At 29.6% G+C, this 72089-nt stretch overlaps 5 protein-coding genes and 1 pseudogene across 10 annotated transcripts in view; 4 read left to right on the top strand and 2 right to left on the bottom strand.

Annotated features, from left to right (window-relative positions):
* LOC129317775 (putative disease resistance RPP13-like protein 1) overlaps window positions 1-317 on the top strand; it is a 6740-nt gene extending 6423 nt beyond the window's left edge. For all 3 annotated transcript variants that reach the window (XM_054962149.1, XM_054962148.1, XM_054962151.1), the window contains one exon: window positions 1-317. This exon is cut by the window's left edge and continues 103 nt beyond it. The gene's annotated coding sequence lies outside the window, so the exon portion shown is untranslated.
* Window positions 318-14750: 14433 nt separating this feature from the next.
* LOC129317296 (putative disease resistance RPP13-like protein 1) lies at window positions 14751-21360 on the top strand (annotated as a pseudogene).
* Window positions 21361-37999: 16639 nt separating this feature from the next.
* LOC129318445 (F-box protein At2g26850-like) lies at window positions 38000-43635 on the top strand. The gene is made up of 5 exons (XM_054963207.1): window positions 38000-39691; window positions 40060-40139; window positions 40322-40500; window positions 41235-41309; window positions 43105-43635. The coding sequence occupies exons 1-5, from the start codon at window positions 39002-39004 to the stop codon at window positions 43290-43292; spliced, it is 1212 nt and encodes a 403-aa protein (XP_054819182.1). The 5' UTR covers window positions 38000-39001; the 3' UTR covers window positions 43293-43635.
* Window positions 43636-44601: 966 nt separating this feature from the next.
* Window positions 44602-45741, bottom strand: LOC129317294 (uncharacterized). Its single transcript, XM_054961649.1, has one exon. The coding sequence runs from the start codon at window positions 45589-45591 to the stop codon at window positions 44602-44604; it is 990 nt and encodes a 329-aa protein (XP_054817624.1). The 5' UTR covers window positions 45592-45741.
* Window positions 45742-55426: 9685 nt separating this feature from the next.
* LOC129317607 (phosphopantothenate--cysteine ligase 2-like) lies at window positions 55427-59551 on the top strand. 3 transcript variants are annotated; one of them, XR_008594992.1, is made up of 11 exons: window positions 55427-55579; window positions 55991-56145; window positions 56222-56342; window positions 56433-56477; window positions 56594-56679; window positions 57090-57142; window positions 57284-57343; window positions 57656-57757; window positions 58189-58308; window positions 58562-58741; window positions 58867-59003. XR_008594992.1 is itself a non-coding variant. In XM_054961940.1 (11 exons), exons 2-11 carry the CDS (start codon window positions 55998-56000, stop codon window positions 59185-59187), a joined length of 912 nt encoding a protein of 303 aa, XP_054817915.1. In that variant the 5' UTR covers window positions 55427-55579; window positions 55991-55997; the 3' UTR covers window positions 59188-59551. The 3 variants fall into 3 exon arrangements, 2 of the variants coding, with proteins under 2 accessions (XP_054817915.1, XP_054817914.1); XM_054961940.1 differs by lacking the exon at window positions 58562-58741 and adding an exon at window positions 59174-59551 and having other exon boundaries at window positions 58867-59029; XM_054961939.1 differs by lacking the exon at window positions 58562-58741 and having other exon boundaries at window positions 58867-59551.
* Window positions 59552-69281: 9730 nt separating this feature from the next.
* LOC129318099 (hydroxymethylglutaryl-CoA lyase, mitochondrial) overlaps window positions 69282-72089 on the bottom strand; it is a 7707-nt gene continuing 4899 nt past the window's right edge. For both annotated transcript variants that reach the window (XM_054962649.1, XM_054962650.1), the window contains exons 8-9: window positions 71121-71236; window positions 69282-69684 (exon numbers count right to left, since the gene is read on the bottom strand). In XM_054962649.1, coding sequence (XP_054818624.1) covers window positions 69436-69684; window positions 71121-71236 — 365 coding nt within the window. In that variant the 3' untranslated portion in view covers window positions 69282-69435. The remainder of the gene's footprint in view (window positions 69685-71120; window positions 71237-72089) is intronic.

Raw genomic sequence — 72089 nt, 5'->3', positions numbered from 1 at the left:
TGATGTTGACGAGTGATTTATAAAGAGATGAAAGATTGAATTTGAAGGTGCAAGCAGATTATTATTTATCCGAGCTTAGTTGTGTACTTCCTAAATATCATTGTTGGAATTTGAGTATTTGGGTGCTTAGAATGTTTTTGCTACCTAGCTTTTTCAATAGAAATTTCTAGTAAACTACTTTTTTACATTCGTTATATTAGTTTTGGATAAGTTGGGTAAAACCATGTATCCTAATTTTAGTTGAGTTTTGTAAAAAAAATTTAGAATTATGAGTGAGCTCAATATGTAACTTATAGGGATTGTAATTGAATTTTATAGTGGGAAATCTCTTGAGTGTTTCTCAAGAGGACTGGACGTAGGTTAGGGGACCGAACCAGGATAAATCTTGTGGTGCATGATTCTCTCTCTTTCAACTTCTCTCATTGATAAGCTAACTTATTTATCTACACATTTTTTCTCACACATAAACACTATCAAGATGTTTTAAACTTAATACAATTAAATCATTATTGTAATTGTTGTTGCCGTCTATGTTAAATTAAATTTGGATTGTTCAGAGATTAAATTTAATAAGAAAATTATAATTTTTTATATAATATTTATACAATTAAAATTAATATATTTAATCTGAATCATTCAAATTAAATTTAAAAGGTTTAATTTATTATGCATGGGAACAGAGTGGGAGGAGGGACGCTAGGCCCCAAAAGTTTTTCACATCAATTTTCAAAATAAGGTGAATAAAATAAATTACAATAATGGTAATAAAATATAAATGAAATTTGTCACCTTTAATTATGATTTTTCAATCTGCAAGGCATAAAAATTTAATTTGTTTCTCAGAATCTAAAACTTAATTGATTAATATAATTCTTGAATGTAGCATCCCAAGACTTTCAACTTGTTTCTTGGCTCATTGAACATAGCTAATGTTCTTATTTTCCAACATAATATTATTTTCCAACATAATAATATGTCTATTCATTGTAAGTGAATTTTAAATTTAGTATTGTGTAATAACTTATTTATAATTACTTTTAGCATTATGGTATCAAGCTCAATCCCAAACTCATTATTTGTACCTAATAAAAAATACAGCAATATTAGATTTGCATGATTACCTAAATTTGTTCAAACACATTATTTGTTCACATTCAAGAAGATGGGCTTGGGCCCAAAATTTGAACAGAGAAAGAAGGCCAGCTTATAAGGGGCTCAAGCTTAACTAAAGTGACCAACCACATTTTTCAATATTGTTCAAATTTTTGTATTTTTGGTAAATTTCTAAAACTAGAGATAACAATATGGGTCAATTCTGACCATATGAGTTAGTCCATATGGATTGGATTGGGTTGTATCCATTTTAATATGAGTTAAAAAAATTTTAACCCAACCTAACCCTTAAGGGCTAGTGGGTTAAAAGGGCTAACACACTAGTCCATTTTATTTTATTTTTAATTTATTTTTTATATGTCTTAGGAAAATGCACCTAAATTAACATGATGATAAGTTTCAATATAATATCACAATGTTATTTTTTTTTTAATTTTCATTATATGAATTGAGCTAGCCATCATACCCATCAATTTATCAAAAGTCATAAATCTAAAATATTTCTCATTTTTTACTTTAGTTTTATTTTCTTGAAAAATAATACCAACCTTAACCTATCAAGGTTAGTCTGATAGGTCATGGGTTATTTGGGCCAAGCCCAAAAACCCATTTTTGTTTGGCTTAATTTTTTTTTCAACCCAATCTAATTTTAATGATGGGTTATTCAAGCTACCACATATAAATCAACTTATACTTTGAGCTCTACCTAAAATCATGGATTTACAAACTCAAAAAAAAAACAAAGAAAGCAAACAATATTTGCGTTAAATTATGACACGTATCGCATTAATGTCACCTTAAACAAGAAACACAAGCCCAGTCAAGAAAATCCCAACAGCTGTTTCATAAAATTTTTATGTAACTACAATATTTTATTTTATTCCTTTTTTAATTTCCAAGTAAATCATTCTTTTTCAGCATACCTGTAAATATTATTAGTGTTTGAATAGATGTGTAAAGGATAGAATAGGATGAAATGAAATGACTAAAAAACATTGGGTGATTGACAATTTTGTTTAGAATTCAACATGATAAAAAAAAAAGTAGATTTCGTATTTGATTGAAAAATATTAGATGAAAATAGATAGATTTCATTTAAAAATAGATTTCATATAATGCATGAAAATAGCATTTATCTATATTAAAAATATAAACAGGAAAAGACTATTCCTTCACAACAGAACGAATTAAAATTTAAATTTTTATTAGGAGAGGAGCTTACATTTAGTACTTAATCATGTCTCATATAAGATTGCCTTCAATAAAAATCTACTTGTGAATAATAAAAAATAATAAAAAATATATAAACACATCCTCATGCGCTAAGTATATATGTCGTTGTAGATATGTTTATTTTACAAGAGTAATTGAAAAATTTGAGTCTGACTAGTCCCATACTGCAATAACCCAAAAAGATTAAAAATAAAAATACAGGGAAGAAACAATGATGGATTAATTTTAGCCCAATCATGAAACTTGAAATTGTGCAAGAATTTTTTTTAATTATTTTAAGAGTGCAAAATCATACATTATAATTTTGTATGAAAGAATAATTGTCTCATACGGTTACATACACTACAAAAAATAATCATCTTAATTAGTATCGTATATCATAATCCACATGGAAGACTAATCATCCCCGCCGTACATAGTATCCTAATCTCTCTTTTCAATCAAATATCACAAAAATTTTAAAAAATTTAGTATCCTTCCTTTTGGGATCTTTTTTTCTTTTTGAAAATAAAATGTCTGTGAAAATAAGGTGGGAAGGTTTCATTTTTGTAAAATTATTGTGAATTTTTTATCAATAAATCTTTGAGTGCTACATAGGTAAATATATTTAACACCTAACCATACTTCAAATAAGATTGCCTCTTCAATAGAAAAATACTTACGTGCAATTAAAAAGGAAAAAAAAAAAAGAAACTCATTAAACCTTTTAATTCAACTCGTTATTTCATTAATTTTATTTACTTATTAACAATCAATCAAAATCAATTGCATATTTGGAGATTTTTTTTTTTGTGGCCTACGAAATTTGGAGATGTAAAAGTTTAAGGATTTGATAAGTTTCTTTTATAATCTGGGAATAAAGTGTAAATAAGATAATATATTCACATAGATCCATTATAAATATTCTAACCCCCCCAATTTATAAACATGAATTTGATTTATTAAAATTCTAGCTAAACTTGTCAAATTGTAAAATTAACAATAACAATTAATTATGAATACTAATATGTTTACATAAATAATAAAGTTAGAGAAATAATACCCTCACATAGATGTGAAAAATAGATCCATTATTCGACAATTTCAAAATACGAATATGAATATATCAATATATGACTATACGAGTGTTGAATGTTTCAACAAACATTTTCTAAACTTGATGTTTATGAATTGTTTTTCCAACTTTGTAAATGTTAAAAATTGTAAAAATATAAATTTTGGTTAATGAAAACCATAAGCCATTGGATGACTTGTTGTATCCTCACGGAATGTCAGCCGTCGGAACCAAACAAAAAATGGAGAGCAAACAAAAAATATCACATAGGATTTTCCCATGGAACCAAACAAAAAATGGAGAGCAAGATACCTTTGGAACGGCGTTGTCGAGCTCCCTGGTGTGAGCAGTGTAGTTTCTACCAACAACGACAAACTAGAAATTTGAATAAGAACAAAGCCGATATATGAGTAACCAAGCACATTATTTCCACAACAGAAATGAAATTGAATACCTTCAACTTCGTCGCCCACTTCAGGCGTCCGTGTCCCAGCCTTCACCTTTCTTGAGGAGCTTTGTCTTCAAGCCTTACTTGCTGATCTCCTTCTCTCCAACATTTAAGGCTGGTGCCATCGCTGGGGAGATCAAAGTCATCGTTCATCTTCTTCAACAAGGGCATATCGAAACCCTCATCCACCTATGGCACGAGAATCTAGGAACACAGGGATGAAGAGTTAACACAAGGATTTACATTTCAAATCAAATTTTTTTGTTCAAATAATTTAAACATTTTAAATAAAAACAGTTTATATTTTTAAATCGACAAGAGATGAGAAAAGATACAAAAGTCATATAAGTATCAATAATGAAAACACAAAGAAAAAAAAACACAAGACATTTAAATTGATTACAATTTCAAATAACAAGTTGTATATGAAACTTAAAATTACAAAAGAATTATAATTTAAAATAGATTTAGATTTGAATCAAATTCAAATTCATCAATTTTTGTATATTCAAATGAGAGATTTGGTTCAAATCAAAGTCCTCGTTAATTAAAACACACCAAGAAAATTTTAATTCTAGCCAAGAATCATATTAATAAGTTAAGATTCTAAAAGTCCATTTTATATTTTAACAAGTCAACAAGATTGAATAGGTAGTAAGTATTGCTAACAAGTTGCACTAATAAATTAACAGACATGTGTTAGGGAAAAGGACAAGTTAAATTTGAATTTTAGCAAGGGTTAAGGTGCATAGATATTCATAAAATACTTTGTAAAGAGCCATTGGTATCCTTAATTAACTCAAGTATGGTGCAATTTTACTTATCAACTCTAAAAACTGGTGAAAAAAATCTCAAATAGACGTTTGTTAAAATAATAGGTCTTACATGTTATGCCACGTGTAAATGAGTTAGAGGCAAAAATATATATTAAGTAGTAAATTATGGTACAATTTTGCCCATCACCCTAAAAGTGATGCAAAAATTCCCAATTTGTAACAAACATATTCATTAGCAAGCATTGATCATGAATGTACTCCTGACTAGATCTCCTCTCTCTTCCATCCAAGTTAGTTCAAACTCCCTTTCCTCTCCTCTTAACTATAGAATGTGACAAAATAAAATATTGTGTTTAAGGTTTGTGTTATTAGTTAAGACAAATATGAACACGTGTATTACTTATCTACACATTAGGCCAAATAAAATTTCAATTTCTTTTTTACATTCATGGTCAATGTTTGCTAACAGATATCTTTATTTTGGATTGGTATTTTTTCATAATTTTTTAAGGCTTTGGGAAATTTTGCACCATAATGTAGCACATGATGATATTTTTGCCCCTAACTCATCTATACTTGGCAAATATATATGAGACCCACAACCCTTAACTGACTTTTGAGAACTTAGTCTATGATATATATAAGATTTTGCATTATATAATTAAGAGGTATCATTAAATGATTATAAAACTTTCTGGTGAATCAATAGGTCATAGGTCCAAATATCCCTGACTGTTTAGGAGAATTTTTTCCTCCAATGGTCAGCGCTAGAGCTCAAACAAGGGCTATAGTGGTGGTTCAACCACCAACACAACAATGGTCTGGCAACTGGTAGTGGGGCCAAGCAAGGTGGAAGTTTTTTAAAAGTAAATGAAAGATATTTTAGTTATTTTTCCATCAATTATATTTTCAATTCAATCATTTGGTCTTGAAATATATTTTTAAGTTCTATTAGTCCTGATATGAAATTAAACCCCTACAAAGATCTTTTACTAAAATTCTCCCAATTTTTTAACCTCCTCATCGATCCTCCAACTCTTACTTTCAAATGCAAATGCTAGTATATTTTGTGTTGGTTGAATGGATTAGATTATTTAAATTCCTTCAAGTGAACTAATAGAATATTATCCCACACTTTATTACAAGGTGCCTATTGCTCTTTTAAAAAAGTCAAGAATAAATCAAGTCTTTAATCCATATTTTTATAGTGAGGAGGGTATTGAATCGTGAGGCCCTTAGCCGAGGCCCAAAAATGCAAACAGGATGGTATACTTATTCTTTTTTTGTTTTTTAAATCCAAAGAGATGGTATACTTCGTTTACTCTTTTTAGTCTTGGTATGTTCAAATAAAAAGCCTTGTTGTCTGCTCATTTTACTGGTATTTTTTTCTCTCTCCATCTCTCTTTCTCTCTTTCAATTTGTTTTTTTGTTTTTTGGCTACTCGGTTGATGAGAAGCCTTGTAAGTTGTATTCTAACATCATAAATTATGATCACCAGCCTGTAATCCACCCGTGAAGCTGTTTGTTAATACTTAATATCAAATGATATGCTTTGTGCCTTCAACGGATCTTGCCATCACTCTAACGACAATGTAGGGTAAAGCAAATCAGTTTATAATATTATCAGCTTCACTTCATGACTTTTGTATCTTTCCTTTATAATTTTCTTTGTTCCCCAAAGAATCTGTCGTTTATGTCACGCGTCGGCACACCAAACCAGGAGGAAATAGATTATATAATAGTTACCGTGCATCCTTTGCCAAGAGAATTCATATAAAATAATTAGATACAGATGAAATATGATAAACATAGAGTTAAAAAAAAATAGACCTATGACACACAATTTTTCCTTCGAATATATAAATATGAAAACTTTAATTTACATGATAGCATAATAGCATATCACTGTTTATCTGGCGCTTGATTAACTGGCGGTCAAATTTTATAGACAACCCACGAAGCTGTTTGGATCTCGATAATTATAATAATATTGATATTGATATTGATACTGATGCATTTCAGGTTCCAATGTTTTTCTGGAAAACAAGTTGATTAACTTTTAAATTACATATATATTGCAAGATCATAAAAAGGAAGCATAATTAGTACAGCACTGGAACACGTAGGTAGGCGAAACAAATAATGCAGGAAATGGATGTATAAAAGTGGAATATAATAATGAAGGAGAGGATTAAGAAGACACAGTTAGGGTTTGATTTCAAAGCCATGGAACAAAATAAGCATGACGTTGTTATAAGAAATATACTCCTCCCGTTCCTTATATAAGGTATTTCGGTTATTTTTTATGCAGATTAAGAAAAATTGTTAGTTTGTTTAATTTATCAAAGTTATAAGAAGGTTGTAGGGTTAAAAATGAAATACCATTTAATATTCTAATAAGACACTTTATAATTTGGACTAACTTTAATTCTTGAAAGCCACTTCATTTCATATAAAATATCAAAGGCAAACAATGCAGAGATAGGAGACACTAAATTCGCAGGCTTTATGTTAAAAAGAAATAATGGCCAAATGATAACAACTGTCTATTTAGGGGTTTAATAAACCAAAAATATATATATGATGAGCATAATTTATAATTGTTTATGTCAAATTAATAAATAATATTAGTAACATAATAAGTACTGTTTATGAATTAACAACACACCGTATTGTAACATGAAAGTGGTTAAAAATTTAATTTACTACTTATATATATATTACCATATATAATTAAAGGGTTTGGTAGTCTCAGTAGCTAAAGGGTCATGAGATCAAACCATCCCTTGACCACATAAATCAATTATTCTTGAATAAGTTTCACCAAAGTAGGATCTTTGGTGACCAGTTACTAGCGACCCCCTCACTACTACAAAATAAGTTTACATAAGCGCTTTTTTAACCTTAGGGAACGCTTCAAAAGCGCTCCCATATTGAGCACTCCGAAATGTATAAGAGCGCTTTTTTTAAGCGCTTCTGTATGTACGTTATACAGGAACGCTTTACAAAATGCGCTCCCGTAAGGGAGAGAGCAAAAATCACACACTGGAGCACTCTTTAGAAGAGCGCTCCCGTATGCCCACCACACTGGAGCGCTCTATTAAAGAGCGCTCCTGTGTGATCCATGTAGGAGCGCTCTCTAAAAGAACGCCCCCATATATGGTGCTTAACAGGCGTGCTCTTCAAATGAGCACTCTTGTATGTTACTTTTATTTTTTTAAAATCAAATTTTTAAAAATTTTCCTTTTATGTCTCTTTAACAATGACAAATCATAATATCAAAAACTAATTTAAAAATAATATCAACATAAAAATTTATATACAAGAAAAGAATTTTAAACTGATACAACAATTTTAATTTCCTAACTAACTTAGTTTAATTTCTAACAAGCCTAACAAATGAAACTATTATTATTTTTTTGACATTGAAACCCAATTTCCTATCACAAACAGCCAATAATATATTCTGATCACTTTTCAACTAAATCTTCTATTTAGTAGCATAATGCATTTAAATTATGTCAATCAATTGTAATTTAATTAATAATAATAATAATCTCCCTTAGAAGTATATTTCATAAATAAAATAAAAATGTTCAAGTAGTTTTCTCAACTTTAATCTAAATTATCAACTACAAATACTCCATAATTCTAATATAAATAACTTCAATTCATATATTATCTATAATATTGATTATTAAAAAAATATATATGAAATTTATTCTCAAATATATATATCAATATATCAATATATTACATTATAAATTAATTATTGAAAAAATACCTTCACAGTGTAGTCTTCATGGCGGAAAACAGCGATCTTCATGGCAACAGTGGAGGTCTTTGTGGCGTCACTTCCTTCGCTGTACAGCAACAACGCACGGCAGCAACGGAGGTCTTCACGGCGTCGCTTCCTTCGGTGTACAGCAGCGGCGCAGATCTAGAATAGAGATGCAGATTTATAACAACGACGGTGGCAGATGACTTTTTGGAACAGGGAACAGCGACAGTGGTGATGACAGGGGTGCAAAAACAGAGACAGATGGCGTGACGCGACACAAAAATGAACGAACAGCAGCAGATGATTTCTGGAATAGTGAACAATGGCGGACGACTTTCTGCACCAGCGAACAGCAGTGGAAGATGATCTGAATAGCGAACAACGACGGACGAAACATTGATACAGCGATGATCTGGAAGTTGGGAACGCACGGCCTCAGCAAATGAAAGAGAGGTTTTGAAAGAAACTCATGAATGAGGAAAAGAAAACTGACGGGGATAGAAAAATAAAAAGATCCGTGAGTACTCTTCCAGAGAGCTCAACCACGACCGCTCCGGATGATTGATTTCTTTTGGAGCGCTTAACTAGAGCGCTCCCAAAGGTCTTTTTAAATTTTTAATATTTTATTTATATTAATTAGAAGCGTTATCTTATTGATAAGCCCTGACATACAGGAGCACTTATTTATAAAAACGCTTCGGTAAATTCCGCATTCACATTTTAGAGCGCTTTTTAAAGAAGCGCTCCTAAATACCCGCTCGTAAAGATATATTCTGTAGTAGTGCCTCCATGTTAGAGTACAATATAAAAAAAACATAACATTTAACTTATTGTTGAAAACTTGATGTGAAAGCCAATCACCAAAATTATTTGCTCCTCTAAACACATGAACAAAAGTGATCATCTAATCTCTTATAATAAATTCTCTTATTTTCTTGATAATTTTGGCAAAGGGATGGTTTTCAAAGAATTCAGTTGGATGAGCTTATATAAGAGTTTTGAGAGTGTAGCAATAAATGTTAACTTTGTGAAACTTGTCATTTTAACAAATTTTAAAACCTTCAAGAAGTTCCATGAATTTTGCTATGATACTAGGGTGATAAGTATTTCAAGAAACCCTTCATGCATTGGCTATCGGTACCTTAAGATTAAGGAGAAACTTTCAAATAGAATAGGAAGGAATATATACTATATTTATAAGTTGGGTTATAGTATATTTTTATTTTACAACTATTTGTGCAGGAACACTTGATATTTTAATTTTTTTTTGTGTAATATGTTTTAAAACATTTAAAAATAATATAATGTTATTCAAGCTGTTAAAAAAAATTAACTTCAACCTGACTCAAGAAAAATAATGACAACAAAATTTTCCCAGCAATAACGGCCCAAGATTCCACCCTTGCACTTTCCCCTTCAGCCGCTTTGGTTTTTTTTTTATTTTTTATTTTTCCACTTATCTACTTTTCTATTCGGTCACTTGCTACAACTTTATTTATTGAATTTAAATTTTCTTTCAAACTGAACCCTGTTGCTTTCTCTCCTCTTTTTAAGTTTTAACCTTTTTTAGTGTTGCCATCTTTTGCATCGTAAAAAAGTGTATACCAAACAAATTGTAATTCAAGATTTGATTAAGCTTTTCTTTCATGCTAAATAGCATAGTTTTTAATTCTATTCTCATTCTTTTCTTATTTTATTCCCGTTAAAGTGCTGGTGCGGGAGATATTACATAATTCTATAGACAGTGAATTTTCAGGAAAATAAATTCCCATATCATTTGACTTCTAAATGCATTTGTTAGTTATTCACTCTTCCTATCTCACATTTTTCTATCTTTTCACATCCAATTTCTTTTTTTTTTCTCCCAAGTCTCAATTAAGAGTACAAAAGAGATGCCCTTGCTTTAGTAAGTTTTACTCACTTTACTCTCATCACCAACCAAGAGAGACAACTGTATTGTGTTTTATTCAAGAGAATGGCAATAAAATCTCAATACATAAAGAATTTATAATAATTAGATCTTTGATTAAATTTTCTGCAAAGTGGGTTATAGATATTGATTTAAACAATTAAAAACAAGAATCTCAATGGTAAATAATGAGTTATATTATAATTTAAATGTTTTATTTGCAATTAAGACTCTTAAATTTACAAGTCTGAATTAATATTTATAATTTATTATTAAAAAAATTTATCAGGAAGCTAATAATCATAAATGTATTATTTCAAGACTTTATTGTCATTCTTTCTTTTATTTGAAATCTTGTGCTGGAGTTTTCTGTGATGTTCTCTTTACAGTTTATACGTATTCTCTATGATTTTTGTTTGTTCGCTTCATTGGTTACATGTACTCTTTATGATTCATGTTTGTTTGCCAAAAACTCAATAAAAAAAAAATAGAGAACATGATGGAGTAAAGTTGGGTTTGTATAAATATTAATAAGATGATTATATTAAAGAGGTTGGTATTTTAGAAGAGGCCAAGACATAACTCACTTTAAGTCCCTAAAAGAAGAGTGAATATTTGATAATAATAAAAAGATATTTGGAAGTTATGCCAATGTGAGAAATGATTGAACTAAAAAGATAAGAGTTGTCAACAATACTTTCAATGAAGAAAAAAAATTGAAATCAAATGAGGATCTTGATAGAATGTGAATAAAAAATTGACCAAATTTAGAGAAAAGGATACAATACAAGTAGAATTACATTCACTTGTTCAAGGTATGAAAGCTATGAACTTATAGTTCAAACACCTGAAGTGCGATATTATACATAAGTATTTATGCAAAAGAAAAAAATATAAAATGTCACATGTAAAGCTTGACTTTCAATATAAGAATGTCTTGCAATGATTTAAAATAAAGACTAGTGCATTATTTCGTGATGGATGAAATAATTTTTTGACATTATTTGTCTAGCAATATAAAAATCTGATATGCGTTTAATGAATGCTAGCTTATTAATATAGTTCTCCGTATAGTCGTATTTACTTGAAAGTTTCAAAGGATTCAATATGAAAAAAGCTTATCAAGATTCTTGAGAAATTTCCTTCATTCATATGATTATATATAAAAGTTTATTGATTGAATATCATTGAATATATCCTGAAGATTTTACGTGAACACTTGATTGTTAAAGAATTAGATGTTAAAATATTGGGTAATTAATGTGAATCAAGATAATTTTTTCATCAAGAGGATAATGAAATATGGTCTAGAAGCACCACATATGAATGCTTTCATATCACAATTTATGATATTGCATTGATTTGCAATGAAATTATGTATTTAATATGATACACCTGAGAAATTATTATGTATGGTTGCTTAATTAAATTATGATCAAAATTAATTGATTACACATATGTATTACATATGTCTAGTTTGGACCATACAATTTGACCATCAAGAGGTTGTTTATTTGTGAAAATATATGTATATCAAGATTTTTTTCTACTCCATAAGATATACCACAAGTAGAAAAATGTCTTCACATTATGTGTGTGTGTGTGTGTGTGAAAGAAGTTTCAAAATATTATACAAAGACAATGATTTATATATAGTCTAGCTGTAAGAGTATATCAACTCACAGATCCAAAGGAATCGGCAATAACAATATTCAAGAAATTGACACACAATTTAGAATACAATAACTTCAGAGGACTCGAGAACATGGAATGATATCATCATCAGGAGTAGTAAAAGTTATAATGTACTATTTTTTTTTTAACCAAGGTTTTATTCCATTGAATTTTCCTAATAAAGTTTTTAACAAGATAGCTTCAATAAATATGACGATATTATGTATTCTTTTTTCTTCACTAAGGTTTTATTCAATTAGGTTTTTCTTAGTAAAGTTTTAATGTGACACAATATATGGACATCTAAGAGGGAGTGATATGAATATTAAAATATTATGTGAATATCTATTATCTCAGATTCTTCAATATCTTTCGATTATTATAATATTTTTAATTATTATTATCTTGTATATTTTATTTATTTTAATTGATATATTTGTATTTTTTAATAAAAGTCATTTTAATTATATTCCATACACTAAAATAAAAAAGCTTTTATTTTTTTATTCTTTTCGCATATTTTTCTCTCTTCCGTCTTCCACAGAATCTCTATTTTCATAACGAAGATAAAGATAAAGATTTAAGTATGGCTTAAAAACGAGGAGCCAGCATATTACTTTTCCACTTTTGTCTTCAATCACTTTGGCTTTTTCTTTGCCACTTTTCTACTTTTCTATTCAGACATTTGCACTTTATTCCTTGAATTTGAAATTTCATTAAAATTTAAACCCCTTGCTTTCTCTCCTTCTCTTGTAACTCTTTTTACTGTTGCCATCTTTTGCACAGTAAAAAAGTGTATGCCAAACAGATTTTAACTCAATATTTGATTAAAATTTTCTTTCATGCTAAACAGCATATTTTTTAATTCTATTTTCATTCTTTTCTCATTTTACTTCCGTTAAAGTGCTAGTGTGAAAGATATTACATTATTCCATAGACAATGAAATTTTAAGAAAGTAAATTCTCGTATTGGCTTTTAAAAGCATTTATCTCTCTCTCTCACACACACACACAAGAGAGATAGAGACACACAAAGAGATGCCTTTGCTTTAATAAGTTTTACTAACTTTGCTCTCGTCACCAACCAAGAGGGACAACTGCACTGTATTTTATTCAGGAGGATGACAATAAAAGTTCAATATATAAAGAATTTATAATAATTAGATGTTTGACAAAATTTTTGCAAAGTAGGTTATAGATACTAATTTAAACAATTGGAAATATCAATCTCAAGTATAATTAGTGAGTTATATTCATAATTTAAATGTTTTAGTTGTAATTAAAACTCCTAAATTTTCAAATGTACGTTTAAATTAATATTAGTAATTTATTTTAAAAAAATTTAATTGGGAAGCTATCGACAATAAACTTACTATTTTAAGAGGCTCTATTGTCATTCTCCCTTTTATTTAGGAGCTTGTGTTGGAGTTTCTCCTGACGTTCTCTTTAATAGTTTATATGTATTCTCTTAGATTTTTTTTTTTTTTGTTATCCAATATGCTAAGTGATGCTTGTTGCTCGGAAACTCAATGTGTGAATAGAGAACATGATGGAGTCAAGTTTGTTTTGTATAAATATTAATAAGGAAGCCTTGTCGATATAATTTTTTTTTAGAAATAAATTGATGGTTTTATTTCCAATAAAGTGCTGAGGGCTAAATGTGAATAACATAATACACAAAAACTGTATGCCATCTCTCAGCGCCTTAACTTTTCACTTTTCCATATTAAACATCTAACAGATGCAATATTAAAGAGTCTTTTCCCCCTTCTTACACAAATTTATAACATCTAGATAATCGATATATGTATATAAACTGGACCATAATATATAGGATAAAATACATTTATTCCTGTATATTTTATGTTAATTACAGATATCTCACTTCTATTTTAAAAACCTATATAAGCATCCCATTGAATCAATAATCACAAACCACAAACCTCTCTCCTACTTTAAAATTTTTATTTATATTCACTCAAATTGTTAGTTAATCATTAAGTCATATTTTTTGGACTAAAATACTCCTCTTTAAACATAAATATTATTTAAAAATATTTAAAATCTCAAAAAATTAATGCATATATTTTTTACTTTTATATTCATAATTTACTTTTAGTTATGTAAAATTATTTATTTATTAATTTTTTACAAAATAAATACACAAGTTGGCTAAGATATTATCTCAAACACGTGTAAAATTTTTTAATGAAATAGGCATTTAATATAATTGGAAATAACTCAGTTAATAAATTAATGTTTATTTTTCTGTAAATTTCATCGATATCAAACAAATTTTTAAATTATTTAATTAAATATTATCATGATAAATTATTTAAAGTTCATTAAATTTGTGAAGAGAGAAAATATACAATTCAATTGTAAAAGCAAATTAATAATTGTAAATTCTTATGCATTAAGGTCTCATCTTTATTTTAGTCTTGTGGTGCAGATAAATTCGCTCGTGCCATTACTTTCTGGGGAAGCGTGCCACCGAAAGATCATTGGAAAATGAATGATGGTGTGTTGTCGCGAAGATTGAACGGAGCTGTTGCCGGGGATGGCCTACCATATTGAAATTACACGTACTTCTTATCTCCACCGCAATTACCCTCTCTTGTCTTTTCCTGAAATATAAGAAATTCATTTAACTTCGTCTTCAAGTGTTCTCTCAATCAATCTAAAGCCAGCTTCTCACACCATCGCTTCTTGTCAAACTCTCTTCTTTCTCAGTCACTTTGAGTTCTGAAGCAAAACAAGGCATGGCTGCAGCAGCTGTGGGACAAGCTTTGCTCTCTGCTTCTGTCCAGACCTTACTGGATAGGATCACCTCAAGCGAGTTTCGAGATTTCATGAACAACAGAAAGCTCAATGTCTCTCTCATGGATAAGATGAAGATTACTCTGTTGATGCTCGATGTTGTCCTCAACGATGCAGAAGAGAAGATGATCACCAATCATGCAGTAAAGGAATGGCTTGAAGAGTTGAAAGATGCTGTCTATGATGCTGAGGATTTACTGGATGAGATCAACACTGAGTCTCTCAGATCCAAGGTTGAAAAAGATTCTCAAAACGTCGCTAACAAGGTGCGATCCTTCTTCTCTTCTTCTTTTGGTGAATTTAACAGGAGGATGAACTCCAAGCTGGTAGCAGCATACCAAAGGCTTGAAAACTTTGCCAAGGAGAAGGATATCCTTGGTTTGCAAAGTGTTAGCTTGAGAGTGCATAAAACACCTTCAACTTCATTGGTAAATGAATCCGATGTGGTTGGTAGAGAGGATGAAAAGGAGAAGCTAATGAAAATGCTTCTGTGTGATGAAGATCCAAAGGGTAATGACATAGGAGTGATCACTATATGGGGAGTGGGAGGGTTGGGTAAAACCACCCTTGCTCAGCTCCTTTACAATGATGAGAAGGTGCTGGGGCATTTCGATTTGAAGGCATGGGCATGTGTTTCAGATGATTTTAGTGTTTTGGAGGTGACAAGAATCTTCTTGAGTCCATCGCTTCAAAAGTCTACGATAGCAAAAATCTAGACTTCCTTCGTGTTGAATTAAAAAATAGCTTGAGGAATAAAAAGTTTTTGATTGTGTTGGATGATTTGTGGAATGAGAAATATAGCCATTGGGATGACCTTGTAACCCCATTTCACAGTGGAAGAAGGGGAAGCAGAATCATCATAACAACTCGTCAAAAAAGAATTGCTGAAATCACGCATACCTTTCCTGCGCATGAGTTGCGTTGTCTCTCAGATGATAATTGTTGGCTTTTACTCTCCAAGCATGCATTTGCAAATGAAGATCCAAACAAATATCCAGAGCTAGGAGCAATCGGTAAGAAAATTGCAAGAAAATGTGGTGGCCTACCAATTGCTGCTAAAACAATTGGAGGTCTTTTGCGTTCAAAAGTGGATGAAAAGGAATGGAATATAATTCTAAATAGCAACCAATGGGACATACCAAATGATGGTGTTATGCCAGCTTTGCATCTGAGTTATCTCTATCTTCCATCACATTTGAAGAAATGCTTTGCTTATTGCTCAATCTTCCCTAAAGATATGTTGTTAGAGAAAAAGAAATTGGTCTTGCTATGGATGGCAGAAGGCTTTGTACACCAACAATCCCATGGGGAGAAGACATTTGAAATGGAAGCAGATGACTACTTTAATGAATTATTGGGTAGGTCATTCTTTCAGCAAGATGGTGGTGATCCAAAAAAGTTTGTTATGCATGATCTCATCAATGATTTAGCCTAAGTTGTATCTGGAAAGACTTGCCTATGGTTTGAAGGCCAAAAATTTTCAAAACCTACTCTTCGTCATTTATCATATCCTAGGCAATGGTTTGATGGCTCTAAAAGGTTTGAGAACTTTTATCAATTAAATTGTTTGAGGACTTTTTTACCCCAATCTATATACGATGGGAGGATGACACATTGTTCATTGACCAGGAAGGTACCACGGGATTTGTTGCCAAAACTAAAATGTTTAAGAGTACTATCTTTGTTTGGCTATCACAACGTCAATGAGCTGCCTGATTCAATTGGTAATTTGCAGCATTTGCGATATCTGGACCTTTCTCACAGTTTAATTGAAAGATTGCCTGATGCTGTCTTTACACTTTACAATTTGCAGACATTGCTTTTGTCAAATTGTAGGTGTTTTAAGGAATTGCCAGGAAAGATAGAAAGGCTTATTAATCTACGTCACTTGGACATTAGTGGCACCGCTTTAAAGGAGATGCCTAGACAAATTACAAAACTAGAAAATCTCCAAAGTTTGAGTACCTTTATCGTGGGCACACAATCGACTGGATTGGGAATTAAAGAGTTAAAAAAGCTCCCTTGTCTGCAAGGTAAACTTTCCCTTTCAAAACTAGAAAATGCTGTTGATTCAATGGATGCTTTAGAAGCAAACTTGAAGAGGAGAGACAAAATTGAGGAGTTAGTGTTGAAATGGAATTGTGATGCTCAAGATTCACAAATCGTAAAAAATGTGCTTAACATGCTGCAACCTTCAACAAATTTACAAGGATTGACCATCAACCATTATGGTGGCACAATCTTTCCAGATTGGGTGGGAGATTCTTCATTCAAGAATATTACATATTTATCAGTGAGTGATTGCAAGTATTGCATTTCGCTTCCATCATTTGGACAATTACCTTCTGTCAAAGAGCTTGTTATTGAAAGAACGGAATTAGTACAAAGAGTTGGACATGAGTTCTATTGTAGCAATGTAGAGTCCTCTTCCTTTCCACCATTTCCATCCTTGGAAATTCTAGAATTTCGAGAAATGCTTGTGTGGGAGGAATGGATATGTTTGATGGTAAAGGTGCCAAATTTCCTTTTCCTAATCTCAAACTTTTGAGTTTATATGATTGTCCTCTGTTGAAAGGAGGCCTGCCTAGTAACCTTCCATCGCTGACAAAGGTTTCTGTTTCAAATTGCAAACGGTTAGAGGCAAAATCAACAGCTTTGCTTTGGATTGCATCTATTGAAGAATTAGAAATTTATAAATTGAAGCAAGGGTTATTGGGAGCTCTTGATGATTATTCTTTGGACTCTTTGAAATTCATAACAATTAGGGAGTGTGATTGCTTGCGATCTTTGCCGAGAATGATAATGGGTAGCCATTTTCTTTTAGAGTTATCTCTGCATGATATCCCATCAATCATCTCCTTTCCAATTGAAGGTTTGCCCGCTTCTTTGCAATGTCTTGCAATTGGTAGTTGTGAGAAATTAGAGTTCGCACCTCAGGAATCTTTACAAAACTGCACATCATTTGAAGACTTGAGGATTTGGAATAGTTGTCATTCCTTGGCATCCTTTCCATTAGGTTGTTTTCCCAAGCTTACATACCTTCAAATTATGAATTGTCAAAATTTAGAGACCTTTACATATGTTAGGGGGTCTGCTCTTGCCTTAAAATTATTTTCGATCACAAGTTGCAAAAAATTTAGATCAATGTCAGAAGTACACATTGATTCCCTTGCCAGCCTTCAACATTTGTATCTAGGAACTCTTCCAAACTTAGAATCATTTCCTCAATGTGGTTTGCCTTCTAATTTACAAGCTTTGGAAATTAGTGGCTGTGAGAGACTATCTTGTATACAATTGAAGATTGGGGTTTTCAACGGCTGACTTCTCTCTTAACATTGCGAGTTGGAGGTGATGAAAGTGAAACTATACTCCATAATTTACTAAACAATCAATTACTGCCCAACTCTCTTGTGAATATCTCCATATTTGATTTCCCTAATCTTAAACATTTAGATAGAAAAGGGCTGCAACACCTTACTTCTCTCGAAAATCTCTCCATCCATTTCTGTCCAAACCTTGAATCCTTGCCAGAAGATGCACTGCCACCCTCTCTTCAGTTATATATCTACAGGTGTCCTAAATTAGAAGAAAGATATAATTTTGAAGGAGGAAAACACTTGTCTGACATCTCTCATATTCAAACCATAATAATTAATAAAGAAGTACTATGATCCTTGAGATGGTGCGGCATTGCGTCAAAAGGTGAGCTCTCTAATTCCAAAACAATCAAACTTTTCAGTATTGTTTTATTTTCCCACAAATACTTTTTCCCTCTTTATTTTTTCATTTCCACGGCACACATAAAAATTTTGGTCTTCCCTTCATGATCATTGCATCAATCAACATTAATTATAGGAAACATCTTACCTAAATCATATATACCTTAAGTTGTAAAATTTTCTAAGCCAAGACCATCAATGCTTCTGCAATTTTTATTTTCTTGAAAAACTTATAAAACTGTGAAACATGTGGTTTAATTTAGAGTCCTATAATTTCTCATACAAATAATAATAATAATAATATCACTACTGGTAATATTTGTTATACTATTTGTGCACACCTGAAGAGTGAGAGAGAATCTTTTTTTTTTTTGAATGGTCAATTAATTATCAAGTCATCACAGGGATATGAGTGAATTATATAACGTTGAAAAGATTTAGAGCCATATCTAATTATTTGGCTTGGTATCATATTGCGTATTTAATATCTATGCTTGATTAGTGTATTCATGAATGAAGTGTGATTTGAACCCCATACATTTATATTTGTAATGAGATTTGAGTTATAATGTATGTATGTATGTATGTATGTTAACTATTTAGTTTTTAATTTTATAAGATTTATTTTTTTGATAAATTAGGTTAGAGAAGATGAGGAAGCAGTCAAAAAGAGACAAATATGATATGCAGGAAAGGCGGGCAAGAAGTTAACCTAAACATTGCTGAGGCTAAGTACAGGTCTAGTTTTTTTTAATGTTTAATGATTTTTTATAAAAAATATGTAAAAGCATTTCAATGGATCTGATTCTTTTTTTTTTATATTATTAGGTTATAAAATATGGAAGGAGCTCACAAGAATGGCTCCACTTTCAGCACGAAGAACTGGTGAGAAACTAATTAATCCTCTCTTCATATTCTTGAAATTCTTAACTAATTAATGATATATATATATATATATATATTTATAGAGACACACACAAACACACAAACACACTTTATGATGAGTTCTTTTTTCAGATTTATTTTGGTAAAAGATGATCTTGGTCTGGTTGAGGTTTATTGTATTTTAAAACAAAATATACTAATTCCAAGTTTTTTAATTTAATAAAATCATTATATGAAAATTCAAGTCAACAAAAATATCTTAGTTTTATATATATTCACACATTATTTATAAAAACCAAATCTAAAGTTTGACTTAATGTTTTTCTTTTAATTGGATATCGCGGTTAACTTTTTATTGACTTACTCTAAAATTTCTTTAAGTAGAATACTATAGGCTTTCAATATGCAAAGCAATAGCCAAGTGTCTACTAAAAGTATGACATGCCTAGTAATACTTATAGTTAAAAAAAAAAAAGTAAACCACTTTTTTAATTGTTGTGATTGAAACTTTACTTGAGTCATGAAATCTATTATGATATTTTGGTTTGATAATGCTTGTCAAAATAGGTGAGGAAAATCAGTAAAATTGCTCTGTTTCAAACAGAGTTATATGAGAAGCAATGAAGACAAGTGAAAAACTAATTCAACTATCATTACTTTATCTCCTTATTTATCAGTCCCAACGATTAAATGAACATAAAGGTGATGTTTTTAGCTATACATACATACATATATATATATATATATAAAACTTTCACATTAGCTAAACGATCTGATAGTGTAAAACTTGTATACCATTGATGTTTATTTTATGTACAGTTGTGCAGAAGGCAGAATTGAATTTCCTCATCAATTACCATGTTACCTCAACAACAAAAAGCGCAACAAAGGTATGATATCCTAGATTTAGTATTAGATACTTAGTTCAGTTTATTGAGATTAGTGTCTTAATTAACACTCTTTCAATTTACCCGGACATTCCTCTGCATTGATTAATTCGCATCTTGCAATTCTCATATACTCATTTTAGTATATTAAGACAATGTCTTAAAATGAATATGAGATTTTATTTTTCATAAATCTGGTCGAAAAATATATGTGTGGTGTTTTAGAAAGTAACGAACCCTATATATGTTCATATATATAGTCTTGTAATTAGTAACTGAGAATTTTTCTAATGTATTCCACTTTAAATATATGTTTTGCAGACTTACACTGATATACCTTTCTTCTTGAAGATTCTATGACATACACATCTTCTAACTATTTTAAGGTAAATGAGAAAATTAATTTGGTCTTTCATGAGTCATCAAATTGTTTAATTTACTAATTCTAATAGGTTAAGAATCTACCCTCTTGCTTTTAGACAATATTTGGTTATTAGTTTTGATGATAACAAGTAATATTAAAATTATTTTAAATGAGAATTGATATTTTTGGAAACTGAATCTGATTGATTGTCTTCATTGCAAAATCAGGAAACAACAAATAATTGACAATGGTCATGGAGGAAATTAGTTGTTGGGACCAAGAAAAGAAGGAAAGTTAACCATGACAAAATACAAAAAGAAAATTGATGTTGACGAATGATTTACAAAGAGATGAAAGATTGAATTTGAAGGTGCAAGCAGATTATTATTTATCCAGCTTAATTGTGTATTTCCTAAATATCATTGTTGGAATTTGAGCATCTGGGTGCTTAGAATGTTTTTGCTACCTAGCTTTTTCAATAGTAAACTACTTTTTACATTTGTTTTATTAGTTTTGGGTGAGTTGGGTGAAACCATGCATGCTAATTTTAGGTGAGTTTTGTAAAAACTTTTGTCATAGTTGTGAGTGAGCTCAATGCACAACTTATCGGGATTGTAATTGAATTTTTATAATGGGAAAATCTCTTGAATGTTTCTCAAGAGGACTGGACATAGGTCAGGGGACCAAATCAGGATAATTCTTGTGGTGTGTGATTCTCTCTCTTCCAATTTCTCTTATTTTTAAGCTAACTTATGTACCTACACATTTCATCTCACATATAAACGCTATCAAGATGTTTTAAACTTGATATAATTAAATCATTATTAGAACTGTTGTTACCATCTATGTTAAATCTGGAGTGTCCAGATTGCTGATTAGATTTAATAAAAAAAACTATAATTTTTTATTTTAATAAATATAAAGTGAAAATTAAAATAAATATATTTAATCTGAATCATTTAAATTAAATTTAAAGAGTTCAATTTAATATGGATGAGAGCAGGGTGGGAGAAGGGAAGTTGGGTCCTGCAAGTTTTTCACATATCAATTCTCAAAATAAGGTGAATAAAATAAATCACAATAATGGTATATAAAATATGAGAATGTGGAGTTGATAATCTGAGAGGAAATCACTTGGTTTGAATAAACTTCGTCTTCTTTAATTATGATTTTTCAGTCTGCAAGCCACAAAAAATTATTTGTTTCTTAGAATCTAAAAATTGATTAATATAATTCTTGGATATAGCATCCCTAGACTTTCAAATCATTTCTTGGCTTATCGAACAAAACCAATGTCCTTATTTTCCAACATAATTATACACCTGGTTGTTCCAAGTGAATTTTAATTTTAGTTGTGTGTCATAAATTATTTATAATTACTTTTAGCCATATGGGATCGAGTTCAATCCCAAACTCATTATTTGTACGGAATGAAAAATATAGCAATATTAGACTTGCATGATCACCTAAATTGTAGATGATTTGTGTATCAAAGTATAATTTGAGATTCACCTTGAAGCATTTTTTTTTTAAGGCTTTATGTAAAAAGAATGATAGTTAGGTTCCAAAATTACTTGATTTTATTTTTATCTTTTTTAATTTATCATAAGAGGATCAAGGTTCGTCTGACATCATAAACCAGTTGAAGAATATTAAACCAATTACATTTTACAACACACTGGGTCATTTTTAATAGTTCATATATCCAGAAGATGGGCTTGAGCTCAAAATTTGAATGGAGCAAGAAGGCCAGCCGATGAGAGGCCCAAGCCCAACCAAAGTGACCCAATCACATTTTTGCAATGCTTCCAAAACCTTTTTAAAATGTTTTTCATCTCCTGATATTTCATGGGTTTTTCCTTTGTCCCAAACAAACAAAATCTGTAGAACATGAATTTCAACGATAAATGATTGCGCAGTGCATTACTGTTACCTTATATGAGAAGCACAATCCGAGTCAAAAGAAGCCCAATAAGTGTTTCTTAAAATTTTAATTTACAATATTTATTATATTCCTTTTTTTCAGTTCCAAATAAATCATTTTTTCACCAGACGTGTGAATATTATTAGTGTTTGAATAGATGGTAAAGATAGAGTAGAATGAAATAAAATGAGTGAAAAAGATTGGGTCATTAAGAATTTTGTTTAGAATTCGAGTTTAGTTTTTAGGGAGAATGACAATAAGGGCTCACAAGAAAAAAATATAGCAGTGAAAGCTAAACATAACTCAAAATTTATCTATTCACAGGTGAATTGATGAATATTCATTTGTGTTTACAAGTGAATTGATGAATTTATACCTATAAATAGATAAACTTTTAAGTATGTTCAATCCTCACTACTATTTTTTTTTCCCTCTTCACTGCCATTCTCCAAGATTTTTCCCCCAAGATCAGTCATATATCACATATAGATTATTGATGTCTATATTATATATATAATTTATATGAAAGAAAAATTGTTTCACCCGGTTACATACACAACCCAAAAAATAAATAAATAAATAAACATACATCTCATTAGTACCGTATATATCATAAACCAGGATAAGTAATAACATTTGATCACTTGATAACATCAATATCATAATCCACATAAAGGACTAAGGGCTTGTTTGTTTCTTTATTTTTAAAAACTATTTTTTTAATAGAAAAATTTTAAAACTTGTTTGGTTAAGTGTTTTTAATTTAATTGTTTTTAAAACTATTTTTATTTTTATTTTTAAAAATAAAAATAAGAAACAACTTCAAATTTTTTTCATTCTAGTTTTTATTTTTAAAATACACTACATTTAATTATTAAAAATTAAAATTACCTCGATCAATTTATATTATATTTCATCATCATTAATCACCTATAATTATCACTATTACTCTATTTTTTAATTCTAAAACTGATTTTAGATTAACATAACCAAACAAATTTTATTTTATTTTATTTTAGTTTTGAAAATAATTTAAAAAATTATATTACAAAATATTTTTTAAAAAATAAAAAAATTAAAAACCAAACTGGCCCTAATCATCCGATGTGCAGTATCTTGATCTCTCTTTTCAATGAAATATCAAAAAGCCAATGTAAAAATAATCTGCTGTGTTGTGATATATACTGATATGTGGTGTAATAAATATGTTTCCCCCCATTAATTGCTATTTAGAAGGTTGGGTTAAAAAATTACTATTTCAAAAGTAGAGAGGGAATTATTTTTAATATTATTTATTATTCATAAATTATGTCACTAAAATTTTAACTCAAGTTTTTCTTTTGATCTACATTAAACGTTAATGAGAAAAAAAACATATTATTGAAGCGTTTTTATTTAATACAGCCAAAGTTATAAACTAATTAAATTTTTAACATAGTTAATGAATTTTAAAATTTGTCTTAATTTTAGTTTAACGTGGTTCAAATGACTTATAAATATAATCAAAAAAGTAATCCCTCCATTAAAAAAAATGAGGCTTTTTTTTTGAGATAAGATGTTCAAAAAATAAGATATTTTGGCTCTTTCAAGATCAATTAATGAGATTTTTCAAAAATTTCCTTAATTAAGAGTGTGAGTAATAAGATTTTTTTAAAATTGAAATATTATATTAAATAAAAATAAACATGGAAAGAATGTGTAGTCTAAAAAATTAACTAATTCATTAGAATGTAATTTGATTAAAATTGCTAAGGGGGATAGGAGTATATGGTGTGTGTGGAAAAACTTTCATACTTAACATTATATACATAATGTGCCTGTTTTCAATTAAATTAAGACACTTAGATCTTTTATAAATTATTTATTCAATAACAAACTCTTATTTTTAATATTATTAACATATTAAAATTTACTTTTCTTTATTTAATTATATATAAATATATTAAATATATAACACTGAATACCTAGGCTTACCCACAAACACACATACATCTTTGATTTTATTTATAAATTAATTTTAATTTTCACCCAAATAAAAAAATTTAAATTTCATTAATTCTATTCAAAAATTTAACAAGTTCTCAATTTAACCCCATTAACTATAAATTACACTTCCTCTTACTAACATTTACTAGAAAGTAAAAAAAATTATAATAGATAAATTAATAATATAACTTACCAGTAAGATAAAAAAAAAATTATTTTCTCTCCATTCCATAAATTAGGCCAGATGAAGCGCGTGTGTAAAGAAACAAAAATATGAGAGAGAGAGAGAGGGGTGGGGTAGGTGAATTGAAAGAAGATGGATGAAATGTTGAATCTTTAGGGGACAAAGCACCAACACATTTGTGTGCGCCTTTGTCTTAGTGGACCTCTCATACTTGCCAAATAGGATTTGCCTTATTCAATCCTTTCGCCTTTTTTCCCATTATCAACATGCATCGATCAACCTTTAAAAAAAAAGAAATTTTTTTAAATTATCCTTTTTTGTAAAAATAAAATAAATAATGAATCAATCAACAAATCAAGCCATTAAAATTTTAAAATATTTATTTTTAAAAAATGAGCTTCATAATTTGCTCCTTAAGCCATTGAGAAGCAAGCCCCAACCAAGGAACACAAAAGGGATATGCTTTAATTCAATTGGGGTTACTTCTATATGCACCAATTTTTCCCGACACTTTGCTAAGCATTTTGCTACAAAAAGATTCCAATGTTGCTTTATCTTAATTAAGATCATTATTCATGGTGCTCAAATGGCAAAACCACCAACCCCAAAACTTATCCTTTGTCTTAGAAAAATACAAAACTTGTGATCCATTATCGTTATATTTGTTTTACTATCACCATCCATCTAGTGCCTTTTAACATTACAGTTGTATGAAGGGAAACTCATTAAGAAGTCTCGTGGAAAAAAATTTAATTTCAAAAAGACTCATAAAACGCAAAAATAACTCTTAAATCCCACAAACCTTAATTATAACTAAGTGTTGGTAAGCATTAACTAAGATATCCTTATTTGGAAAACAAAAAGCAAAAAACTCTCCTAGTGGTCATTTTGGCAAGGGTGTTTTGGTAAAGTGCGCCAAAACTTACCAATGGGACTTCAAAATTATTTTTTGCATTTTATAGGACTTTTTGAAAGTTAATTTTTTCTATGGGACCTCTTAGTAGTTTTCCCAAATATAAATATGTTTCTCAAAGCGTGCCGCATACATATCCTATCGAAGAAAAACAATAAAATTCATACAATCGTAGCTTTTTGGGTTTTTGGTTAAATCTCGTTGGAAATATTTCTATTGTTTGTTTTGATATGTGGCTCGTTATAAAGTTATGGTATTCATTGCACTAAGTGGAACAATTCGGTCCTGATTTGATCATGATGTGGTATTGTGATGGATTAAAGTACACAGTGAAAAATAAAATCTTTTCGGTAGGATTAAACATAAATGTCATGAAGTGCATTGAATCAAAAAATATTTCCTTCAACAATTAATAGGGCTTGGTCTTAGTAAATAGAATTATACAGTTTGTGTAAATATGGAAAGCTTTTTTCAAAAAGTTACTCTCATTTAAATTTGATAACGTCTTAATTTGATTCAATTAGATAATCATATTGGTCCAAAAAGAAAACTAAAGCTTGTTATTTTTAAAAAGAAATATAGTACTTGCATCACTTCTAGAAAATACAATTGCATAAGTACAAATATTTATCTCTTTCCCTTAAAATATATACAAAGTACAAACTTTCCATAAAATAAGTTAGGAAGAATCTCATTAAGGGCCCTTGGAACACAAAATTTTGCATTTAGGGTCTAATAAAATTTGAAAATGTATGGCAAGTCTAAATACCTTTCTTACAAATTTTGTTGTGGATGAAAAGACACATGTGCCCTTGTCTTAATAGAATGTCTATATATGCACAATACAATATTCACAAATCTTCAACACAATATTCATAAATGCACATCACATTTAATAGACATTAACTTAAAGTACATTGTTTTAATGAAAGTATGTTGTTTATTATGAACTTTATGTTGTACAAATGTCGCACATCTATATATGTTCATTATGTTAAGAATTGATGGGCATCGTATAGTGCATTCATGAACATTATGCTGTTCATCATTTGCTTACTTATACATTTTTCTTTAAATTAAACCATATTTACCGGATCTGTTGTGCATTTATGAACATTATATTAAGGATTCATAGACATCATATTGTACATACATGGATATTCTGTTGAGATAAGGATAAATGTGTCTTTTCATCCACAACAAAATTTATAAGAAAGACCTTCAAACCCATAGTACTTTTTCATTTTTATTGGGCCTTAAATACAAAGTTTTGTGTTTTGAGGCCCTAAGTGAGATGCTCCCAATAAATTATCACCTAATTTAGTTTAATTATACTCTCCTTTAATTTAAAAATATAAGCATTTTTAACCGAATTTCACCCTCAATAAAATAATTACTTACTTTTAAATTAATTTTATATTTTTATATTTACTCCTATTAAATACTTTACAATAAATATAAAGTCATTTATTAATAGGGACATTTTAAAAAAAAAGACAATGATTACATCTCAAAAAATTAAAAATATTTTATATTTTTAAGTATCCAACTTTTTGAAAATATTTTATATTTTTGGACAGAGGAAGTTTAGTTTTGTACAAAATGCCATCAGTTTATTTTTTAGAATTTTAATTTTAAAGAACGCGCATGTAAATTTGATAGAGAATATTTCAATTTTTTTTTTTGGGCCAATAAAGTAGCTTTCATTAAAACTTAAACAATCACACAGTGCAAGTACAGAAGAAAACAAACGAAATAAAAGCACAACGGAGATTAAAAAATAAAAAAAAAAAGATCACCCAATGCCTACATGAGGAGCATCAGCAGCAAAAGCAGTTCGCGAATCTTCAAACAAACAGGCCAGAATAGAGGATGGTGGTTAAGCCAATCTTCAAACTTTTCTTCCTCCCTTTTTCCAAATGAAAAGTAAAAGTACACAACTTTAAAAGTTATCAAAATAAATTTTGTAATATGAACAAAATATCTAATCTTATATTTTATAAATTAAAAAATAAAATAATAACGTGTATTTAATAAATTTTATTAACACATATAATTTTATTTAAAATTATTTTATAAATTGAGATGGAGGGGTATTAGTTTATAGAAAAAGGCATTGAGTAAATGACAATATATTCGGCTAAAAGAATAAATAACAATATTGAGTTAATGATCATATAATTGAAGAATAAAAATAATAAAACAAGGGCAATTATAGATTGAATATTATGGAACTCACATCTCTTAAACAGAATTTTAAATACAAGCCCGTAGATAGGGGAAAGGCAAAGTTGCACACAAGAACCAGTAAAATATATTATTTGCAATAAGAACTAATGACAAATCATCTTTTTTTTTTTTTGCCAGAACAAATCATCATTTGAAAAAATACAAATTATTGTTCTCATTTTAATAGCAATTAATTTTTTATTAGTTTTTATTTACAAATAATATCCTTTGGTTGTTCTTGCATGCAATTCTCCCTGCAAAAAATTACATTGGGAAAAGCTTCCCTTAATCAAAACCTAACCTGATTTGAATTTACATTAGTATACAACCTTAATTATTTCTCTAATCTTATTTATAAAATAAAAAAAGATTAATTTTAGCCATATATATAGGCTATCTCATTATTTTCTATATTCATCTTTATTTTTTGTCCTTATTAATTATTAGAAAATTTATTAAAAATAATTTTTTTATCTTCATTATGGTGTACAGGTGAAAATTTTTTGAATTTTAAAATAGAGTTAACGGGACTTGAGATTTTTGTTGATTTTGATAAAATATATTAAAAATGATTTGTAAATAGAACTATAGGAAGTAGTTGTTAAAAACAATAATATTGAAAGGCTATATTTCAATTTAGGATCCAACCCAAGTCAAGCATGTGCTGGGGCAAAGCCAAAAAATTTTATTAGAGGGGTCGAGATAATAAAGCATATATGATAATCGAAAGAAAATTCATTATATTAATATCACTAACATAGCATAAATATTTCAACATATATATATATATATTTATTATTTTAATTTTACATTTATTTTTTAAGTTTTGCTCATCAATTTTTCATGACATAAGAATAATTAACTATCATGTCTATGATAAATTTTTAACAATTTTCTTCTCAATATAACTATCTTTAATTGGCAAAATTTTATCTTTCTCATGAGCATCCAATAATTTAAATGTATTTTTGGGATTTAAAATTCTATTTAATCTAAAAAACTAGTCCCTCCATTAAAAAATATAAGGTATTTTTAACTGAATCTTACACATCAATAAAGTAGTTATTTGTCTTTAAATTAACTTTATCTTTTCATATTTATTCCTATTTAATATGATATTTCACTTTAAAATAAATATAAAGTGATTTATTTAATAGGAGCACTTTAAAAAAAAAAGACAATGATTATATCTTAAAAATTAAAAATGCTTATAGTTTTAATGGAGGGAGTAAATTAGTTGTTTACTAAATTTACTATTTAATTATTTTAATTGATAATATAGAAATAAGTATATCAACATGATAATGATACTCAATTCTCACAAATTTTTTATGTCGATGAGTATATCATAGTAAAAATTATTCATATAATAAATTTTAATAGCTTGGTTATAATAAAAAATAAATTTTTTTCAAATAATATATCTTAATCATACCTCTTAACTATTAGATAAGTAATTTTATAGTAGATATCAAACACATAACATTCAATATATCTTGAAATTTTTGTTGTAATGCTTGACGAGTTTGTTAATAATAATTTTTATAATTTCTTTCATTAAATATAAAGTGAAAGCAAAATTAAATGACATTAATGTTTTAAGAGCAACTATAATGTTATATTATTAACAATAAGTAGATTCTGTTACAACTATATTTTTAAGTTATTGAAACAATTGAATTATACATGTATAAAAGATTATTATAAAATTAAAATAAAACTTTTATCTAATGTCTCAAGATTTTTATAATGTGTTAACTTATAGAGTTAAAAATATATAACTCTTATATTTTATTAAGAAAAATTTAGAAGTTAGGGATGGTTGTGATCCTTACTGTCTTCCCATGTCTCCGGCCCTGAGCATGTGTTAGTTAATAACAGTATTAATAATATTGGATGTTTTGTTTCCAATATTTATTTAATTTATTATTATATTTGGTATGTTTTTATTTTTTCTATAATCATTAATAATCTAGTGGGTTATTCTTATTCGGATCTAATGGAATCCAATAAAGTGGATAGTGTGGTGTGGACTGTGGTGAGAGTGAGAGTGATTCACTGATTTGATTGCCCATTGGGGGGCTGCTTTTAAATCTTCTCACTTTGAGCCACGTGTCCCACTTTAATGAAAGAGAGAAGGGGGAATTGCACCCAACGAAGAGTGGAATGATTTTATTCAAATAGGTTCCCAACAAAATTTAAAATATAAAGTAAGTCTCTTCAATTTTAAAATTCAACAATATATTTTTAAATTTTTAATTTTACCTTCATATAATGTAATATATTCTCAACTTTAAAATTAAAAAAAAGTTACAAACTAAAAAATATAAAATTATAAATTAAAAGGTAAAATTGTAAATTTTTGAAAGCGTTCAAATACTAACATGTTTTTTTTTTCAAATGTCAGCATTGAGATTTGCATTTCTTATTGAATTCAAGAAATGACTTATGAATTCAAAATAAAAAATTATAAATTTGTCTTCCAAATTTAATATTTTACAATTTTATCGTCTAAATTTGCAATTTCATCTTGTTGAATATATAACTCTTTTTTTAATTTTAATTAAAACATAAATCTTAATATTTGAATTTGAAAATAATCAAGTTGATATTTGAAAATTTTCAAGAATTTATAACTCTATTTTTCAAACTTATAATTTCATGGTCTTGAATTTGCAAGTCTCTTTCTTGATTTTAATATGGTTACAAATTATAATGATTAAATTTAAAAAGTAACCTATTATTATTTGAGTATTTCCACAAATTTACAACTTTGTTTCTCAAACTTGAAATTTTGTCTCCTTGAATTTCAACTCAGTTTTTAATTTTAAAATTAAAAATATATTATATTATATGAAAATGCGAGCTAATGATTTAAGGGACTTATTTTACATTTAGAAATTTACTAATATTTATTTGAATAAAATAATTTCTTCGAGACTTAATTAGTGTTCCATCAAATAAAAGTCGATTACTTTTTCAATTTAAAAACATTTTTTCACGCTTGGTGATATATATATATACACACACACACACATCATTTGGGTATATCATGAATCGTGAACAACATACGTTTAAATTGTTAAAACAGTGGCAAAAAAATAAAAATCATGTAAATAATTTTAAACTGTTAAGAACTATTATTGTCTTTGCACATCAGGCCATCTTGCTCTCTTTATTTGTCTTTTGAGATCTGACAAAGAACAAACAAGTTGTTTGACAAGTGGAGCATGCACTAGGCCAGCAATTTTTGTTGAATTTTAAATCAATGTTGTCAAGTTCAGTTTGTTAAACTGTAAACATCATGTACACCTCAAGCTTTTCCAATAAACAAGAGACATTAATTTGGTGTTCAAAACATTAAATTAATAATAGTTAATTTTTTGATAATTTTTTTAAATGAGTTATAAATATTAATTAAGATAGTTATAAATAAAAATTCCTAATATAATTTTAGACATACATTTGAAATTTAAATGACTTTTCTACAATTAAATTTTTTAAATTTGCACTTGTTTAAATCAATATTTACAACTTTTTTAAAAAAAAAATTTGCCAGCACCTAATTGTCATTAATTTTAAGTCTTGGACTTAACTGCCATTCCATATCTTGGGATGACTGTGAAGATAAAGCTTGGATAAATTACTATAATTACCTTAAAACATGTTGAAGTCAGTGCATTATTATAGAAAAAACTTTTAATAGTGGTTAAAAAAAGATTTTACAGAGTGGTTTCAAAAGCCATGTTGTTACAAATTTGAAATCAATGTAGAAAGTCGTTGAAAAGTAAATAAATAAATAAATACGTACCAAATTTTCTATATTGATTATGATCACAACTGATATATGAAGTAATTTTTTTTAAATGATTTATCAGTTTCTATACATATATTGCCTATACATCTCATACACAAAAATATACAATTTATAATTAAAATTGATATATAAAGTAATTAATTTTTTTAAAATTCTTAAACACCTTTATTACTTTCCACATTAACAAACTAGGCAACTGATGTACGTAGAAAATATCACTTACTTCATTAGTTCCTCGAGAAACCATTGTAAAAAAAAAAAAAAAAATCCAACAACCAGCTTATAATTATTAATTTGTGACCGTCTTGTTTTTTTTTTTTTTGGCACCACTTGCCTAGCAATTAATATAAAAAGTTACTTTTAAAAAGTCAAATATGTACTAGTGGTGAAAGCTTAGAGTTGATGTCGTAACTATGCTATTACAAATGCCAACAAAAATATTATAATATATAATGACCAAAATATCCTTGTCAGTTTTAAAGACATTTTTGGGATAAACTTAACAATGTACTCCCCTCCGTTTAAAATATAAATAGTTTTTAAAAAAGTATTAGTATATCAATAAAATTTTTATTATTAAAAAATTATATATTGTTTTTTCTTTTTAATACTATATGATGTATAAGAGATACATTTATATAAATATCTAATTTAATAAATATAAAAGGTAAACTAAGAAAAAAAGATTGTACATGCATTAGGTTGCTCGTATTTATATACGTTCTTTATTTATATTCTATAGTTCTAAAAATTAGCCTATTGTGTCTAATTTTTTTAATTAAAAAATCAGTAGTAACATTACATATGTATAATATATCATCTTTAGTTGACAATCGTTATCATTTTTATTATTAAGACGATATTGTATCGAAACTTCTACATTATGATAAACTACATAATTTGATTATTGCTTTTTTAATTGAATCCAAATCTTGTGATGTCAAGGGAACAGATCTGCTTTTCGTCAAAAGTGAACATTCCTTTTTTATATATAAAGAAGTGAACATTCCTTTTTTAATCAGTAGTAATATCTTCTTCTTTTTTTCCCTCTCTATTTTGGTGAAAGCAACGTGTCTAGTAATTATTCAAAGAAAGAATCACCTTTGTGTGTTCTTCCTCTTATCCCTAAAGATACTTTGAGTTGCTTCATGGATGAATATTAATCTTTCATCTACTATTATTAATTTGTCTGGATTATATAGTAAAGTTGTAGTTGTCATGGCCTCAATGGAGATGTAAATATTTTATGAAAAAGAAATTTTCTATATTATCTTATGATCATAGATTAAATATTAATTGTTCGGCCAAAAATATTTGTTAAATATTAATGATTATTTAAATTTTTTTTGAAACCATTCAGTTTAGGGAATTGTTTGTTTGATGGCCTTAAGAATCAAGGCTATTCAAACAATTGTAAGTTATTGCTAAACTGAATAGTTTAGTTTCTACTACAAAAGTTGACATGTAAGCTAATATTCAAATCAATAAAGATTGTATTTAATAAAATGAACTAATTTCTCATAATATAATAAACTAAAATTTAAATTCTCATTAAAAAAAATATCTATATTTAATTATCTATATTTAATGTACAATCATATATATCTTAAATAAGATTGCCTCATTAGGAGAATGCTTATGAATAATAACAAAAAGTTAGATATTCGAATTCTCTCAATGTATAAAAAAGTTTAAAATTCAAAATCCTTTTGTGATCCAAAAAGAAAATCTTACATTTGTCATTATTAATTCTATGTTATATCAATTTGTATGATTTTTCAAGTTTAACATGACAACTTCTAAATCGAATTTGCTAATTCATGAATTTTTAATTCAATTTTATTGGAAATATTTTTACTTTGCATTTTAATTAGTCATAAGTCATGGCATGTCACGATGCGTTGTATTAAAAAAGAGGGTCATTTTGAACCTGAATTCAAGTATTATTTTCTTGCGTGTGTGTGTGAGAAGAAAGTTGAATTAGCTATGGTGTGTGGGTCCATTGAAGAATAAAAAAGAAGATATTGATTAGTGAGTGATAGTAAAATCACAACTATGCCTATGCCTAGACATTAGGCATTAATGATTAAGACTTCTTCAATAAAAATGTTGTTCTTTTCTCCTTCACATGTTCATATTTATTTTCTCACACTCTCTATCAATATTTATATATTCTCATTAGGCATAAATGTTGTTTGTGTTGTTAATTGTGCTCTTATTAATTACAATAATTAGTTGCTCAAGACATGATTAATTAATTGTCGAATATTTGTTAGGAGAAGTGTTTTAGATTTTTAGTGCCCAATTATTCTTAAAAAATTACTTTTAATAAAAGATAAATTTGTGTAATAAAAAAAATATAAATATTCTAATGCAAAATGTAATCCCATAAAAATATGAGAAAGATGTTTCGTTATTTGTGCAAAGTTATCATGTTTTCTAAAGTTTCAAGAATATCGTTAAACTAAAGAATAAAAATGAAACATTGTTTAATATTTTTTTAAAGACACCTTTAGACTTTTTTTTTTTAAAAAAAAAGCATATTGTAAAAAGGACATGACAGAGTACACATTTCATTACTATTAAAAAAATTAAAATTAATGATGAACAAATTTGATATCCTCTATCAAACTGCTTTTTTATAACTCTCCCTTTTTGTTTTTGTTTTTTTGCAAATTAAACTGTAATAACCTTTCAATCTTGATTTGTAATATAATGTAAATATGTTAATAATTAAATATTTTTATATGATAAAATTTATTTTTTATTTATAAATTTACATTATATTTATTCATAACAAAAGGAAGACACTATATGTGTAATTGAAAATTTAGTTCGGTAATTTCGAATTTTTTTATCATGTGAGTCTCATTATATATATATATATTTTTATTTTTTATAAAATACTTAGGACTAATTTTTTAATTAAAAATATCCGTCACTGATAGCATTAAATTTGTAATGTTTGACAAGAATGTGATGACATTTTTGATTTAGCTAATTCATTACTAATTTATATAATTAGTGACAGATGCCTAGTTCATCACAAAATTTCTGTCACAAATGCATATGATTAGTGATAGATTAGAAACACGTTGTCAAATGTCCTTCACTATAATTTTAATTTTACTAGTATTTATGTTTCTATATGTGTGTATATAAAAAATCACTTTAAAGTCCCACACGAAGAATCTAAATACAAAAATCCTACATAAAGAATCTAAATACAAAAAAGTCCTGAAGTCTTATATTGTTTATCAAAATTATCAATTACAATTGTATGGCTGTTAATTATTACTGTTTAATTATCAATTAAAAAGTTAGATGTGACAATTCATATAAGCTCCCTTGTAATTGGGAGTAGGTTCCTATTTGTCACTTTAGAGTTTAGTGCTTGCTCTTCTTTTTTTTTTTTTTGAAAAGAAAATTGATAATTTTGGTGATAGAAATGATGATACTTCAAAGTAATGTTGTCATTTTATGTAATTTTTTCTATGAATATGAAATGAGAGAAACAAGTGGAGGAAGCGGTCCCTTGTGGTTGCTTCTGCTGCGATATGCTGTGTTTGTCTTAGTGAAGGACCACACTATGTCCTAAATAATTCACACCCACCATTCGTTTCAGATTCCCACCGATTCTTCTTATTATATTACTGATTATTATTGCTGCTATAGTCCATTATTAATAATAGTGATATCAGTTCCAATTTTCAATAATTTACAAACACCAATTTTCTTATGAGCCGGAAATAATTATTCCCTCTGTTTAAAATTATAAAATATTTTTAACCAACTTCCATTAAAAAGACAGTTATAATCATTGATTTAATAAAAAATAAATATAAAAAATAAGGTAATTTAATAAAAAAATCATTATAAAAATATCATTAATTTTGAATATTCACTAGGAACATTTTTGGAGAAAAAAATCATTAGATTACTATTATTATTACTCTTTTTCATGATGTTTTATTTAAATTGAAATAATATTCTAGAAAAATAAATGATAATTAAATGGAAAATTTAAATACTACTATAATACAATATACTCCTTCTAATCCTATTTATAAGTTACTTTCAATATGTTTCACCATAATCAAGAAAAACATTAAACCTCATTTACTTTGTCTTAAAGTTTAATAAGTTTTTACCTTTATTCTTAATAAACATTCTTAAATCTCATTACTGATATTTTTATTCAAAGCATTTAATAAAGGTAAAAATATAAAGAGAAGTATTGAAAATTGACAAGTGCTCTATAAATAAGATTAAATTTTTTCTTTTTTTATTTTATAAATAAGACCAGACGAGTAATTTCTAAATATTTGCATTTTGCTCTTTTAAGGCCCCAATGTTTTGCTGAATTTTAATTATTACTATTTACTAATATTAAATTATAAATCATTACATCATTATTGTTGGCATCATAATTACTCCCTCAAGAATATTTATTAGTTATTATCTAGCACATGTCTAAATTGCTGGATAGTAAATCATCAACAAGTCATAATTATATCAAAAATAAATGATGAGGATACTTCATCATGTCTCAGTCACCAGTAAATGTCTCACAGATTTTTTTAAATAAAAGTTAAAAATAACAATTTAAGTTTTGTGATTCAATGGTAAATTTATCCCTAAATTATAAATTTAAAAATATCTAAAAAGTTAAAGATAAATTAGGAGCATACTTCATTCCATCTCAATCACTAATACATGCCTCATAGATTTTCTTTAAAAAAAAAGAAGTTAAAGACAGTAGTTTAAGTTTTAGAGTTAAATGATAAATTTATTCATAAACTATATCTTTAAGAGTATTTGAGTTCTTAAACTCATTTTTTATGTAATATTTCTTTTCAACTTTTAAAAATAATGCAATATTATTCTTATCATTTACAAATGTTAATTTTAATAATTAGTTGACCATAAAATTACATATAAGGATAAAAAAATATAGAAAAGGACCGATAAAATTTCTTGATATTTTTATGCAATTTTAGGTCATTTTGTAATTTTTTGATTAATTAGTAGTTAAAATTAACTTTTGTTACTTGTAAGAATGACATTACACTATTTTTTAAAATTGAAGAGGAATATTACATAAAAATAAGTTTAAGGTCATATATGCTCATAAATTTATGGTTTAAGGTGAAATTACCATTTAACCTTAAGTTTTAACTAACTAATTTTGTACCAGAGCATGTAAAATTTATCCCTACTTAAATGATTTACCTTTCTTCATGGCATAGTTGTTTCATTTTGGCTGAACAATGTTAATGACGAGTATTTAAGGAAAAATGCATTTAATGGTTTAAAAAATTAAAAAAAATGACTTCTATTTTGAACCAGTAAAACCTTTTAATTAGCGATTTATATTCTCCACCAAAAAATTGCATGTGATGTACGTAAAGAAAGAAATCTAAGGAGATAATTACAATTCATATATGAATATGATTATATATAAATTATGTGATTAAAGAAGAAAACATAAAAAAATTCATACAAAAAAAAACAAAATTAAAGTAAGCAAGGATCAAATAAATATTGATGATGAAAGCTTTGTCTCAATGGTCAAATTAGTACTCATAATATATATAAAAGTATAAAAGAAGATGAACCCAATCAAAACAGCTCTTTAAACTCATGCCTGGTGTTTCTAAGTTTAACACAATGTTGCTTGTGAGACCTGCATTTGAGTGTTGAGATATCATGCTAGCTTTTAGGTAAGTTTAGATAAAAATTCCTCTCATTAATTATTTTTTTCCAATTTAACTTGGCAAGTTTTTGAGACCAGATCATCTTTGGGTTGATTGGGTGAATCTGAATTATCACTATTCTGATTTATATTATAAATCGAACCAGCCAATTGGTCAATACATCGAGTTACTGGATGAACTGATGGGGCTTGTCTGATTTTTCACTTAACCATAAAAACTTTTAAGCAGCAAGGTGAAAATTACTGAAATATAAAGATTCAATTGAAAATGAAAATTGGTGTAAAGTGAAAACTATGGTGATGAAATAATTAATTAATCCAGGGCCAGAGTATCTGATAATGGTCCCGGCGCCAACATGCACTTTTGGAAAGCCACGTGTCCTGAAGTAGTTGGAGACATTTTCCTACGGCTGCGGACGCTAGTGTACTGGATCATACGCCGAGCTTCATTCACATCAACAACTGGGTTTATCCATTGTGCAACCCAGTTACTTTTCCTGGTCAGACGGATTTTCCTCCAACTTGTTGGAGAGATATCAGAGAGTGGAGTGTGGCACGGATCTAGAGAGAGAGAGAGAAATAATTTATTTATATATTTCATTTATTTTCAATTATTGATCTATCCACAAAAATTCCCGTTTAACGTTAGCCGGCCATCTTTTGCAGAATTTACTGTTGTTTCTCGTTTGTTTGACCACAGCCTGTTTGTTATATTGCTCCAAAGAGAACAGAAGAAGGAAGAAGAAGAAGCAATAAGGGGGAATTCTGTGAATATCGAAGGGATTATTGAGGTGGGGTGAAGAATCTGTTGGAGTGGAGGGTAGGAGCCTAGGAGGACCCGCCCTTCACATTCATCATCGTCTTCATCAAATCTCTTTTATCTTCTTCTGTATATGCACTGAACACCCTGAAATTTTGTCCATTGGATAATTCATTCAATTTCCCATTTTTTATATTGTAAATCTTGTTTTGGTTGGGCGCACCTGAGCCTGATGATAGTGCATTCAATTCCAAAATAACCAGATCTGCTTTATTCTACCCACACTGTTCTTAAAAATAATTCATTCCTTGAACCAATAGATTCAGAGATTTCATGAGATATGGGTCTTTGTATCTAGACTTATCTTCATCCATTTCACGCCATTTCCATTTTACAGGTGTCAGAAAACCTGACAACAGATCCTGCTACCCCACCTCCATTAGCTTCCTTCTTGGTTCACCTTCCCCTCATCCTTTTTAGGACCCCATTTCTACACATGAATGACAGCTGTCTGTACGGTTGTTCTTGCTAACCCACAAAATAGTGGTTCAAGGAAATTTCAGTAACATTCAGTTGCTGTGGAATTATTTTCTTTTTGTTTTTTATTCTGATCAAATATTGGAGAGAGGCCCACCATTGGCCTTTGGTGGGCTCTCGTGGTAAAATATTGCCTCAATTTTTCTGGAGAAGGGGACTCATTTGGGCTTCTTCTTAACTCTTAGCCATCGCTTTTCCTACCCCAAGGCTGCTCTGTTATCATCGCCTATGCCAAACTCGAATTTGACCCGCAAGAGATTTCCTCTTTCCTAATGCTAGTTCTCTTCATCACTTGTGTCACCTTCTTCCTGTTTCTGAAATCTCTTCCTTTCAAACCTCAACAACCTTGGAAAAGTGATTTGAGATTGATCTCCTTGGTGTTTTGCAAACAGTTATTGTCTGCAAAATCAATCTCTAAGTTGATATCCTGTCGTCTCTTTCTGGGTTCTCCCTCTGAAATTCCTTCAAGAATGTCCCTAATGAAGAAGATGGCCTTCACTTCAAGAGTAGAGAATGTCGAGGATTCCCAAGATACTTCACTTTTGGACTTACCAGAGCTGGTCTTGGAATGCATTCTTGAGAGGCTACCTCCTCCAGCTCTTTGTCAAATGGCAGGTGTTTGCCGTTCCTTAAGGGAGAGAAGTATCAGTGATTACTTTTGGCAGAGACACATGAAGCAAAAATGGGGCAGGATTATTGGTAAATCTGCTTATAGGGAATGGCAATGGCATATTGCTTCAAAACAAGATATGGGCAGTCTGAAACAGGGGAAGCACAGGGGATTGAGGAGGTTTCTATCTCTTAATTGGTCTTTTTCATGGATGAGATTGAAGGGTGATGCAAATAATAATAATCATAGCAGCAACCAGCCATGTTCCTTGCCAGTTGATTCTGTCATGACTTGGTATCTTGCTCTTGAGTCTGGCAATTTCTGGTTCCCTGCTCAGGTCTATAACCGCGAGGTATGGTGAATTCCTCTCCGGCTTTTCTGTTAATAATTTTACATTTGCCGTGAGACCTGAAAAAATACAAAGTTTCTTGGAATTTAATTGGATTAGGAGGGTTTTCTCACAATTTACACTTGTGTCTTTTTATGTTTCTCTTTCAAAAATTTATATTTACCATAGCACTCACAAACATATAGAGAAGTTTCTTGGATTTTAACTGTACTCAGAAGATTTTGTTTCTCTCAAATTACATTAGTGATTTTTCTGTTAAAAATTTATAACTACCTTTATACCAACGAAAACGAAAAAGAAAGTTTCTTGGATTTTCACTGAACTTGGAGGATTTAGTTTTCTCATAAGTTACATTTGCGATTGCGGTATAGAATGGTCATGTTGGATTCGTGTTATCTTGCTATGATGCTGAGCTGAGCTATGACCGGCACACGGACACCTTCCAAGCCAGGTAATGAGACATTTGTTTTTTGTGGTGATCATACATTTATTAGTTTCTTAGTAGACAATGATGTGTGTGATAAACTTGCTCAAAAGACGTTGGAAGAGTTTGTACAAGGAAAACATGACAGGAGAAAGACAACATGAATCTGGATCTGGTTGTATAATTTAATTATTCATATTGTCTTATAGGTATCCTCCACATGGAAGAAGGGCAATTGCAATAGAGACTGGCATCACATGGGAAAGGCTAAGAGCTCCACCAACTGATACTTCCCCTCATGATCTTCATATTTCTGACTGTTTGAATGATTTACGTCCTGGTGATCATATAGAGATTCAGTGGAGGAGAAACAAAGAATTCCCTTATGGTTTGTTCCTCCCTCCATCTTGGTCTTCTACTTCTCCAATTAATTACTTTGGCTGGAAAAAGCTGTGATACCAGTGAAAGAACAATTTAAACATATCAAATAAAATATTATCATAGTTTGGAAAAAAAGGATGCAGAATGCGGGACCATAGTCTTTATCTTCTGGAAAAGTAAAAGGAACGGAAAAGATGATGGCTGTATCTAATATTTAGCCTAGAACAAAGTTTATTTCTTCATTCAATCTTATTTTTGTTTTTTGAACTTTTAGGGGGAAGGGGGAGATGTTTTTAGAATGTTAGGAAGGTCATACGTTTCTTCTTCTTGATATATATACGGGGTCAGAAAGATATTTGCGCTTCCTTTTACTCATCATGCTATATTTTGATAGTATAGAAATCGCCATGTGTCAGAGATTTTCAGACCATAACTTCCTTATACCCTTGTTTTAGGGCATGTTTGGCAGTGCAATTATTCCTTTTATACATTTTAGTTAACAAATAACTTAATTCAATATTTTGTCCAGTTATGCAAACACTTTTAACAACATTATTGGTGTGGGTCAAACACAAAAAGTTAAAAAGAAAAAGTGTATTGTTTCCTTTAAAAAGTTTATTTCTGCATAGCTGAATAGCTACTTATAAAAGTAAACATCTCGTGGTATATATTTTGCAGAAACGGAATTATATCATTTACCTTAGATTAATTGGCCCGTGACGAGATATACCTTTCTTGCAGGCTGGTGGTATGGGGCTGTTGGTCACTTAGAATCATGTGATGGGAATGCACATTACTGCCGTTGTCATAATAGTGGTAAATTCATCTCATTTTCCTGTTAGATGATTGTTATAATCATTCATTTAATTGTCGTTCTTTTCCTCCTTTAAAATAGAATCATATCCTGTCTATGATCATATCGAGCGTATCATTAAAACGATATGATTTAACCACATGACAATTGATTGTAGTAGGGTTTAGATGAACTACAATTTTTCAGAAGCAACTGGATATAATTGGTGGAAAGCAAAATATTTCTGCCTTTATGATGATGAGAAAGAAAGCAATTAAGTGAACGTTGAAGTTTCATACATACGTTTTAAACAATGTAATCTTTTGTATTTGGGACGACATAAAGGGAAGAAGTGACTTTAATTTAATTTGATGGAAGAGACCAGAAGTTAGGCTATTTTATTTAATTATTTTCATGGTTTTAGATATTAAACGTGGACCCCCTGTTATGCTATTGGAATGGTCCCCTAAAACATATCATGTCAGTGTGTCATCATTGCCACCAACACATTGATAACTTATGTCTCAGTGGATTCTTTAATGGCCAACTACGCTAAAAGAACTCCATTTCCCTTATAAGTTTCTGTTTCAAATCTAGTAGGAATCCTTATGCTATGTGGGGCACTGGGGCTACTCTAATTATTATAAGCCTCCGACTTCTGTTTCCATTTTTCTGATCTCTTCGTAAGGTAGCCATGATTACCCACAACTTTCTGTTAAGGTAACTATCAAACATTTCATTCCCAACAGATAGCAATATCATCATAAGTAAGGTTAATATTAGAAAGTAGTTATCCTTCACCTGCCTGACAGGGATATAATAGATAAAACTTCGGTAAAGTTCTTGGGCTGTTTATTTTCAGATGATAGATGTCCTGATAAAAGTATAATACTTTGAAGCATTTTTGTTTGTCAACAACACATTATTGGGCTTTCCCAGCAAGCTCTTCCATACATTACAATTCTAATCTGATATTAAATACTCAAGATTTGTGCCCGTTCAAAGAATATCACGTGTACAGCACTATGCCTATCTCAATCAGATTGTTCTTATCTCTGCCCTCAGAACTCTTATTTCATTGGAAAAACTCCCTTCGTCATATTCCTATGTCACGTGGTGGCGTTTTGTTTATTGGTTGCTTGGATAGGCATGAAAATGGTCACTGTTGCCTATTTTCACTGGGGCCCTCGAGGAATTTTGTGTTTCCCTCAAAACCGCCCGCGTGGGGGCGGGGGGTGTTCAATCCCCGGTTCCCCACAATGGTGAGAAGTGTGGATCTGTAGTAGATAAATAGGATATTTCGCTACTTGGATACCACATATTAGTTAGTTTTCCTGTCTAGTGTTAATCCAAAAACAATCCATGACTTTAGAGGAATGTCCTCTTCTCTTGAACTTATTTCTCCTTCTGATTTTTCACTTTCAGATTGTTTCTCGACAGTGCCCCCCCAAAAAAAAAAAAACAAAAAAAAACAAATGTGGCACCTGTGACTTATCTGTTTGAGTGGAGGCAAACTGTGTAACCACCAAATGCTTTCACTCTAAAGTATTGTGTTAGCTGTCATAACTTGAAAGTAATCTGCATGCAATGAACTAGTGAGAAATGAAATTTATTGATATATGATTTAGTCCTCTTTAAGTCTCTCATCAAGTGAAATAATTTCATGTGAAAAGAAATGCTGGAAACTGGAGACAGTTATCATTTTTCACTTGTAGTCATGGCAGGGCATTGGCCTTGTTATGGCTATAACCCTATGGCTGGTAAGTGTTTCTGAGGATTGCAGCATAACTTATTTGATGCTGAATGGATTTGGTGCAGACACAGTTGTGCTAGAGTTCAACCAGTACATGCCTGGCTCGCGATGGAGACAAACAAACATCTGTAGGAAGAATCATAGGGAGGAGGGAAATGAGGCTGATGGGTTCTATGGAGGAATCAGAAAGATTTACAGTGAGAATGAGATTGCCACCTGGAGACGCCTTTGGCCTGCTCAAGTCTTGGACTAGTAGTAGGAACTGCATCAGACCAGATTTTTATTCCATGCTAGCTTAAATTCAAGATCGAAACTTAATTTTTTATGGTCTGAAAACTAGGGGGGGGGGTAGGTAGAACATGAAGTGAACAGCTTCTCCTCATTCAGCCAAATGCACAATGGTGAGCATGCCATTTTCTTCTTTTACCCCCCCCCCCCCAAATTACATCGTTGTGATCAATTTTTTTTCTTGGGAAAATATTCATGTGATTTCCATAAATGTAGATTACTTTTTGCTTTTATGCTTTAAATGATGTAGAAACATTCGTTCCACTATGTATAGAATATAGCTTTTGATCTCAAGTTTGCTCCTGATATTTCACTCGGCTTCAAGATAGTTCTGTCTGACAATAACTCTGTAAATGATTCATTAGCAATATGCTTATAGAATGTTTTGTTTGTCTCTCCAACAATTTAATTTTGTTTCAGACTATAATCGGCTTTGAAGTATATAATTATTAAATTATATCCTCTGTGATCTGCAAATCTGATGGTTGTTTCTCCGTGAAGCTTTCATTGCTGGATTTTCTGTGATCTGGATAATGATTTGATCAAGATACATGTTCTTAATCTAGTCTTCTATTATTAACTTCTATTATATTTTTCTGAAATGGCTTCAGTCACTAATAACCTTTATGCTCACATGAAGTTGATGTACTGATAAGCTGACATGTATGGAAAATTTTATATATTTATATATATATGGAAGTTGGAGATCTTGGTCATGAATATCCAAAAAAATTGAAAAGAAAAAGAAAATCCTTTAGATTAAGTGCAATCACGCTATTATATATCCGTTAACCTTTTTAACTTCATTAAAATGTATGTATGTATTGGCGATGGAAATAATTTTGAAGAACTACTATGGAAGGTCTAAAATTAAAGAACTACTCTTTAAACATGTGCCATAATTTGCACAAAAATGAATCAACATAAAAGAATGTATTCAGATTTGGAATTCACTGCAATGATGAGCATGCATTTTTGTTGTTTTTTAAAAGAAGAATGATGAGGAGTCTTTAATTTAGACAATTCATATTTAAAATTTTTATTTTTAAAATTTTAGATGTTAAATTTGTTTTGTAAAAAGTAACTCCAATAGATTATCTTTATTTTAAATTTTACACTTATTAAAATAAAAATTAAGCATATAAAAATAAAATGTAATTCAATTTGAACCATCTAATTTTAAAAATATCAGAGTTTTTTCTTAAAAAAAAAACAGTTCAATAGATAAATATTCCTTTATAAACTTAATATAGTATTGCTCAGTGTGTTTTAAATCACTTGACATACCTTCCTCCATAACCCAAGCAAAGAAGAAGCCTAGGCTTATAACATGTCATTGTCATTTTCTTCACCTCACAAACTGTTTCATCCTTTTGATCTCTGAACTTGTGATAACCACTTACTTTCCCAAATAGGAACTTCATTATCTTCTCTCTCTTCCTCTTCTCTTTCCAGGCCCCACCACTTTCACTCTCTGCTTTGTTTCTATTGGGCCCATTCTTGTCAAGCCCAATTAGTCTTGTTTTCCTTGCAAGCTCCAACCCTTTGGGCTCACTAAACACCATTTTTGGTCCTCTTGATGCTGCTATCAATGGCTCATTTGGACCTTCACATGCCAGCCCACTTGGCCCACCGTTTGGGCCTTTGCTCCTGATTAGTAATTCTGACTTAGTCCTTCTAATACCATCTCTTTCCTTTGGTTTCCCTCTCTCCTCTTCTTCTCTTACCACTTTCAAAGCCACCATGAATGGATCAAAATCATCATTCCACAAACATTTCCCTGAAAGTGTTCGCTTCACCGACGACCCCAACGACCTCGGCGACAAAGATGCCGATGAGCTCAGCATGCTCGCTTTCCGAGCACTTCCATTTTGAAGCCTTGGAGGAAGCTTAAGAGGCAGAGGCAAGACCTTGCCATCACAAAAAAGCTCATCAGCAAATGACATGGTTGGCAAAGAATCCTCACTCTTCCTTTGAAGCCTTTGCTTCTGCTTCTCATCATTCTCTTCTTCATCATCATCTTTCTTTTGATCAGTTTCAAGATTGCGAGGATCAAGGAAACGACGACTAGTTTCGAATTCGAATTCATCTTCTGCATCAAGATCAGAACCATATAGTGAACTTGTCCTGATGAAGCTAGGACTGGTTGGCACACTGTAGAAGAACATGAGCTCTTCTAGGCTTCTGCTAGCTCCTCCTACACTTGTGACTGCACTTATGAAGGAAAATTCATCATCTGAGAAAGAGACGTCCATGTTGGACATGACGGAGACTAATGAACTATGAAGCTAAGAATGCAACAACAAGAGGGGATTGATGGAACAGTTTTATTTTGTAAAGTAATTACTGATGATATTGAAAGGTTGCAGAAATTAAGCAATTTGTTCCTGAAATGAGGGAGAGACCTTGTGTTGTTTATATCAACAGATTTCTTGTCATCCTCCAAAGTAAAGTTCAAAGCTCAACCAAAACTACGTGTATCACTAATTTTATAATGGATTCATTTAGTTGCTTATTTTATTTGTTTTAATTTGAAATCAAGTTTTAGTATAAAATAAACTATAAGGAACTAGATATCTTTCCAGGTGTGATACTAGATATAAATAATGAGTTAGAAGTCGTTATAGGATGCTTTTCTAGTATTTAAATCTTATTGAAATATGTAGAAAAAATATAGAAGGATAAAATATTTGATTGCATGACCCAATTAAATGTATAGAGAATTTTTTCCCATTTGCATTTTATATTTATGAATAATACAGTTTGGATAGATTTTATATTTTATATCCATTTGTTTTAATCTCATTACTATAAAAATTAAATCTCATAACTTAAAAAAAAAAAAACTTACAGAAGCACTTTTTTAATCCATGTGAATATTTCAAAAGTATCCCACATCCAGATGCTTTCGTATGTACAAGAGTGTTTTGAAAACACTCATATAAGTGAGGTTTACAGAGCGTTTCTATCATGAAATGCTCTCGTAGGATACAATTCAATGATAATATACAAAATTTGTAATTATATCATATTCAATAAGAAAACTTGTCAGTGAATTCCAATGAAATGAATTAAACTTATATCATTTTCTTAACACATCTATTTTAACACTACATGCCAAAATACTTTAAATTAATTCCCAAACAAAGAACTACATATCCTGACGTATCGTCAGTCATATAATCTATTTGGACCTTTGTCAATAGTCTCCCCAACGTACCATTCAACATATCGAGAATATTTTTCATCCAATCAAAAGATAAGTTATTCATGTTAAAATTTAAGAAAATATTAAAATTAAAATACTGATAACTTGAACATTTGAAAATGCATTTAATGCCCAAATTTCATGAGATAGCATTTGGATTAGTAGATTTGAATTTAAATTTTAGATTTAAAATCTTATATTAAAATTTTTATATTTAAAAATTTTTGTTTGAATAGTATAAAAAATTTGAAAAATAAAAGAGAAATGAGTTAAAATTCAAAGCAAAAATGAAAAATCAAGGGTGACAAACTTACCTCTATATTTTAAACTATGAAAGAGGAGGACAAAAGATGAGATGGGAGGCAAGAGTAATAAAAACATTGATAGTGAAAATGTAAAGAAAATAAGAGAGATGGAGTAGCTAAGATTTCAAATAATTAGGATTTAGAGAGAATTTAAAATTATATAAAAGTTATAATAAAACATGGATTTGGATTTAGATTAACTTCAAATTCAAATTTTCATGTATCATAACATAGTCTAATTAAATTTCATTTTAAAACATGAACAATTTGAATGAAAAAACTCTTGTGCTCTATCCCTTCAAAATATTGGGCTTTATTAAATGAAGCAGTTTATAAATTGCCGAGCACGTTACTTGCTTTACCAAATTAAGCGAGCCAATTAAGGATGTTTTGTGGCGAAACTTGACCATATTTTTGTCTTTACATGAATAATTAATCACAATTATTATTTATCATTGATTAATCAACTACTACCAAGTACTTTCTTTTTTTGGTTTAATATCTTGCAATGATACTCTTATATGTCTTGTTTCTCATTATTTATCTGAAACGATAAGTGTTAGCAGAATAAATAATGAGAAAAACGGCAACAAAATTTAACTAGTTCTGCAGCCACGTAGAAGATTGTGGTATGATAATTAGTTTATGAAATCTCAATTGTCATGTATTGCTCTGGTCAACGACCAACCCGTGACTTCTACTAACGTGTCCATCATATATATATATATATATATATAAAACTTCAGAATACTGCTAAAAAAACTGCTAAATAAGTAAATTACTCTTTAAATTTTAAACCTAATAACATCATAGATTCTGAGCTTGTTTATTATATAATTTGTTTTTTCAACTTTTTGAAAACAGAGCAACAAAATTTTTACTGTTAATAAAAGTTAATTTTGATCATTAATTGATTAAAAAATTCAAAAAAACTTTAAAAACTAAAGAAATGATAAAAAATTGAAATAAATGAACCAAAAATTATAGAAAAGGATAATTTTTTAAGATTCTTATTTGTTATTTTTTGATTAACTAACTATCAAAATTTACTTTTATTAACAGTAATGGCTATATTATTCTGTTTTTAAAAATTGAGAGAATAATTTACATATTAAACAAATTCAAAGTTTATGATGTTTTCAAATTTAAGGTTTAGAAAATAATTTATTCATTTATCCAAAAATCTATGAAGGCACTTCTTTTTAATTTATAAGAGCTTTTAAATATGTAGGCTTGCTCATATATACCAGATCATTTTAAAAACACTCTCATAACTTAGTCTATTATATAAGTGCTCCCATGGCTGTAGGAGTACTTATAAATTAAAAAGAAGATTATATATTTGGTAAATCAAATAACTATAATTATATATCAAAGTCAAGAAGATTATAACTATACTTGATATATAAAAAGTAATTTTTTTTGAAAAAATAATAAATATATCTAGACAAAAAAAATATTTCAATATGTTTCATCGGAATTAAAAAAATTAAAATCCATTAAATCTACTTAAAAACTTAACAAGTTATTAACTTTATCCTTATTTTAATAATGTACTTTCTCTCACTAACATTTCATTTGGGATAAAAGAAAAAACTTGTAATAAAAAAATTAAGGTCATGGTCTATAAATAGAATAAAAAAAATTATTCTCTCTTTATCTTTTATATAAGACCGAAAATGGCAGTATATATACCTTCAACCATCATTAACCAACCAGTAATTGCACTTAGAACAAATTGACTATTACTATATAGTAGTTGGGCTGTAGGGTGAAGAACTCTTTCTTCCTTTGCTTTAAGGAAGCAAGGAGCCTTGTTAGAGTTAATTTTCCTTTTTTTTTTTGGTCAGACCACCTAGTATCTAGAAGTCGCAGGGTTTTAATTAATTTACATCGTGCTGGGAAGGATTATAAGAATGGCGAAGCATTTATATATATACACAAAAAAATTTAAAAGAGTTGAGTTTTATGGGCTCATTAAGGATATGGCATGTCTCCAACCTTTATGAATGTTTTGTAAATGTACTTGTAAATTATTTATCAATAAGGTCTTTATATTGATAATGAGATTTAAATTCACTCTCTTGTTTGTTATGAGTCATATTCCAACTAGCGAGATCAATCTTCGTTAGCAAGAAATAGGATGGGAAGGCCCACAATAACCATACAAATCTTGCTAATAAGACTGCATATAGGCTGGGTTGGACAAGACCTTTACCCAACGACTAGTCTAAAGTATGAATAGGTTGCATTTTGCAAACCTTTACCTAGCCTCGCCAGTGAGATGCCCATGCATTTCAAGCTTGGCATAACACGCAGGGCAGTTGCCTTGTCCAAATGATGGTAAAATAAAAGAAAAAATAAATCTATTGATGAAATTAATTATAAATTAATTAATGCAAAAAGAGAAGCATTTTGGGGGAAAAATCAAAATAAAAGCTTAAATATAACAAAAAGAAGAGCATCTATTACCCAAAAAAAAAATTGATCTCGTCATCTGAAAAAAATACAAAAATAATTATAAATTAATTAATATGCTACAAAGTAGGAAGAAAAAAGAAAGAAGGAAGGAAATATAATGAAGATTTCAATGCAACACTAACCTAGCACGGCCTGAATACTAGCCCAGGCCCAAACATCTCTACCTTTTTTTTTTGGCTGGGTTGGGCAAAATTTTATGGGGCTAGGCATCCTTGGTGGCCAGATCTCTCAATGTTAGGATTGCTGAGGGATAGCATGAGGAATGGAATTTGAACAAGATGACATTTTTAGTTTATAATGACTCTTCCAAACACTGCATGCCAATATGAGCTAACTAAACCAAAACTTTAGGAGACCTCACGGCACACTTTCCTTAAAATCGATTCTGAAATGTCTTGTGTAAGATGTTGCCAATTCTTACTCTGGTAACCTAATTTGTAAGGTTGAATTCGAGTCTCCATAATAATATAATAATCAATGAACACAAAAAGTAAGATAGACATTTTAATGTAATCACGAAGACAAGAAAGACTTTAGAAAAAATAACAATTAAAGACCACTTAAGGTCATTAACTTCAATTAAGGACTATAATCCTTACTTGAAATAAAAAAACAAACATAACTTTGCAAATTGCCCTTTACAAAATATTAAAATGTATATAATATTGCTGAAATGACTATCATGGGATGAGAATATTGTTGATGTCAATTGAGAAAACAATAAACCACACTTGGGAATAAATTTGTAATGACCCCTTAATTTTAAATTAAATAAATTCCCTTCCAATTGATAATTAATTAATTAATTAATTTTAATTTTATGATAAAGAAAGAGCGATAATATATTAGAATTTATACTGAATATTTATATAGGGGTCTAGAGTTTGAATTTTACTTTAGCCAAATGTTAGTTTATTTTTATTTATATGGAAAAGTACCAAAGAGTCCTTGCTTTTTATTATAGAAATATTATAATAACAAAAATTGATAGGGTCTTCTTTTGAAATTTTCTCAATAAGCTTTGGGTCTTGTTTTGTAAATTTCTCCATGAGCTTATTATTTCACTTTATTTGGATCTTCTTAGTCGGTGCAACGGGCATAAGAGAGAGGGAGAGCTCATGATTTTTTTTTCTATTTTCCCCTCCTTTTTCCGATCGTGTTCTAGGATCAGAGAAGTCTGAAAAACTCTACCCATTTCTTTCGTCTTCTCCTTCTCCCCTATCATCTCCAACTTCTTGAGGTGTGTGAGTGAGAGAGAGAGTTTCGGCCATCGTTGCATGGGTTTTGAGTCACCGTCTCTCCTCCTTCCCTTTCTTCAATATCGTTCTAAATTGCAGTGAGGGCTAGAGATCGAAACTCTGGACTTTTCCATCATGTGCTCTCTGACTCTGCCTCTCTCTCTGCTATCCTACCCTTACCACTAGCAAAGTGGGAGCTCGTCACTCCCGAACGATGCCAGGTCCTCAGTCATGCTTCTTGTTTATGTCTTCCTCAGTTGCTACTGTCTTTGCCATTCTTGTTTGCGTCACTGAAGGGTGAGAAAAATTGAGTCACTAAAGATGGTAGTGCTGATTATGAGATTTTCTTGCTTGGTTTGGTATGGTTGAAGTCATTTTCCTTCCTCCCCCTGTGTACGATGCCAGATGACTCCCTACTTCAGATCACAGTTGGCTCAGCTTCATATATATTGCTTCAGTTGCTGGAATTTTCATCCGTTCTCACCTAATGGGAGTTTGGCGAGGACACAAACTCTTTCTTTTCTTGTGTGGCAGCACCGTTGGACCTTCTCCTCCCCCTGTTTAGCTTATAAGCTTTCTCTTTTTCTCTTTTGTGATGATGGTGATTTAAGGGTAATTGTAAGCAAGGTAGCTTGATTAGAGTTAAAAGAAAAGAGTTTTGAGGTTGAAAGTGCTATAGGTAAGTGGATAGTGTCCCAACTAATTTATCAATTAATTTTTCTTACTGAAATTTTTTTATTACATTGATTATTTTAATAATAATTGTGTTGATTAGTGGATACTTTGTTAATTACATTTCTTCATTTTTAAGTTTTAAGATGGTGATAAAAAATGATTCATCATAGCATATGAATATTTTACTTCTTATGAGATATTTTTTCAGGATTAATAAAACTCATTTTCTTTAGCATTAACAATTTTTGATTATTCAATAAATGCAAGTATGAGCATTGGATATGAAATTTTATTCTGAAAAGTTCTAATACTTAAAAGTATTCATGCGAGTTTAATTTTGAGAATCAGAACTGTATCTTGAAAGTAATGATTTTATCGCATGTTTAAAAATGGTTTTAAAAGGAGACTTTATATAGAACACTAGTTGCTAACGACAATTCTGTTAGTCCTTGGCACAACATGGTACACCTAGCTAGCAGAGTGTTCATAGGAGGTGTTAGCCCCATGCAATAGCCAACGCATGTGGAATGATGAGATGGTTATTTGTGAGCATCGTACTTACATTTATTTTGTGGCTTCAAGCCGCGTTTGGTTAGCATCACTCTCGTGGATTGTATATCCACGTTTGTTTGCGTGGCATAAGCCATGTTTGGTTATTTACCCTCGTAGATTGTGTGTCCACGTTTGTTAATTATTTTGATAAGTCCCTATAATTATGAATCCAATTATTTGATGATTTTATATTTCATTGATGTTATTCAGTAATTTATTTATAAATATATATTTCATTTATGTGCTTTCTTGGAATTAAGTCCTCTTAACATTTGCTATGATAGTTCAATGATTTAAGACTTAATTTTAAAATTTTATAGAGCTATTCTATTTTAAAGTTTATTAAATTTTTATGAAAGTTGTTGTCTCTTTGACTCACACAATTATTTTTAAAATTTTCCTTTTTATTCATATTCTATTATTTATTATTAGAACGTTATTCACTAAAAATTATTATTTTGGTCTCAGATACGTTAGCTTATGTTGTACCTTCCGCTAATCCTTGAGGGGCTGCAATATTCAGTTGAGATGAAAAGCTGTAATCAAACTTCTTTAAAGTAAATTTAAATCCATGTATTTTGATTTGTAAATTTCTTGTGTCGGGTACTCCTCATAAGCTATAGTTAGGGTCTTCATCCTTATTATTTATACTTTGTTATTTGCTAATCGGAAGAGAGTTTCTTGTTGCTACTATTGTTTTGTAAAATATTTATAGATTTGTTTTTGGGAGATTTTATTTTAAGGGGAGATCCTATCAAATTTTTTACAAAAATATTAAATCTTTTGTTCATATGGGTTATATTGAAGATGGTTTAATTTATTATAAAATGTCTTCATGGTTTAGAAATTAGAGTTTTCTTGAGTAAAGACTTTTGGGATATGGGTATTATCCCTATATTCTATGTTGAGAATGTTCAAATTTTGGGTGTGACAAAATTATTTTTCAATATGAAAGAAACTAACTTTTAAAATATTCTAATGTCATTGATGAATATACAAAAGTGATTTAGAAATTTAACTTTATTAAAAAAATATGAACCTAGTGACTTGTCAAATTTCATGCCAATTTGTAGCTATCACTTCAAAAACAAAGAGATGACAGTGCTGAAATCATCATTATAGCATGAGAATATTGTTAATGTCAATTGAAAAACAAGGAACTATACTTAAAAATATATGAAAGTCACTTGAAAATTTACTAACTCTATTCATTAACTTTTTTCTAAGAGGCATTTAAGATAATTCACATTTTTAAAATTCCAGATAAGAATCAGGATTTTTAATTGGGATTTCAATATTTTATGGTCATCAATTGAAATTAATGACATTTGAGGGTCCTTAGTTGTCATTTCCCAAGAATTTACACAATTGGAAACTATACTAAAAAGTTTGTATCAATTTGTAATCATTTTGTACGTAATCAGTATATTGTTTGATTTTAAAGTTATTTTCTTTGATTTGGTCATTTTTTATGTTTATTTCTATTTTCTCTCAAACATGTTCCTTTTTGTTCTAATTATAGGGGTAAAGTTAATCATATTTATGGCTCTTAAAGAATGGTAACCGATACCTTTAGATTTGTAAAAAAATATTTGAGAAATTGTGTCCTTCACAAATTTAATTACCTTCGTGTGCCTAGGGATTACACCTTTGTATGATTAGAAGGAGCAATATTGGGAAAAAAAATCAATACATATTTATCCCCTATTTAGGATTAAATAAGGCTTTCAAATTTGTGTTAAGGATAATTTTGTTTTTGGACTTTTATTTTAAGCTTTACAGGTATTCTAAACTCAAAGACAAAAATGAACCTTAACTGGATGTTTTACTATAAGAAATTTTAAAAGTAGCATGATGAAGCAGCGCTTTTTGAACATTTAAGGATAAAAAAAAATCAATGTTAAGTTCAAAATATCCCAAACCTAAAAGAAAATTGAGGTTAAAAATGATCCTTAAATCTTAAAATTTTGTCATATAATTAGAACCAAAACAATGTTTAGAATGACTATACTTAGATAGGATTGACCTGTCCCAAATTGGCTTGTGAGTCGAGAACCAGAGTTGAGTTAGGATTAGACTAAGTTTAAAAGGATTAGATGGGGTCTGAGTTCGAGTTCCAAATTCCCTATCTTCTAACCATAAGAAGTAACTATCTTCCCCTGCAAGTGTAGGCTTGTTAGGCTTCCAACTCGACTTCTCTTCATGTACCTACCTATCCAACCATGGCACATTTCAACCATTAAATCAAAATTTTGAACAATCCACATTTATTATTTTTAAAAATTATTAATAAAATTTAATATTTAATTTAATGGTTGGGACGCGCATGAGGTTAAAGAAATATAGAGAAAGCAATTCTCTCGTGCTAAGGGGTGTGCATTTTATCTGCAAATCCCTTCATACCCACCTGACCTATGAAAAAATAGGTCAACACATACTTATTTATGAAGGAAGAAAAATGGGTACGTATGAGCATATACTTGTATGCCAAAGACTGACAAGTAACGGGTAAGGTCTTGGGTAGCTCGTACCTGCCTATGTGTGCTTTTTTTTTTTTTTTAATTTCTTATGTCTCATTTTCACTTACTCAACTTCGACTGTCTTTCAAAAAAAAAATTCTAAAGTTTGAAACAATCAAACACCTGTGCCCTAACCCACGTCTACATTTGATGCTCATCTTTTAGTCCAAATTGATTTATATTCTTTATTTAAATTATTTTTTAAACATTTTTAATATTATATTTATTAATATAAAACATATAAAAAATTTTAATATTAAATTTGGATTATTTATAATACATCTAAACGAGTAATACATAAAATTTATAAATTTTTAATATTAAATTAGTTCATTTAAATTATATCTAAACTGTCCAAAGTCTATTTAGATAATTAAATTACAAAATTATAAATTTTTTAATATTAAATTATACTGCTAGATTAAATTTATATTAGTCACATTGATAATGAATAGATTTATTAAAAATTTAAATTTTTTTATATTTTTATATTAATAAATATAATATCAAAAATATTTAAAAATTAATTTAAATGAATAGCAGAGATTAATTTAGACTAAAATATATTGTAATGACTCCTAGCCAGATGAGCACACCTCCTTTACTTCTTCGTTGAGGCAGGGGCAAATATAAATTTAGATAGTTTAGATTTAATATTTTTAATTTATACATTTAAAATAAAATATATAAAAAATTTTCAATTTTTTTAATAAATATACTAATCAATTTGATAATCCAAATTCAATATAAATGATCTAAATTTAATATTAAAAATTTAAATTAATTTTTTAAATATATTCTAGATAGTATAAATATATTCTGAACATAACAATAAATTTATTAAAAATGTCACTATTAAATTTGAGCAATTCATATTAAATTTAAATTATTGATAATCATATTTATTAAAATTTAAAGATAAATAATAAAAAAAATAAAGAAGATTCACGTTCTGCCTAACATAATATTATATGCTTTTGAACAAAAGATTTTTTGTTTAAAAAAAAAAGGGGGAAGGGCAATCTTTACCACGCGCCTCCTCACCCGTCTCCGCCATCCTCCGACTGGACCGTAGGGTAGCTTTATTTTATATATATATATATATATATATATATATATAATGTTTCCAACTACCGCTTTCAGCCTTCCGGGGGCAAAAAATAAAATAAAATAAAATTCAGCAAATCAGCAACGCAAAAAGCATCAGTTTCTTCATTTCTTTTCCGTTCTCCTCTCCTAACGCATCACGCCGGAATATTGGGCTCCTTCGGGTGGTGAGCTCTCTGAATATGTTTCTTCCGCTTATGTATTCAATTTATTCGAAATAAAGTAAATAAAAAAAAAGAGAGAAAAGAATCTTACTTTGAATTCGAATGGTTGAACTTGCTGTGCATTTGATGAACTATGATAGGGTGCATTTGTCCCCTTTTTGGTAATTCACCTTGCGGTCGACTGTGAATGTGAATCTTCGGTTCAAATTTGGGTTATTTCGCGATTGTCTTACTGATTTTGAATATACGTTTGCTTCCCTTGGATACTGCGGTAGAATTATTAGGTGGTAGTTTGTGAGTGCCTTCTTGCAGGGGATGCTGATTTTTCCCCTTAATTTATTGTTTTCCAAGTCGTGTTTTGATTCATGGGCTTGCGATCAAGTCGTGAGTGTCTGACAAAGGATATGGCTGTAGGTAATTGATGGATGCAACTAATGGATTGCAAACTCCACAGCTAACTTTTGAAGAGGAAGTGAAAGCATTTTTTGATTCAGCTCCTCCTTTGCAAAACTGTGCTGAAATAAGTGAAAAATTAAAGGAATTTATTGCACGCAATTCTCAGCATTCTGGTAAGTTCATTCTCACAACATTTAATTATGCATTTTGCAAAGCTAGCATTATTTCTAAGTGAAGGATCTGGTGCAGATGGGAATGCCAAAAGAGTTGTTTGTGTGACATCTGGTGGTACCACTGCTCCATTAGAGCAACGCTGTGTCCGATATGTTGACAATTTTAGTTCAGGCCATAGAGGAGCCACATCCACAGAGTATGTTACAATCTCCTGAGTTATTAAAGAGCTCATGTCAACTTTTTACCTGAATTTCTTGAGAAGATTAGCTTGCTGGTTTTGTTTCAGGTACTTTTTGAAGGCTGGATATGCTGTCATCTTTTTGTACCGAAGGTGAATTTCTATTTTCTGTTCCTGTTATGCTGCATTCTGTAATGATATGAGCTGTAGAATATGTCCATCTCTCGTTTTCTTCTGAATTTGTTGATTGCGCATGGATATATTTGCAGGGGAAGTTTCCAGCCATTCTGCAGATCCCTGCCTGATGATCCCTTACTTGAATGCTTTGAGTCTAACGATGATTCCAATATTCGAGGTTTATAGTTTCTGATGAATGCTTTATAATCATGTTCACACGACAGAAATTAATCATTTCATTCCCCCACTTGATTAAAGGACAAAGCCCCCTTTAAAAAGTATTCACTCTCAGGACGTAGTTGAAGTATTTAACATTGCATGATTGATTGTTTGAAAAAAGATGGTTCCAAGCATCTCATGAGCCAACTTTATTTTTATAATTCTCACTCTTTATTATGACTTGTTAAAGCTTTATGTCTTTATAATGTTATAAAAATATGATATTATTATCTTATTATTGTCCCATGAAGAAGGCTACTTGGAGAACCTATTTTGTCAGCTAAAAATTAACTTCAATAATATGCCCGTCTCATCTTTATTATTATTTTTTTATATATGAATATGGCTGAATTCTGTTCTATAATTCAGTTCGTGAGGTCCATGCTGAAGCAGTAAAGAGGGCTATCATTGAACACGAAGCTGTATGAACTATAGCTTTGATTTTCCATATTGTATTATCCTTGTTTTTGTGTGTGTGTTTTGATTTTTCTAATGGTTGTTCGTGTTAAACTTAGATTAGCTAGGTATGATGAGAGCTAAATGGGGTTCCCATTCTTCTGCAGGCAGTAGCAGATGGTCTCCTACTAAAACTTCCATACAGAACAATATTTGAGTATCTTCAAGTAAGCCTTAGTTTTTGCTCTCTCTCTCTTTTTTTTTGGGCCAAGAGCCTTAATTTATGTTTTTATGAATTTTGACAACAACTGATCCTTGACTAATATAAATTTCATATATAGTTTCTTGATTGCTATTTTCCTGTGGATTTATTATCGCCTCTCACCTCCATAAAATAGCATACTTATGTTTCAAGATTGAGCCACTTCTTTACTTGTAATAATTTTTAATCATTGTGCCATATCAGTAGTTTTGTTGTGCAAAATAGCCTTTGTAATCCCCCCCCCCCCGCGTCTCTCTCTCTCTTTTTGTTAGTGCAGATGTTGCAAATGACTGCAATGTCAATGAGGTGTCTAGGGCCACGTGGAATGTTCTATCTTTCAGCTGCAGTATCTGATTATTATGTTCCTTGGAAAGACATGGTAATAATCTGATAAATAGGTCTTCCATCGTATTGTAGTTTTGCTATATATTTCTGGATCATGTGATTCAATAGTTCAGATATATGTTAATTACTTGATTGTTTCCGATTATTGTCTTTACACTTTAATGTTACTTCAAATGATATAATTGGTTATAGTTGAAGAGATAAAGATTTCATCACTGCTATATTCATCATAAAAAATGAATTTTTGGTCTCGGGTTCAGATAGTTCATTTGTGGACATAGTGGATAACTAATTCTATACACCAAAGACCTCTAGATGGGGATACTTAGAGAAAAACCTAATCAGATTTGTATGGTTGATCATTGCTATAAATGGCCTACCAAAAAGCTAGGGGGTTGCTATTTCAACTTTGATATGATCAGATTTTCTTGCTATTGGTGATGTCAAATTGCGTTAATCCTACAGGTGGAGCATAAAATTCAATCAGGATCTCACCTTTTGGACGTGAAACTCGTCCAAGTGCCCAAAATGTTGTTGGTGCTTGGGGAAGAATGGGCTCCATCAGCCTTCTGCATATCTTTCAAGGTACTAAACCCTGTTCCCACCTCCAGCCAGTTGAATGTCAATAACTTTCACATTATAAGTATAGTTCACTTTGATCGCCCTCCTGCTTGGCTATTAGATACTTCTGGAAAAACATTGTTCATTCGCCTGTTCTGTTTTATTAAGTTCAAAATTAATTTGTGCCAGTCACTAGCTTTAAAAAAAAAAAGTCTCAGTGTGAAACTGAGTTCAGTTTTGTCTACCTTTTCGTGTGATGCTATATTATTTGTCATAGGAGCTCCTTAATGATGTTGTTCCCCCGGGAAAAACAAAACAGCGTTTCTACGTTGCCTGATAGGGATTTCCATGATCTGCATTCGTTATGAATCTGCATTATGAAGAACAGTTGAAATGTGAAAATAAAACTGAACAGTTCAGGTTCAAACCATATCAGATATCACCCGACTTTTGATTGGTAATGATTATCTATGGATCTCCTGTTTTCTAGCAACCCTAAAGCATTGAAAAGAAAATGACATACTTGTACTTTTCACGTTATAACTTTTTCATCTAAGATTTTTCATTTTTCATTGCTGATAGTTAGAGACAGATTCAAACATTCTTCTAAAGAAAGCTGATAAAGCTCTTAGAAAGTACAAGATGCACGCGGTTGTTGCAAATGAACTCTCAACTCGCAAGGAGGAAGTGGTGGTTGTCACTAGTTCTGAAAAGATCACTGTTCGGCGAAATACGAGTCAACCAGGTGATGATGTAGAGAATCCCCTAATCAAGCTCCTTTCTGGGAGACATTTAGCTTATATTGAAGAATCTAGCAGTATCAGATGAGTCAAAAGAATGAGATGCTAAATAGGATCTAACTTTTCACTTCTCCGACTTGTGGTTATAGTCAGGATCTTCTGAAATGTTCTTTAACTGAAGTGAAGAAAGAGAGATGGGACAGACATGGATAGAAGTGGGGCCTGCTCTTCTCTTCTCTCTCTCTCTCTCTCTCTCCCTCCCTCTCTCCCTCTCCCCCCATTTCAGCTAAAGCATGCTTGGGAGGATCCTGATCACTTGTGTTTTTAGGGTGCTAAAAGAATCGTTTGAATTTAATGACTTCATCAGCCATAAGAAGAATTAGGCACAAAACAGAAATAAGGCAGAAAAGAGAAGAAATATAGACGCCCTTGTACGAACTGAACTTTTTATTTTTTGTTCTATGATTATCCTTATGTATGCTATAAACTTCCATGATTAAGTGAATTGTATCGTGAATGTTTATGTCTCTGTTTGTTTTTAGTGGAACTGATAGGGTAAGACAAAGTAATACGATTAGAAAAAGAAATGAGTTTCTATATAATAAAACATGAATACCAGATTTCAGTATGGGATTCCAATTTTTTTTTTTTTAATTATAAAGACATACACTAATGGCCTGAAGTTACAAGTTGGATTGAGACCCCAACCTCCCCACTTATAGGGAAACTTACATGCCACTAGGCTATAAGACTATCGGTGGGGGATTCCAATTCTACGACCCTTATCAGAATTGAAACTGCAGATCATCATAGTAATGTGACTGGCGCTCAATATTGAGTGTTTCCAGTTTATTGTCCTAGTCAACTGTTAGATTTACTTGAGTGAGAACATAGACACAGATAGAATGGAACTTGTGCTAAATATTTATGTCTTCTTCCTCACCTGAGCAATTTATTTCATTTATTACAGTTTGCAAGTTTCAAAACTAGCCCCCCTTTCTCTTTGGCATTGGAAACTCAGTTTTTGATTTGGAACATTCAAGACACCATTTGCAAATAAGCTAAAAAGTTCAAATAAGTGTTTTTTCTTTAAGTTAGGGTGTTACATTATCCCAAAACCACATTTTGACCGAAACAAAACTTATTTGCAGTAAAATATATAATGTGTGCGTGTAATCCATTACGAGAGAATTAATATTATATTCTCTTCATCCAAATTTATAAGGTATTTTTAACAAAATTATACATATTAATGAAATTCATTAAATATAGTTTACAATTTATTTATTTTTATAAACTTTCAAAAATACTTTTTATTAATAAGAGGGGGGAATTATTAAAAGAATGAAATGATGAGGGGTAAGATTGAAATAATCATCATTAATGAAGTTGTATTTTTATCAAAAAGGCAAAACTTGTATACTTTGATAGAAGGTACATGTTTCTAATTAAATCAAGATATTTGTATTATTTATAGATTGTTTATTATTTAATAAATTCTTGTTATTAATGTTATTAATACATCAAGATCCACTTGCTTTGATTAAATTAGATAAAAATATATTAAGTATATGCAGCTAAAAATATAAGTCTTGCCCTCTTATCAAAATATTTTATATTTTGAGATTTAAAAATGTCTTGTAAATTGGGATAGAAGAAATATAAAATATTTGGTAAGCTACCCCATTTATAAATCATAAATAGGGTGTATTTCTAAGACTTTTATGCAATGCATAGATTTACGTGTAGTCGTCTAATGCACCAAGATTGGTTAATTTCTTTTGTTTTTTTTTTTGGCCTTGGTGATATGAAAATTAAACAGTGGATATTCCTCACAAGTGTCTTGAGATGATCATTGACAAATGCTCACTTATGTTATTAAAATTATTTTCAATCATTTCACATATTTAAAAAAAGTTAATTTTTTTTTTATAAAAAATGGTATGTATTTTTATTTTAACTTAAGTTTAAATAATGATATAATTACATGAAGTTCTTCACATTAATAAAAAAATAAGATAAACTTCAAAAATTGGTTTTATTATTATAAGATGACTTACATGTTAGATTAAAATTTATTTTTAAAAAGTGTGCTGTAAATAGGATTGGAGGGAGTAATGGATTCTCGCAAATATCAAGCACCAATGTCTCACTCGGTCACACCCCATACATAGCCTCTCTCACATAATATCAAAAGATATGTAAAGTAAACACACGTGCATGCACGCGCCAACAATTGGGATTATTTGACTTTTGTTTATTTATTTATTTATTATTCTATATCATGAAAGTTAGGACTTTAAATCTTTTCTGATATCCAACCACATATTTTTAACTTGGACTAAGCCCTTAAGTAGGTTTAGCGAATATGTTTGGAATTCAAGAAAAAACCGTATGATTCACGATTTACTAATCTAAGCCTTGAAATATTGGAAGAAAATTTTAAAAAAATAGACCTTTTAATCAATTTTTCATCACTTCCATCAAATATGTATCAATCCCACTGAAATTTAATTGATTAATTTTCTGAACCAATGAATTGAGGCTGACTCGCCAATATTCCCTGAATTAATAAACTTGAACAATATAACACAAGACTTTTCTTCGTTCAAGTATGGTAATCAATTTTTCCATATAATTATTTGATATTAGATATCGTCATGTCAAACTCAAGCTCAAATAAGATTTACATCTACTAACATGATTTTTTCTATCCGCTTGGATCGAACCATCGATCTTATATAGATAAATTATTAGTAAGATATTCAATTTTATTTTTTATATCAAGAAAGATTGTGCTGATAATACACATGTACTCCCATCATGCCTTATTATAAGACAAAATTTAAAAGTTTTGTTAATATATAAGACAAAGTTCAATTAATTAAATTTTGTTTCAATTTGGTCTCTTAGTTATTTATTATCATCATTTGAATTTCTAAATAACAATTTATTTATGGTTATTAATTGTGTAAGAGTCTAAATTAGACAAAAATATATTTTTTAAATAATTTTAAGGATATAACTATAATTTCCTAATAAACATGAAGGCATTTTTAACCGAATCTCACTCCTCAATAAAGTAGTTATCTACTTTCAAATTAACCCTATCTTTTATATTTACCCCTATTAAATACCCTACAATAAATATAAAGTCATTATCAATAGAGACACTTTTGAGAAAATTACACCTCGAAAAACTAAAAATATCTTATATTTTTAAACATCTAACTCCTTAAAAAATATTGTATATTTTTAAACGGAAGAAGTATTATATTACAAACTAGAGGGAGTATGAACTACTACCTCCATCTCAATTTATTAAAAACTTTTAGAGAGATTTGACTTATAAAATATAAGACACTCTAGTAAAAATAAAGTTTTATTAACAAAGATTTTTCAATATTAGTATCTTTTCTATTATATTTTTTATTTAATATTCTTTCATAAATAAAATATTAAATGGAGAGTATTTTTAAAAATTCCTTTTATCTTAAAAGATTATAAATTATATTTAATAAACTTTACTTCTATGTATAGTTTTGTCTAAAAATATCTTAAACTGGGACAGGAGATTAATTTAGAAGGGATATAATTATTTTTTAAAATACATCATTTATTTCTTGTCTGCCTCACCATAGATTTTAGTTTTTAAAAAAAATAAAAAAATATTGCTATTAATTTCTACACTTTGCTCAAGGTTTGATATAAATTCTTGTACTTTTTTTTGTGCTTCAAGTCTCTATACTTTGTTTGGATATTTCATGTTTTTACATTATTCTCCAATGAAACATTAGTTCCTACATTTTTAGAGAACGTTGACGTGGCACAAATAATGTTAATAATGTTGACATGTTAATTAACATTATTAATTTTGTACTTAGATGTTAAACTTATGCTGATATGAAATTTTTAATAAGCAAAACTACAAAAAAAAAATACATGAATTTGTACATTTTGCTTATCATTTAAAAATCTAGATCAACTCTTTTTATTTAATCTAATGTAGACTTTTTTATTTTATTTTGGCTTATTAAAAGATTTTATATCAACCTTAGTTCGACATGTAAGTATAAAATTAACAATACTAATTGACATATCAGTATTATTAATATCATTTGTATTACATCAATATCTTTTTAAAAATATAAAAATTAATGCTACATATAGAGAATAATTTAGAGACTTGAAATATTGAAAACAAAATATAGAGACTTATACAAAATTTCAAGTAAAGTGGAAGAACAAAAGCATTGTTTTCCTAAAAATAAAACTAAAAACAGAGTGAAAATCTTATGCAGCTTTGTGCAGAAATCCAAAATTACGGAAATGTACGGAAATAAAAGGAAGGAAGAAATGAGGTAATGATAACAAACACTGTCAAACAGTGATTACACCAACAAACTCCATTAATGGCGGAGCCACCCCATAACTAAGACTCTGCCCTCTTGTACCATTTCATTTCCATTTATTGCACCCACTATTATGTGCAAAACGTGATCTTTAAATGCTTCCTACGTTTATAAATATAAAATATTTTTAATTAAATTTTACTTTTAATAAAATTATTATTTATTTTTAAATTAACACTATTTTTTTATATTTACTCTTATATAGTAAGATATTTTACTTTAAAATAAATATAAAATAATTATTTTAGGGGTGTTTTTGAAAAAAATGTAATACTTACATATTAAAATATTAAAAATATTTTATATTTTTTAACATTTAATTCTTTAAAAATATATATTTTTTAACTGAGGGAGTATTGCATTATTACAATCTCAAGTTTTTTTTTATTGTTATTATGTCCAGTAGTATTTATTGGAGAAATTTTTTTTATTTATAAATTATGTTGTTAAATTTTTATGAGAGATTTTTTCTATTTAATATTTACCCTTAATAGAAATAAAATTAAAATTTTAAACAGAATTAATAAATGTTCAAATTTTGCTTAGTTCTATAAGTAAAACATATTAAAAATTTAAAATGATTTATAAATATCACTAGAAGGTGGTTACTATTATCATATTAAAAACAAATTTGTAACATGAAGCCAACATTAATTAAATAATCCTATACACAACAAACAATCTAGTCTAGTATACTACCTCTCATTTAAAACGCAATGATACTTGAATTTAAAATAAAGGACTAGATTCATAATGACGTCAATCATCAATCATATAGGTGTAAATAAATAAAAAGAAAGAAAGAAAATAATAATAATAATAATAATAATAATAATAAAGAAAGCAAGTAATAATAACAAACAAAGCAAGTAAATAATCCTATACACAATAATAATGCACCAGAAACATACTGGTCTTTAGGAGAAAAATAATCACAAATTCTGGGTGGGGAAAACATACAAAGAAATGAAATAAAAGAAAAAATCTATATTATAGAGAGAGAGAGAGCGAGCTTGAACTAAAGAAGAAAAATCAAGCTCTGAATAGAATTAATTATACATATATAAACATCGATCTACATACTTATCTGTTATGTAAAGGATTAGGGCCAGTGTAGATTTTTCTTTTTTCATCACCAAGACCACCAAGAGCTTCAGAGCCATGTCCATGATCTTCACCATCACCTTTATGAGTCTTCTTCTGTGCAAAACCTGGCTTGGCTTGAAAAGGAATAGACTCAGCAGATTTAAAGCTCTGAAATTTTGCAGACCCATCAGAAGAGGTTTCCAGGAGAAGAAACAGAAGCAGAAGCAGGAGAGAGAGACAAGAAGCCAGCCATATCAACCTCATTATATATATATATATATATATGGAAGCTAAGAGGAAACAAGAACTTTCACACAATTGGTTCAAAACCCCATAAAGGAAATGAGAAAAGGAAGAAACTTTTGGGATCTGAATCTAAAAGGGTGTCACAAAATCAAACCCAGAGAGAAGAAGAAGGTGAAGAAAGTGGTGTTTGGAAGATGGGAAAAGGAAGGAAAAGAAAACGAGAATAACAGAAAAATAGTATACTAACTACTAAGGATCTGATACTGATCTGATCTGAGTCTGCTTTCTTTTCATGTATTGTAAATTTTTGTTTTTGTTTTTGAGAATGAGCTCTGAAAATGAGGAGAAGAGTCAATATTGTGCATAGGGGAGGGTGCCATGAATGCAAATAAATATGGTGCAGAGTGAGATAGAAAGAGAGAGAAAGTGTAAGTGTGCCATTTTCTGAGCCCTTTTTTTACTTGGGAACCAACTATATGGACCAGAGAAAGAGAGAAGGAAAGAGGCCTTTCTTTCTTTTATTTTTGTTTTTGTTTGCTGCTGCTTCTGTCTTTTTGAAGCTCACTGTGATGATATATTTACTGTCTGGACAGAGAGAGAGAGAGAGATTTGTGTGTATCTGTCTCACGTCAGATGATCAAACATGTCATGATATCTCTCTCTCTCTCTCTCTCTCTCACATGCCATTTTTTTTTATGGGTAAAAGAAGAAGGGGCCAAAGCCCAAAATCTCTCATGCCATTTTACTTGTTCAAGTCTACTCTCCTTTCAAAATTTGCCTATACTTCCTCTGCTCAAGAAACTTGTTAGAGAATTTATTTTGTTCATAAATGTGAAAATAAGATTTCAATTTTTTTATCTGTCATGTTTATTATTTTTTTCAACTATTTTTAATATTACATACTCGTACAATATACTCCCTCAAGTCCTAATTATATGAGAACATCAGCTAGTTTTATTATTTGTAAGTAGTGATAGTTCATATTTTGAAAATGTATGAGTTTTTAATTTGCCCCTTTATTGAAATTAATAACTATGTATTTAATAACTATAATAAAATATTGTATAAAAATTAAACGCATGCCAACAACTTATTGCGATTAAAGACAAGGTAGAGAAGCTATGATCATTTAAATACAAGATAAGTTTGGATCCATATAAATGCCAAAAATATTTCTATAAGAAGTATTATTAACTAGCACGACAAAGTTTAAATATAACTTGATTAATTATATATAAAAAAAATAAACGGTGAAGTTGAAATAAAATGAACTACCACAATTTGTTTTATATTTTTATTGTGCAAAGGTACTTCTTAATGAAGACAATCATGTTAGATATATGAACGGATACTAAATGTAGATACATTTTTCAGCTAGGATTCATATAGTGATTCACCACGTTTTGATTGATTAACATCTTGCACTAGACCTAAATGTAAGAACTCAATTTTTTCTCTCTCATATTTATTATAATTTTTTCCTCAACTACCCATATAATTAACTTTTATTTTTCAAGACAAGGATAAAATTATTTAATTATTTAAAAATATTATTGCCACTTCTTATATTTAGGGATAAAATAAGCTTCTAAAAAATATCTTATATATAGGGATGGAAGAGTTATAAGTGACGTTAATAATATTTCAATATAAATTATTGAGCAGTATTTTAAATAAATCAGCACATTTTTTACGGATAACTAATTCATCGATTTTATTACGATCTATGAATTAATTAACTAACTCTTACATTTAAGATGTTGCATAATATTTGGCCCAAAAAATGTTACAGTTTGAATTATTCACTTAATTCAAATCTGACCCCAAGAGGCTACTTCAATAGATATATAAGAATAAGCTAGATGTAAAGATTCAAACTTTGAAAAAATTAAAATGTTTTTCTAAGTTCTAAAATTATTATCGTATATAACGACAGTTAAGATTTTAAAAAAATTGCCCAAAATTATGGTTATATTGTTTAAAAGCTAAAATTATTATTTTGAGTAATTTTTTATTAATTTTTAAATATTAATAATAAATTTTAAAAACTTGTATCAAATTTGATCATTGAAAATTTTAAGAGTTTAAATTTATCCTTGAAAAAATATAACTTTGAATTCATGCACTTTGCTCTAATTTTATTGTAGGTGTTGGCACTTTTTTTTTAATGTTTCAAGTCTCTACACTTTTTTTTGGTATTTTAAATTTCTATAACATTGTTTATGAAGGGATTTAGAATATTAGGAAAAAAAAAGTATGGAAATATGAAATACCAAAAAAATACAGAGATTTATAATAAAATTCAAGCAAAATATAGGAATTCAAAGTTATATTTATTCTTATTCTTTTATGAAAAACAATAAATAAATAAAATCTATTCAAAGTAATAATTACTTTTTTGTGGAATCCAGAAGTGAATTATTATTATTATTATTATTTTATAAACAGAAGTGAATTATTTTGAGAAAACATTGAAGTTGGTCAAACGTGTGGGGAGTTTGACAAAAGGATTATGAACAAATGTGTATATCCTTTTTCTTACAAAGAATGATGTTGTCTTCATTTGCTTTACACATCCTCTTAAAAAAGCTTTCCAACCTTTTTAAATTTATTATTTTATGGCCCTAAAATCTTCAGAATATTTCAAAAAATCTACTTTCTAGATTACAATCTTTTCCTTATATTTTCCCATTTTGTTAGAATTTGGTGCCAAGAATTCTATAACATGAATATTCAGTATCCTTTATTAGAAGAACTATGCCCATCATTATTCGGAATCAATACTGAAATGAGGGGTGATTTTGAGCTAGAAAGATTCTCAAGAAAAATTATATTTTAAAAAAAATTATGTTTTTTTACAAAAATAAAATAATAAATTTGAAAAAAAATTACATAAAAAATTTACATTTTATATTGACCTTTTCAAATAAAAATATTTTCCATTATTTAATTTTATTTTTTATCAAAATACCTTCTATTGATTTAAATTTGAATTTACAGAAAAAATTGAATATTTATTTAAGTTAATATATAGTATTTTGGGCTTTCAACTAATAATTTTAAAATTATAATAAATTATATATTTTCAAAATAAATGAAAAGTATTGTACATTTTCAACATAACTTTTTCTTATTGGACTCACATGACTGAAGTTATATATCTGAAACCCTGCCAACAACACTAGAGGTAGCATATCCTTCTAAAAGTAATGTAAGATTTTTCGCTAAAAAGTAAAAACTTAAAAATATCTCTACTATATATGGTCATCTTAATTAAAAGCCTAAATAACATCACACCCTTTTGCTGCTTCAAATTAAAACATCTTTTAATTTCCTTTTCATGCCAATACAAATGATTAAAGTTAAACCTTTTCACTACGAAGTCTTCACCAACAGACCAAGCCTAAAAGCCATCATGCACTTGTTTGTCCCCTCATCACTTCTTTCTTTGATCAAGCATTTACAAATAATGGAATTTAAAACTTCTGCTCACATTTAAGCTCTTCAGTCTTCACCATGAACCATTGTTCCTGGTTTTCAAAGGTTTATTTTTTTTTTAAGTCTTATTTAGTACTCTTTTTTTAATAAAAAGTAATACCGCATTTTTATCCATGAATTTATAAAAAACTATGAAATTTGGAAATTATAGTAAAAATGTAGGGACCTAAAACTTAATGATGATATTATCAAAGAAAAGGCTCCATCATAATGGCAAACACCCACCACACCCAAAGTTGAGGTTGAGAAAGGGATCTGAGTGATGATTTTTTCAGGGTGTTGAAATGGCTTTAAACCTTTGACTGCCACAACCACATTCAAAAGGACGCAAGAGAAGACATAAGGGTATTATGAAGACTGAGAAATAAATTGGAGCACAAGCAAAAGAAAATGATGAAGCTTGTCTCTTTCTTACCTTGCTTTTTGCCTTTTGGTTTCCCTTTTCGTGATGGTCAAAGTCATAGCTCGCCTTGCCATCATTGGAATCTCAGATACATCCACATTTGTATAACTCCACACTTTGTGAAGCTGACATGGTTTTTGATCTCAAAATCATGGCTCCCAAGTATATGATCATTACTTGAGGGTGCATTTGGATTGAAGAAAATGGTCGAGGGGGAAAAAAACAAAAAGGACCACCACACCCTTTGCTATAACATAAACAGCAATGACTACTAGGTATTTGATCCAGCTTAGCCAAAGATCACGAATTCAACTCTTGGGTATACAGTGATGATTAGCGAGAAATATGCCCCTCAAAGGGATACCCACAAACTGCCAACTGCATTAGTTTGGATAAAAAAATCTAGGATACAGGAACGAAAGCAATTTACATAGGCAACAATGTGTGCAATGGGTATAATGGTTCAAACTTCAGTTTTTTCAGTCAAAAAAATTGAGTAGGAATTGAACTACAGCCAATTCAAGCTAAACTTTCTGCACAGAATGAGAAAGGAGAACAAGAACAGAAGCTAGTGACAAAAATGGCAACCATGAGTGGTGATGGCATTTGAGATTGGTAGATAATAAACTACTTTATTACTTTTCACCTCATAATATGAGGGGGTCTTTTGGTTATATTCTACATGTAGAAATAGAAACATGACGTGGATTGAGATGTTTGTCGTTGCTTGAAGAATATGAATAAATATTGATAGCAATATATAATCTCATATCTTAGAGGCATCAGCTGTGACTCGGCTCAAGGCAATAGCAGTCTTTGAGCCAGAGGGGCGACCCAGATGCTTGCTGATGAAGTCCCCGACAGACATGAGCTTTCCAAGGTCAACGTTAGTTTTCACTCCTAGCCCATTCAGCATGTACACGACATCTTCAGTAGCGACATTTCCCGAAGCTCCCTTAGCATATGGACACCCACCAAGACCAGCAACAGAGGAGTCCACTGTACAAATCCCCATCTATTTGATGCAAATCAAAATTCATTAATCATTCTTAGAGTAGCAAAACATAAAACGTATTCTCAGTTTAGGTTGTCTATAAAAATTTAAATCCAGTAAAATAGCAACTCTTGCATTAACATCATAAAAGCGAGACTTTGTTCAGACAAGACTCCGCATATCAATGATTTAGTTTTTGTTTTTTTCCCCCAAAAATACCTTTCTTTTCATTCTCTTATTTCTGCAAGGATATCGTAAAATGACTGAGTGAAATGGACTGGAACAAGTAATGGGAAAAAGATGGGTATTATGAATTTAGACGTGTAATCAGTTCCCATGTGTGGCTTGAGATGTCACATTCAATGTTTTTAAAATGAGTGAGTGAAATGGACGGGAACGATTAATAGAAAAATGAATGGTGTTATGAATTGTTTTAAATAATTGTAATAAGTTCCCATGAGTTCAGTGGTTTTAAAATGACTGAGTGAAATGGACGGAAACAATTAATAGAAAAAATGATAGGTAGTATGAATTTTTTTAGATAATTGCAATTAGCTCCCATCTATAGTTAAGAGACTTTTAGTTAGATTTTTAATTACCCCTTTAACAAGAAGGGAATGTAGAAAAAGAAGCCTATAAGCAAATGGTATCGATAACACAGAAATTAGGGCTTACTTAATCACATCATTCTGCAAGTGGCAGGAGAAAAGAAATCAAACTCTGCTTTCACCCACATCATCATATAAGTTACCCTTACTCTTTAAATCTAAGCTAATAGCCAAAGCAAATCTAGCTCCAGTTACAAATGCTGTAGCCCATAGGTAAGGCTCTTTTTCAGGAAAATGACAAACAAGTACTCATAAGAAGATTAATGTCAAGTTAGGATCTCTTCACAATTAAGGTTCCCAAATTCATAACTCCTTCTCCCATGTTTTAAGTACTAAAATCTTTAAAAGATCTTGATTTGACATTAATCTTCTTATGAGATCCTTGTCATCCCCCCTTCTTTCTTCACACATCATATGCCAATGAAACCTGAATGGCCAATATTTAACAGTTCTACTCATGTGGAATGTGATAGTCTTTTCTATTTTGAACAGTGATAAGTTGTGACCACAGAATCAACACACGGATTAGTGTAACAAAATATGGATTTAATTTTAAGATGAAATCTAGTATTATAGTCTTATAGATTGTGCCTGTGATTTGGCGAATCAACTGAAACTTTCATGGTATAATGCGAAAGAGGAGAACTCAGTAAGATCATTCAGTAAAAGACAAGTACATTAACATGCTTAGTAAACGGAAAAATGTTTTTTCAGAAAGGAAAAGAGAAAAGCATCAAAAAGGAAATGGGATAGGTGCATTTTCCATTTCTTCTCTAGAAAGCACTTTTCTACCAACCAACCAAACGTGCATAAAAGCAGAAGCTATTGTTTGATATTTTGATGGCTTACTTGAAGGGACGCCAGAATATTGGGAAGGGATTGGCCATAAGTGTCATGGAAGTGGACAGCAATTGCCTCTATTGGAACGACAGCCATTACAGCCAAAAGCATGGGAATGACAGTCCCTGGCCAAAATAAGATGAATGGAGAACAATATAAGTGCAAGATCAGATAACAAGGAACCCATAGAAAATTGTTGAAAAGAATATTCATAGTCATGGAAAAGGGATTAAGGTGTGAAGCACATGTTATGGACTATGGCATTAGCCCTTAATTCTACCAAGAAGTGACATTTTTTTAGTCTTTACTTTGCCGTCATTAAGCAAGCCAATTAAGAAATTGTAAGGAATAATTCAAGAATAAGCACAAAATAACCAGGTTACAGTGGATAATGATGAGATACAGAGGAGATATTAGATTCTTCAGATAGACGAGGCACAAAGAAATGTGCGGAAAAGCAATGTAGACAGAACAATTATAAATGATAAACAATGTTCCATATTGAAAATATTCAGTAGAAATCTTTTGAGAATCAAAGTGAAGGACTATAACATGGGAACTCAGACATAAATGATAAGCCAGTATGAAAATCGGCATCAAAATTTTGTTATGCACTGCATAATAGAAAGCATACTTGAAAACCTGACATGTAAAAGTTTCCCCTTGGAGTTGGACAACGAGGATAGATTGGTATAGACCATATATCTTTTTTTAAAAAGAAAAATAAATCTGCCTACGAACTTCAAGTTAGCATTAGCTATTCTAAAAAACATATTACTGAAGAATCTAGTCCCAGAAACTAGGGAACTACATGGACCAGAGTACATAGCAGTGAAATTATCGCAGCTCAGAAGTCCAATGAAGGAGAGACAAAATGGAGAAATCCACATCATTTTCTTTGTTGGCGAATACTTTGTGCTCTACAAACAGAACACACGAGAAATGAAACTTGTTTATTAAAATAAGAAAAAATCAGCA

The sequence above is a fragment of the Prosopis cineraria genome, unplaced genomic scaffold, assembly GCF_029017545.1.
Source record: "Prosopis cineraria cultivar Desert tree isolate PC_DT_omini unplaced genomic scaffold, ASM2901754v1 PC8, whole genome shotgun sequence".
Taxonomy (NCBI): Eukaryota; Viridiplantae; Streptophyta; class Magnoliopsida; order Fabales; family Fabaceae; genus Prosopis; species Prosopis cineraria.
The sequence above is the reverse complement of the archived record's forward strand: the minus strand, read 5'-3'. Positions and strand labels throughout refer to the sequence as shown.

What these genes read in the sequence shown, in the direction of transcription:
- LOC129318445 (XM_054963207.1), top strand. Translation starts at nt 39,002, where the DNA reads ATGCTAGTTCTCTTCATCACTTGTGTCACCTTCTTCCTGTTTCTGAAA. An exon ending in ACGGACACCTTCCAAGCCAG is followed by an intron (nt 40,140 to 40,321) that starts GTAATGAGACAT and finishes ATTGTCTTATAG; the next exon opens with GTATCCTCCACATGGAAGAA. An exon ending in CTGCCGTTGTCATAATAGTG is followed by an intron (nt 41,310 to 43,104) that starts GTAAATTCATCT and finishes GATTTGGTGCAG; the next exon opens with ACACAGTTGTGCTAGAGTTC.
- LOC129317607 (XM_054961939.1), top strand. Translation starts at nt 55,998, where the DNA reads ATGGATGCAACTAATGGATTGCAAACTCCACAGCTAACTTTTGAAGAG. An exon ending in ACGCAATTCTCAGCATTCTG is followed by an intron (nt 56,146 to 56,221) that starts GTAAGTTCATTC and finishes GATCTGGTGCAG; the next exon opens with ATGGGAATGCCAAAAGAGTT. An exon ending in CCTTCTGCATATCTTTCAAG is followed by an intron (nt 58,309 to 58,866) that starts GTACTAAACCCT and finishes CATTGCTGATAG; the next exon opens with TTAGAGACAGATTCAAACAT.
- LOC129317294 (XM_054961649.1), bottom strand. Translation starts at nt 45,591, where the DNA reads ATGTCCAACATGGACGTCTCTTTCTCAGATGATGAATTTTCCTTCATA.